The sequence below is a fragment of the Bos indicus x Bos taurus genome, chromosome 14, assembly GCF_003369695.1.
Source record: "Bos indicus x Bos taurus breed Angus x Brahman F1 hybrid chromosome 14, Bos_hybrid_MaternalHap_v2.0, whole genome shotgun sequence".
Taxonomy (NCBI): Eukaryota; Metazoa; Chordata; class Mammalia; order Artiodactyla; family Bovidae; genus Bos; species Bos indicus x Bos taurus.
The window spans coordinates 18417828-18489916 of record NC_040089.1 but is presented as its reverse complement, the minus strand read 5'-3'; the positions used below and the strand labels follow the sequence as shown (position 1 = coordinate 18489916).

At 39.7% G+C, this 72089-nt stretch overlaps 1 protein-coding gene across 1 annotated transcript; it reads right to left on the bottom strand.

Moving 5' to 3' along the window:
- Positions 1 to 38031: 38031 nt before the first annotated feature.
- On the bottom strand, positions 38032 to 70248 carry HAS2 (hyaluronan synthase 2). Its single transcript, XM_027560934.1, has 4 exons — positions 69607 to 70248; positions 55611 to 56237; positions 43209 to 43310; positions 38032 to 41603 (listed from the first exon to the last, which is right to left on the bottom strand). Exons 2-4 carry the CDS (start codon positions 56235 to 56237, stop codon positions 40674 to 40676), a joined length of 1659 nt encoding a protein of 552 aa, XP_027416735.1. The 5' UTR covers positions 69607 to 70248; the 3' UTR covers positions 38032 to 40673.
- Between the last annotated feature and the right edge of the window lie 1841 nt (positions 70249 to 72089).

The window sequence follows — 72089 nt, the reverse complement described above, 5'->3', positions numbered from 1 at the left end:
TCACACACACACACACACACACACACATATACACACACACTGCTGCTGCTGCTAAGTCGCTTCAGTCGTGTCTGACTCTGTGTGACCCCATAGATGGCAGCCCATCAGGCTCCCCCCGTCCCTGGGATTCTCCAGGCAAGAACACTGGAGTGGGTTGCCATTTCCTTCTCCAATGCATGAAAGTGAAAAATCAAAATGAAGTCGCTCAGTCGTGTCTGACTCCTTGTGACCCCATGGACTGCAGCCTACCAGGCTCCTCCGTCCATGGGATTTTCCAGGCAAGAGTACTGGAGTGGGGTGCCACTTACCATGTGTAAAATAGATAGCTAGTGGAAAGCTCCTGTATAGCACAGGGAACTCAGCTTGGTCTTGGTGATGACCTAGAGAGGTGAGATGGGGAAGGAGGGTGGGAGGAAGACCCTAGAGGGAGAGGATATACGTACATATAGCTGATTCACTTTATGGTACAGCAGAAATGAATGCAAGATTGTAAAGCAATTATTCTCCAGTAATAAAATGTTTAAAAAAAGGAAACAACACCCCCATAAATGGAGTCATCTGTGCTAAGCCCTCAGTCAGCAAACTGAGACATAATAATTAAACTAAATGCAGTTTCAGCCTCTCCCAGAAGTGTGACTGGTCACCCTGGAGTTACCTGGCCGTCATTAATGACAATTTGTGATAGATCCCCTCCTTATCCCAAAGGAAGATGATATTGCCTTAAACAACCAATTCTTTGGTACAAACTTTCTTCCCACTTTCTTCTGCTCATAAAAGCCTTTAATTTTGCATGACTCCTGGGATCTCTTTTTACTTGTTAGGTAGTATGCTGCCTAAATTAATGATTGAATATGATATTGTTGTTGTGTGTGGGTGCTCAGTTTTGTCAGATTCTTTGAAACCCCATGGACTGTAGCCCACCAAGCTCCTCTGTCCATTGAATTCTCCAGGCAAGAATACAGGAATGGTTGTCATTTCATTCTCCAATTCCCAACTCAGGATTGAACCTGAATCTCTTGTGTCTCCTGCATTGGCAGGCAGATACTTTCCCAGTGCACCACCTGAGAGCCCCAATTATTGAATAAAGCCAATTAAATCTTCAAATTTACTGTTTGTTTTGTTTTGTTTTGTTTTTTTAACATATTGCTCAGCTCCAAGAGGCATCCATCACATTTTATTCCCTGTGGTTACTATCAGATCAGATCAGATCAGTCACTCAGTCATGTCCGACTCTTTGCGACCCCATGAATCACAGCACACCAGGCCTCCCTGTCCATCACCAACTCCCGGAGTTCACTCAGACTCATGTCCATCAAGTCAGTGATGCCATCCAGCCATCTCATCCTCTGTCGTCCCCTTCTCCTCCTGCCCCCAATCCCTCCCAGCATAGAGTCTTTTCCAATGAGTCAACTCTTCACATAAGGTGGCTAAAGTACTGGAGTTTCAGCTTTAGCATCATTCCTTCCAAAGAAATCCCAGGGCTGACTGCTTCAGAATGGACTGGTTGGATCTCCTTGCAGTCCAAGGGACTCTCAAGAGTCTTCTCCAACACCACAGTTCAAAAGCATCAATTCTTTGGTGCTTAGCCTTCTTCACAGTCCAACTCTCACATCCATACATGACCACAGGAAAAACCATAGCCTTGACTAGACGGACCTTTGTTGGCAAAGTAATGTCTCTGCTTTTCAATATGCTATCTAGGTTGGTCATAACTTTCCTTCCAAGGAGTAAGTGTCTTTTAATTTCATGGCTGCAGTCACCATCTACAGTGATTTTGAAGCCCAGAAAAATAAAGTCTGACACTGTTTCCACTGTTTCCCATCTATTTCCCATGAAGTGATGGGACCAGATGCCATGATCTTCATTTTCTGAATGTTGAGCTTTAAGCCAACTTTTTCACTCTCCACTTTCACTTTCATCAAGAGGCTTCTTAGTTCCTCTTCACTTTCTGCCATAAGAGTGGTGTTATCTGCATATCTGAGGTTATTGATATTTCTCCCTGCAATCTTGATTCCAGCTTGTGCTTCTTCCAGTCCAGCATTTCTCATGATGTACTCTGCGTAAGTTAAATAAACAGGGTGACAATATACAGCCTTGACGAATTCCTTTTCCTATTTGGAACCAGTCTGTTGTTCCATGTCCAATTCTAACTGTTGCTTCCTGACCTGCATACAAATTTCTCAAGAGGCAGATCAGGTGGTCTGGTGTTCCCATCTCTTTCAGAATTTTCCACAGTTTATTGTGATCCACACAGTCAAAGGCTTTGGCATAGTCAATAAAGCAGAAATAGATGTTTTTCTGGAACTCTCTTGCTTTTTCTGTGATCCAACAGATGTTGACAATTTGATCTCTGGTTCCTCTGCCTTTTCTAAAACCAGCTTGAACATCAGGAAGTTCATGGTTCACATATTGCTGAAGCCTGGCTAGGAGAATTTTGAGCATTACTTTACTAGTGTGTGAGATGAGTGCAATTGTGCGGTAGTTTGAGCATTCTTTGGCATTGCCTTTCCTTGGGATTGGAATGAAAACTGACCTTTTCCAGTCCTGTGGCCACTGCTGAGTTTTCCAAATTTGCTGGCATATTGGGTGCAGCACTTTCACAGCATCATCTTTCAGGATTTGGAATAGCTCAACTGGAATTCCATCACCTCCACTAGCTTTGTTCGTAGTGATGCTTTCTAAGGCCCACTTGACTTCACATTCCAGGATGTCTGGCTCTAGGTCAGTGAGCACACCATCGTGATTATCTGGCTCATAAAGATCTTTTTTGTACAGTTCTTCTGTGTATTCTTGCCATCTCTTCTTAATATCTTCTGCTTCTGTTAGGTCCATACCATTTCTGTCCTTTATTGAGCTCATCTTTGCATGAAATATTCCTTTGGTATCTCTGATTTTCTTGAAGAGATCCCTAGTCTTTCCCATTCTGTTGTTTTCCTTTATTTCTTTGCATTGATTGCTGAAGAAGGCTTTCTTATCTCTTCTTGCTATTCTTTGGAACTCTGCATTCAGATGCTTATATTTTTCCTTTTCTCCTTTGTTTTTCACTTCTCTTTTTTTCACAGCTATTTGTAAGGCCTCCACAGACAGCCATTTTGCTTCTTTGCATTTCTTTTCCATGGGGATGGTCTTGATCCCTGTCTCCTGTACAATGTCATGAACCTCATTCCATAGTTCATCAGGCACTCTATCTATCAGATCTAGGCCCTTAAATCTATTTCTCACTTCCACTGTATAATCATAAGGGATTTGATTTAGGTCATACCTGAATGGTCTAGTGGTTTTCCCTACTTTCTTCAATTTAAGTCTGAATTTGGCAATAAGGAGTTTATGATCTGAGCTACAGTCAGCTCCTGGTCTTGTTTTTGCTGACTGTATAGAGATTCTCCATCTTTGGCTGCAGAGAATATAATCAATCTGATTTCGGTGTTACTATCTGGTGATGTCCATGTACAGAGTCTTCTCTTGTGTTGTTGGAAGAGGTTGTTTGTTATGACCAGAGCATTTTCTTGGCAAAACTCTATTAGTCTTTGCCCTGCTTCATTGCGTATTCCAAGGCCAAATTTGCCTGTTACTCCAGGTGTTTCTTGACTTCCTACTTTTGCATTCCAGTCCCCTCTAATGAAAAGGATATCTTTTTTGGGTGTTAGTTCTCAAAGGTCTTGTAGGTCTTCATAGAAATGTTCAACTTCAGCTTCTTCAGCATTACTGGTTTGGGCATAGACTTGGATTACTGTGATATTGAATGGTTTGCCTTGGAAATGAACAGAGATCATTCTGTCATTTTTGAGATTGCATCCAAGTACTGCATTTCAGACTCTTTTGTTGACCATGATGGCTACTCCATTTCTTCTGAGGGATTCCTGCCTGCAGTAGTAGATATAATGGTCATCTGAGTTAAATTCACCCATTCCAGTCCATTTCAGTTCACTGATTCCTAGAATGTCAACATTCACTCTTGCCATCTCTTGTTTGACCACTTCCAATTTGCCTTGATTCATGGACCTGACATTCCAGGTTCCTAGGCAATATTGCTCTTTACAGCATTGGACCTTGCTTCTATCACCAGTCACATCCACAGCTGGGTATTCTTTTTGCTTTGGCTCCATCCCTTCATTCTTTGTGGAGTTATATAGTGGTCACTATAGTGGAGAGAAAAATTTCCCTTTGTCCTTTCTAGGTTCTTGGTTGGTTAAACCATTAAAATAACATAAGATAGATTAACAAGAGAAAAGCAAATTTAGTTATGTATTTATGGGAGTTCTCAAAAGACATGAAGACTAAAAAGACAGACAGGTAACTGAGGCTTGTGTAAGATCTTGAGCTAATGAAGTGCTAGGACACTGAGCCAAAAATGGGAGGAAAACAATTTACAAGAAAACATAGGAGGGACTTCCCTGATGGTCCAGTGGTTAAAAGTCTGCCTGCTAATGCAGGGGACATGGGTTCTGTCCAGGAAGATCCCACATGCCAAGGGAGCAACTAAGCCCATGTGCCACAACTACTGAATCTGAGGGCAGCAACTAGTGAAACCTGCGTGCCTATAGCCCATGCTCTGCAACAAGAGGAGCAACCACAATAAGCCCACACACCACAACTAAAGAGTAGCCCCTGCTCGCCACTAGAGAAAACCCACAAGCAGCAACAAAAACCGAACACAGCCAAAAATAAATAAACAGAAATTATAAAGAAGGCATAGGAGATGTTTGGATCTCAAGTCCTAGAAGAGATGGAATAAAAAATCTTATCACAAAAGCACAAAGAATATATCCAAGTTTTATCCAAGGAGTCTCAGGATATATTTGCTTATTATCACAAGTCTAGAGTAATTATTTTTGAAATTTTCCTTCTTTTCCTTAAATTCAGAACATTGTACTTCCAGTGTCCTGACTTTTTTACATTTGCAAATCTCTGCAGGAAATAGGAAGCAATCTGAGTGAATTTTCAAGTTGCCCTCAGAGTTACACTTTTGTTTCTCAAAAGATTCAAGTTGCAAATATGTCTCTCTAAGCCCTATTCAAAGTTGGTAGAATTTTCTGAGAGTGGAGGTAAAAGAGGTTTATAATTCAGATCTGCTGCTGTCCAGGGAACTTGAATGATCCACAGTGGGATTCCAGGATACATCTGTAAAGGACATTGCACATGAAAGTCTAAAGATAACAAAGCCTGTTTATAGAGACCTGGAAAGTAGGACGAGTCGTAAGGGGAAGCAGATTGAGCCATATCACCCATCTCAAGTGATTCTGATAAATTTACTTTCTGGATGTTTTGGGAGGCTCTCTGAAAATCTTTTCAAGAAAGGAAAATACAGGCAGTTGGGTATTTCAGAGATTTTCTGGGGAGGTTGGAGAAGTTTGGGGATCTAAGGGAATTTGCCAAAGAATAGTACTGGATTTAAGTAAGAAGGTAGCCCAAAAGATCTTCCAGGGGGTCAAGGAGAGGGAGTTGGGGAGAACGGGAATTTACATTAGAAGTGAACATTAAGATTTGTTCTTAACAGTTTCAGTGATCATATTTGGGATATTTGGTATCAGCTTTCATTACTAAGCTCTTAACTTCACAGTTTCAAAAATGTGGTCTGCTGCTGTATTAGCTAATAAATTTTTTACATTTTTCAAAAAAAAAAAAATTTGTTCTTAGTATAATTCTTGTTTTCTATCTTATTAAGGAGTCCCTAGCCCTTACACTCTTTGGCATCCAATTTTCAACATGGTCTTTATGTAAGTACAAATAAAACAATTGTTTAGGCTGGGAGCTCTCTATTTTTTTTTTCTTTTAAATATATTCAATTCAAAGGATTGAATTGATGAGTTGGATCTGCTATTCACAATAGCTACTCAAGCCAATAAATCTTTTAAAGGCTTAACCATGGATGCAGTAGGCATCCCAAAGGAGAATGCAAAAGATATAGCCCTCACAAGATCCCAAAAGGTGACTCCCAGAGTTAACAAAGACCTTCATTGTCATAAGGCAGTAGGAAGGATGTAGTGAGAAGGGTCTCTTCCGGTTCTCATGAGAATGTAAGATACCTCCAGTCACAGATGTGCTAATCTGTCAAGCCAGGAAGGCACTGGTAGAATGGGCTTTTCTACCACTAACAAGACAGTGAAGGTTGACAGGACAAAGGTTGCTTATGGAGTGGGACCCCTTATGGAATATTCCCCTGAGAGCTGACATGATCAGACAAAGATGATGCTCCCTGTGAATTTATGACCCTGAACCCAGCCTACTCAACTAGCTACCAAAAGCACATCAGTATATGTGCCTTCTGGCTTCAGAGGAAATATTCTCATTGAGAAAAAGAAATTCTCAGCATTTTCATTTCAACAAATCTCGCATGCCGAGATCTAGAGACTGATGCAGTAAGAAGTCTTACCTTCTGCTGTCTCTTGTCAGAGATCCCGCAATCTCAGCTGTAGCAGCCCCTCAGCAATGGACATATCAAGCTATAAGACAGTGGAACTTTTTTCTTCTTCTTTTATAGGTTCTTTGGCTCGTTAAACAATTAAAGTGATATAAGATAGATTAAAAGAATGAATTAATCACTTCTGTAGACAAGCCCCATAAAGATAAGAAGACTTACAGTGTAGCCAGGTATTGAAGGTTTATGTAACATTCAGAGCTAAGGAAACAAAACAGGTAGAATGAGGGAATAGAAAGGGAGGAGATGTTTTGAAAACAAAGGTTACCTGGTTAACACAGGTAGGTTTCTCATGTAGAAAAGTATTTCTTTTTTTTTTTAATTTATTTTAATTGGCAGCCAATTACTTTACAATATTGTGGGTTTTGCCATACATTGATGTGAATCAGCCACAGGTGTAAATGTGTCCCCCAGTCCGAACCTTCCACCCTTCCACCTCCCTCCCCATCCCATCCCTCAGGGTTGTCCCAGTGCACCAGCTTTGAGTGTCCTGTTTCATGCATCAAACTTGGACTGGTGATCTATTTCACATATGGTAATATTCACGTTTCAATGCTATTCTCTCAAATCATCCCACCATTGCCTTCTCCCAGAGTCCAGAAGTCTGTTCTTTGTATCTGTGTCTCTTTTGCTGTCTCATATATAGGGTCGTCTTTGCCATCTTTCTAAATTCCGTATATGTCCATTAATATATTACATTGGTGTTTTTCTTTCTGACTTACTTCACTGTATATAATAGGCTCCAGTTTCATCCACCTCATTAGAACTGATTCAAATGCGTTCTTTTTAATAGCTGAGTAATATTCCATGTTTGTCCTTTATCGAGCCCATCTTTGCATGAAATATTCCTTTGGACTGCGAGGAGATCCAACCAGTCCATTCTAAAGGAGATCAGCCCTGGGATTTCTTTGGAAGGAATGATGCTAAAGCTGAAACTCCAGTACTTTGGCCACCTCATGCGAAGAGTTGACTCATTGGAAAAGACTCTGTTGCTGGGAGGGATTGAGGGCAGGAGGAAAAGGGGATGACAGAGGATGAGATGGCTGGATGGCATTGCTGACTCAATGGACATGAGTTTGAGTGAACTCCAGGAGATGGTGATGGACAGGGAGGCCTGGCATGCTGTGATTCATGGGGTCACAAAGAATCGGACATGACTGAGCAGCTGAACTGAACTGAATATTCCATTGTGTATATATACCACAACTTTCTTATCCATTCATCTGCCAATGGATATCTAGGTTGCTTCCATGTCCTGGCTATTGTAAACAGTGCTGTGGTGAACATTGGTTACACATCTCTCTTTAACTTCTTGTTTCCTTGGTGTGTATGCTCAGCAGTGGGATTGCTGGGTCATATGGCAGATCTATTTTCAGTTTTTTAAGGAATCTCCACACTGTTCTCCATAGTGGCTGTACTAGTTTGCATTCCCACCAACAGTGTAAGAGGGTTGCCTTTTCTCTGCATCCTCTTCAGCATTTCAGGTTTTAGACTTTTTGAGAGCAGCCATTCTGGCATGAGATGGTACCTCAATGTGATTTTGATTTGCATTTCTCTGATAATGAATGATGTTGAGCATCTTTTCATGTGCTTGTTAGCGATCTGTATGTCTTTGGAGAAATGTCTGTTTAGTTCTTTGGCCCATTTTTTGATTGGGTTGTTTATTTTTCTGGAATTGAGCTGCATGAACTGTTTGTATATTTTTGAGATTAATTCTTTGTCAGCTGCTTCATTTGCTATTATTTTCTCCCATGCTGAAGGCTATCTTTTCGCCTTGCTTATAGTTTCCTTTGTTGTGAAAAAGTTTTTAAGTTTAATTAGGTTCCATTTGTTTATTTTTGCTTTTATTTCCATTACTGTGGGAGGTGGGTCATATAGGATCTTGCTGTGATTTATGTCAGAGAGTGTTTTTCTTATGTTTTCCTCTAGGAGTTTTACAGTTTCTGATCTTACATTTAGATCTTTAATCCATTTTGAGTTAATTTTTGTGTATGGTGTTAGAAAATGTTCTAGTTTCATTTTTTTTACGGGTGATTGACCAGTTTTCCCAGCACCACTTGTTAAAGAGATTGTTTTTTCTCCATTGTATATTCTTGCCTCCTTTGTTAATGATAAGGTGTCCGTAGGTGCATAGATTTATCTCTGGGCTTTCTATTTTGATCCATTGACCTATATTTCTGTCTTTGTGCCAGTACTATATTTTCTTCATGACTGTGGCTTTGTAGTAAAACTTGAAGTCAGGCAGGTTGATTCCTCCAGTTCCATTCTTCTTTCTCAAGATTGCTTTGGCTATTCTAGGTTTTTTGTGTTTCCATACAAATTGTGAAATTATTTGTTCTAGTTCTGTGAAAAATGCAATTGGTAGCTTGATAAGGATTGCATTAAATCTATAGATTGTTTTGGGTAGTATATTCATTTTCACTATATTGATTCTTCTGATTCATGAACATGGTATATTTCTCCATCTATTTGTATAATCTTTGATTTCTTTCATCAGTGTTTTATAGTTTTCTATATAGGTCTTTTGTTTCTTTAGGTAGATTTATTCCTAAGTATTTTATTCCTTTTGTTGCAATGGTGAATGGAATTGTTTCTTTAATTTCTTTCTGTTTTCTCATCATTAGTGTATAGGAATGCAAGGGACTTCCGTGTGTTAATTTTATATCCTGAAACTTTACTATATTCATTGATTAGCTCTAGTAATTTTCTGGTGGTGTCGTTAGGGTTTTCTATGTAGAGGATCATGTCATCTGCAGTGAGAGTTTAACTTCTTCTTTTCCAATCTGGATTCCTTTTATTTCTTTTTCTTCTCTGATAGCTGTGGCTAAAATTTCCAAAACTATTTTGAACAGTAGTGATGAGACTGGGCACCCTTGTCTTGTTCCTGACTTTAGGGGAAATGCTTTCAATTTTTTTCCCATTGAGGATAATGTTTGCTGTGGGTTTATCATATATGGCTTTTATTATGTTTAGGTATGTTCCTTCTATGCCTGCTTTCTGAAAAGTTTTTATCATAAATGGGTGTTGAATTTTGTAAAAGGCCTTCTCTGCATCTATTGAGATAATCGTATGGCTTTTATCCTTCAATTTGTTAATGTAGTCTATCACACAGATTGATTTGCAAATATTGAAGAACCCTGGATCCCTGAGATAAAGCCTGGTTGGTCATGATGTATGATATTTTTAATATGTTGTTGGATTCTGTTTGCTAGGATTTTGTTGAGGATTTTTGCATCTATGTTCATCAGTGATATTGGCCTGTAGTTTTCTTTTTTGTGGCATCTTTGTCTGTTTTTTGTATTAGGGTGATGGTGGCCTCATAGAATGAGTTTGGGAGTTTACCTTCCTCTGCAATTTTCTGGAAGAGTTTGAGTAGGATAGGCATTAGCTCTTCTCTAAATTTTTGGTAGAATTCACCTATGAAGCCATCTGGTCCTGGGCTTTTGTTTGTTGGAAGATTTTTTATTACAGTTTCTATTTCCGTGCTTGTGATGGGTCTGTTAAGATTTTTTATTTCTTCCTGGTTCAGTTTTGGAAGGTTACACTTTTCTAAGAATTCATCCATTTCTTCCAAGTTGTCCATTTTACTATTTGTTGATAGTAGTCTCTTACAGTCCTTTGTATTTCTGTGCTGTCTGTTATAATTAGAAAGGTATTTCTGATATTGAATTCCCAAGTGGTGTTAGTGGCAAAGAACCCCCCAGTCAATGCAGGAGACATCAGTTCAGTTCAGTTTAGTCGCTCAGTCATGTCCAACTCTTTGTAACCCCATGGACTGTAGCACATCAGGCTTCCCTGTCTATCACCAACTCCTGGAGCTTGCTCAAACTCATGTCCATTGAGTCGGTGATACCATCCAACCATCTCATCTCCTGTCATCCCCTTCTCCTCCTGCCTTCAATATTTACCACCATCAGGAGACATAAGAGATGCATATTCAATCCCTGGGGCAGGAAGATCCCCTGGAAAAGGAAATGGCAACCCACTCCAGTATTCTTGCCTGGTAAATTCCATGGACAGAGGATCCTGGTGGGCTACAGTCCATAGGGTCACAGAGTCATACATGACTGAGCAACCAACACTTTTCTGAAAATAATTCCCTTCCTGGTGTAAGAGCCCTTTCCAATGCAAATTTAGGCAGTGGAGGGGGAAGTAAAAAGCTTTTCCTGAATCTGCTGGGTTCCAATTGCCTTTAGCTCAATATAATCCTTACACCAAAGAGACATATTTGGAGATGGCAAAATTCTACTCCTCTTCATCATACATTGAGTTGATGCCGAGTAAACACCCACTACACTTTGAGGAATCTTAGTGTGAGTGCTCACAGATTGTGTTTCCTCTCTTTCTGATCACAGGCAGCTTCATGGGTGTATGACCTTCCAACCTTATGAAAGTATGAGAAAAATCTCTACCAAGAGGGACTTTTAACAGGCAAAAGGTAGGCCCCCCACAGTCTGTCTTTTTCCTTCCACAGATTTGATGTGCATATCCACAAATTTCTAGGGTATTTCAGAGTCCAAAGATACAGGGAACTAGGTCCTTACATTTCCACATTGAAGAGACCCAGTCACTAATCAGGAATACTTAGAGAACCCAGAAACCCATTTACTCACTCAACAGTCCCCAAACTTTTTAGCACCAGGGATCAATTTTGTGAAAGACAACTTTTCTATGGACCAGGAGTGGGGGACAGGAAAGTTTCAGGATGATTCAAGCACATTCTATTTATTGTGTTCAGTTCAGTTCAGTCGCTCAGTCGTGTCCAACTCTTTGCGACCCCATGAATTGCAGCACGCCAGGCCTCCCTGTCCATCACCAACTCCTGGAGTTCACCCAAACTCAGGTCCATTGAGTCAGTGATGCCATCCAGCCATCTCATCCTCTGTCGTCCTCTTCTCCTCCTGCCCCCAATCCCTACCAGCATTAGAGTCTTTTCCAATGAGTCAACTCTTCACATGAGGTGGCCAAAGTACTGAAGTTTCAGCTTTAGCATCATTCCTTCCAAAGAAATCCCAGGGCTGATCTCCTTCAGAATGGACTGGTTGGATCTCCTTGCAGTCCAAGGGACTCTCAAGAGTCTTCTCCAACACCACAGTTCAAAAGCATCAATTCTTCGGTGCTCAGCCTTCTTCACAGTCCAACTCTCACATCTATACATGACCACAGGAAAAACCATAGCCTTGACTAGACGGACCTTTGTTGGCAAAGTAATGTCTCTGCTTTTCAATATGCTATCTAGGTTGGTCATAACTTTCCTTCCAAGGAGTAAGAGTCTTTTAATTTCATGGCTGCTGTCACCATCTGCAGTGATTTTGGAGCCCCCAAAAATAAAGTCTGACACTGTTTCCACTGTTTCCCATCTATTTCCCATGAAGTGATGGGACCAGATGCCATGATCTTCGTTTTCTGAATGTTGAGCTTTAAGCCAACTTTTTCACTCTCCTCTTTCACTTTCATCAAGAGGCTTCTTAGTTCCTCTTCACTTTCTGCCATAAGGATGGTGTCATCTGCATATCGGAGGTTATTGATATTTCTCCCAGCAATCTTGATTCCAGCTTGTGTTTCTTCCAGCCCAGCGTTTCTTATGATGTACTCTGCATATAAGTTAAATAAGCAGGGTGACAATATACAGCCTTGACATACTCCTTTTCCTATTTGGAACCAGTCTGTTGTTCCATGTCCAGTTCTAACTGTTGCTTCCTGACCTACATACAAATTTCTCAAGAGGCAGATCAGGTGGTCTGGTATTCCCATCTCTTTCAGAATTTTCCACAGTTTATTGTGATCCACACAGTCAAAGGCTTTGGCATAGTCAATAAAGCAGAAATAGATGATTTTCTGGAACTCTCTTGCTTTTTCTGTGATCCAGCGGATGTTGGCAATTTGATCTCTGTTTCCTCTGCCTTTTCTAAAACCAGCTTGAACATCAGGAAGTTCATGGTTCACATATTGCTGAAGCCTGGCTTGGAGAATTTTGAGCATTACTTTAGTAGCATGTGAGATGAGTTCAATTGTGCAGTAGTTTGAGCATTCTTTGGCATTACATTATTTCTAATATAATGCCTTCAGTGATCTGACAAGATGTATCGATCCATGACCCAGAGGTTGGGGACCCCTGCACTAGATTACTGGTTTATTATAAAAAGAATATAATTCAAGAATAGCAAGATGGAAGAGACACATAGAACAAGGAACAGGAAAAAGGCACAGAGCTTCTATGTTCTCTCTGACTGTACCCAAATCTCCACATATTCACCAGCCCAGAAGCTCTCTGAATCTTTTGCTTTTGGGTTTTTTTTGGAAGGTTCATTATGATTGTTTACACCATTGACAATTGTCAATTCAACTCAGTCTCAAGCCCCTCTCTCCTCCCAGAGGTCTAAGTGTGGGACAGGAAAGTAAAGTGAAAGTGTTAGTTGCTCAGTCATGTCTGACTCTGAGACCCCATGGACTGCAGCCCATCAGGCTCCTGTCTATGGAATTCTCCATGCAAGTATACTGAAATGGATTGCCATTTCCTTCTCCAGGGGACCTTCCCAACCGAGGATTAGAACCAGCATCTCCTGTGTCTCCTACATTGGAAGGCTGATTCCTTACCATCTAAGCCACCAGGAAGCACCCAAATGTGGGATGGGAAGTTCTAACCATTTAACCACATGGTTTGCTCCACTGGCAACCAGCCCCATCGTTAAGTATGCTTCATGGAATGGACATATGGACTCTGAGGAGAAGAGGAAGGTGGCACAAATTGGGATATTAGGAATGACTAATAGACAGCTAGTGGGAAGCTGCTATAATATAACACAGGGAGCTCAGTTCAGTGTTCTGTGATGACTTAGAGAGATGGGATGAGGAGGTGCGAGAGAGGCTCAGGAGGGAGGGGGTGTATATATACATATGACTGATTCACTTATTGCACAGCAGAAACTAACATAACATTGTAAAGCAATTATACCACAATTTTTAAAATTTCAAAAATAAAGTCACCTCATGAACGTAACAAAAGACACCTCTAACATTATAGGAAAATCCAAAGGTTTTAGATGCCCTGAGTCAGAAACAGAACAAAGAGCAAATATATATTTCTTTTTATAATTACTCACCCTATCACAGTTTTTCCCCCTGAAGTTTTTTTCTTTTTCTTTTCCAAGAATGAACTCTAATGAGGGACATAATTGGTATAATTGTATACCAATGGTATAATCTTCATTCACACCAACTTCAGGTTTTTGTCATGTTTGCTTATAATTAATGTTTAATTATAATTTAATTATATGTAAATATAACTTAAAGACTTTCCTTTAATTCAACTGGTTTTTGAAAGTTAAGTAAATTTATTTACAATGATACTTTGGGCTAAGCAATTATTTCTACAAAATCTCTTCCTGGATATGCTATTTGTATTTTCCTATTCCACATTAGGACTTAAAATTGAATGTTGACATAAAACTTATTAACATTGTGGTTGTTCCTAGTTGTGTGGCCATCCCATCACTCAGCTCCAAGTGACACCATACATTCTAGTCCCTGTGATCATCGTTGAGGTGGTCCGGAGTGGATATGCATTATACTTTAGGGTAACTTACGGCAACTGCTCACCAAAGGTGTTTCCACTCCTGAGGAGACAGCTTGATGTGGCCATGGCATTCCAGCCTTTGGAAATCTGAGCTCTGCCACTTCCAACAGGGTGTTTAAAAGAAAGAGTGGGTCTCTTTCAATATATTTTTTCTCTCCACAATCTTGATGTACATATCAACATGTCCTAGGGGATTGCAGAGCTCAAAATAGAGGGAGCTTGGTCCTTATCTCCTGTAAGGAAAGGAGCTGGTCATCAATCTGGAATGCAAGCCTTGGACTTTTATGTTAACAAGAAATGATTTCTGAGTTTTAGTTTATACTTGTTATTAGTTAATTCACCCAATTACAATGTAAGTAATACAAAGCAGACTGAAGACCAGGATTCTAGCTTGTGGATATTACTTTCCTTTGTTAAAAGGAGATGATTATACTTGTCAATAAGCTTTCACAGGGCTACAGTGAAGAGCAAACCCAAAGTGTTTGTAAAAGTGTTTTTTTAAAAAAAAATCAGGAATACAATTCAGTTTAAAAATGTCAGCTAACATGGAAGCTAAAAAACAACAATAAAAACAATTATGTGTTCCACTTTTAGCACTTATATAGGACACCGTAGTTTATAACATGTGAGCCTGATAAAGGTGATCACGACACAGATGAAGAATTCAAGCTGCCAGGCAATGGTGAAATGTTGAGTTTTCAGTGAAAGGCAAGACAGCACAGCATCCCTTGTTAATTAAAACCGCTAACTGGATGCTAAAAATTCCCAACGTGTACATTAACCAATGCCTACAGTGCTAGAAGCACTAGACTAGGAACTTGTCTTTTCCAAGACATGAGTCATTCTCACGAGAGTGAAAAATTTCAAGGGGACAAAAACACTCTGCCTGGGAGAAGCTTAGAAGTGTGTTCTGCTTGTGTTTCAAATCACCACAGCCAGCAAAAGAACTGCCTGCCATTCTTTTCCATTATTCACATTTTCCTTGCTTTTATCAGCACACGTGGACTGAGAGTGTTGGTTGCTGCTGAAGCGGGAACACCCTCTTACATCATAGGAGTCCACAGAATGTCCTTTTGCAGCCTGGGAAAAGTTGTTAGTAAACTGCAACAATGTGGCAAGGATTGAACCTTTCTATTTCTGAAAAATATTGCATCGTTGCCTAGTATGACACATATAGCATCTGAGTACAGGGCAAGGTACATTTAGAGCCACTTTACTGAGGGACTAGGTTGACCCAGAGACTGACAAACGGAATGGGTTTCTTTATAATTTCCCCTGAGTGATTTCAGAGATATGCGTACCATATGTGTGAGAATTTCTGAGACAATCCACAATTCAAATATTCTGTTTCATAAGCAAATGCTGTTTGTCAGACATATGGCTTTATTATTAAATTGAAAAATATGGTTAGTCCCATCCTTGATCACAAGAGATTACAATGATAACATTGTATAGAAGGTAGAAAGCTACCTTCTATAAATATTTAAAATACAACAAGGCCAGTATGGTACTGGCACAAAAACAGAAATATATACCAATGAAACAAGATAGAAAGCCCAGAGACAAACCCATGCACCTACGGATACCTTATTTTTTACAAAGGAGGCAAGAATATACAATGGGGCAAAGAGAGTCTCTTCAATAAGTGGTGCTTGGAAAACTGAACAGCTACATATGAAAGAATAAACTTAGAACACTTTCTAACATCATACACAAAGGTAAACTCAAAATGGATTAAAGACCTAAACATAAGACCAGAAGCTATAAAACTCCTAGAGGAAAACAGAGGCAGAACACTCTCTGACATAAATTACAGCAAGATCCTCTGTGACCCACCTCCTAGAGTAATGGAAATAAAAACAAAAATAAACAAGTGGGACTTAATTAAACTTAAAAACTTTTGCGCAGCAAAGAAAACCATAAACAAGGTGAAAAGACAACCCTCAGAATGGAAAAAATAATAGCAAATGAAACAGCTGACAAAGGATTAATTTCAAAAATATACAAGCAGCTCATACAAGTCAATACCAGAAAGACAAACGACCCAATGAAAAAATGGTCAAAAGACCTAAACAGACATTTCTCCAAAGAAGACATACAGATGGCTAATAAACACATGAAAAGATGCTCAACATCACTCATTATTAGAGAAACACAAATCAAAACTACAATGAGATATCATCTCACACTGATCAGAATGACCATCATCAAAAAATCTACAAACAATAAATGCTGGAGACAGTGTGGAGAAAAAGGAACCCTCTTTCACTGTTGGTGGGAATGCAAATTGATATGGCCACTGTGGAGGACAATATGGAGATTCCTTAAAAAACCAGGAATAAAGCCACCATATAATCGAGCAATCCCACTACTGAGCATATACCCTGAGGAAACCAAAATTGAAAAAGACACATGTAACCCAAAGTTCATCGCAGCTCTATTTATAATATCTAGGACATGGAAGCAACCTAGATGTCCATAGACAGATGAATGGCTAAAGAAGCTGTGGTACATATACACAATCTAATATCACTCAGCCATAAAAAGGAACGCATTTAAGTCAGTTCTAATGAGGCGGATGAACCTAGCGTCTATTACACAGAGTGAAGTAAGTCAGAAAGAAAAAAGCAATTACTGTATACTAACGCATATGCATGGAATCTAGAAAGATAGTACTGATGAACTTAGTTGCAGAGCACCAGTGGAGACACGGACATTGAGAACAGACTTAGGGACACGGCTGCTGGGGGAGGAAGGAGAGAGTGGGAGTGACGTGGAAACACACATTACCATATGTAAAACAGGTAGCCAGTGGGAATTTGCTGTATGACTCAGGGGACTCAAACCTGGGCTCGGTAACAATCTAAAGTGGTGGGATGGGGAGGGAGGTGGGAGGGGATGTTCAAGTGGGAGGAGACATGGGTAAAACTCTGGCTGATTCATGCTAATGTTTGGTAGAAGCCAACACGGTGCTGTAAAGCAGTTATCCTTCAGTTAAAAATAAATAGATTTTTAAAAACCAAGAAAACAAACAAAAATATAAAGCCCACTATTATACTGTGGCCTTTTAACTGATTTTTAAATTGCTTTTGGATTTAATACCAATTATTTACTAAGGACTAGTCTTCACAGAATTCTAGTCCAAACCAAGTGTTAAAGAATAGCTTGCTGCACCATAATGTAAAAAGCATAAAAGTTTCTCTCTCTCTCTCTCTCTCTCTCTCTCTCTCTATATATATATATATAACTTTCACTAATGTGCATAAAACATTGCTTGGCTAAGGTTAGTATTCAGGAAATGAATGATGAATGTGACTTTATTCCTAAATATCATCACTGGCATCATTGTTTTGTCAGCTTTTATTCATGATTTACTAGGCTCTGGGCATTGGGGCAAATTTGTTTCCTTGAATAGCAAGATTCTATTAACAATAAATATATTGTTAATCTCATATTACAAATCATATATACATACGACGAGGCAGCCAAGACTATTTAAGTAACTTCCCCAAATCCCAAAACTTGCCCCAATTCACATGATGACATAAATGCCAGATGATTAGACTATTCTCAATAAATATTGACTGAATAGATTTGAACGTTCATGACAAAATAGGCAGCATCTTTTTATTTCTTCTTAATAAACATGTCTTATAAGGAAAGATTAGAAAAGAACTTTGAAAACTGTCTTCCTGCTATAATAAAAAAATGAGTATTGGGTACTCAGGTACAGATACACCACCAGCCAATAATACTCAGAGAAGATTTCTGGACTCATACACCTTCCTACATTCCCACAGCCAAAAGAGGCCTGGAATGATGTGGTCCCAAAGGGGGCTGGCTGGTGGCTCCATCTAGGCAGCAGCAGTGTGGCTCTTAATGCCCAAAGTTAGAATCCTGTTTCACTGTAAGAAAGGTAGTTCGGTTTCCATTGGTTCCACCTGTTGAGCAGATATAAGCCTTACTGTTTGGCCATAGACCCCAAATGGGACTCTGTAGGTCACTGGGGTACCACTGGGCACAATTCCTCCCCCTTGACCTTCCTCTAGTAACAGAGAGCAAACAGTGGATGAGAGAGAATAAAACTGCTCTCATTGCCCTGAGTTCCCGCAGCTCTCATGAAGGGGGCTTCCATTTTGGATAAGGGAAAAACTAAAGTGAATTCTAATGAGTTGAGTCAGCATCTGGGAAAGGCCGTGGACATTAAGGCCAAGTGACACCTCTTCTGAGAGGTCCTAGCATACTGCTCCTTCTAAAGTAACTCTGCCAGTAAATTGACTCTACTCCAATAAATTAAAAAAAAATAAAAGGAAACATTAAAAATAAATAAAAAATAAAGTAACTCTTCCTCCCTGACCTTTCTTCACTGCCTGTCACTGTCTCCCCTGACCCTGCTTGATTTTCTAAGTAGCACTAAGAACACTCCTTGGCTATAGGGACTTGTGTAACAATCAACTGTGTATTTCTGTACCATAAACTGTTTATAGAATAGGTATTAGATTATATTATTAGAGTAGTGTTTATAGCATGTGCTCAATAAATATGCTTTAATTAAGTGAATAAATTCATATGGATTCAAGTAGTCAATGAAGACTGAGAGAGCACAGGGCCCTCCTCTGTCTTCATTGCAGGGGCAGTGGATATACACTGAGCCCTTAAGGTTACCCTTCATCCAGCAGTTTTTTCCCTTCTTTTAAAAAAACAATTCCTTAATTTCTTGCCCAGCTATATAAGGGTAGGTAATAATGGCTGTGAGGGTGACCAGACCAGCTTTAGAAGCTTTTTGGAACAGAGTTAGAAAAGGAAACAAGAAGGAAACAAAAAACACAGACTTGAAAAGGTATATTCATCCCCATGTTCACTGCAGCATTGCATATGACAGACAGTACAGGAAACAACCTAAGTGTCTAGTGATGAATGAATGAATAAAAACACTGTAATGTATGTATCTAATGAGGTTTTATTCAGACAGACAAGAATAGATATCATGATCTATCTTATATGTGGATTATAAATAAATAAAAAATAGAATGGATTGGTAGTTCCTGGAGGAAGAGCGTGGGAAGTAGGAGAAATAGATAAACTTTGTTTTTTATCTTAAATATATTAGAGTTTTAAAAATCATGATATCACAGTACATGATTAGAAAATTATTTTTCTGACATCTCTTCTGAAATGATAATGATCAGTATTTACTAAACACTATCTACCAGGAGCTTTGCTAAGCACTTTAATAGATTTCTTTTAATCTCCACAGTGATCTTGTTGACCCCATTTCATGGATTAGGACTCTAAGGCTCAGAAAAAATATATACAACTGCTTAGTGGTGGAGCTGGTATTCACACCAAGGGTTTTTTTGACCCTGGAGACTATGACTTTGATGATTCCACCTTATTGCATCTTTTAATAAAGATATTCTTATAGATGTGGGAGATGATACCAATTTACTATTTTGAACAAAAATAATAAGTTTTTCAGAAATGAGAAAACTAAATTTTCTCTTTTTGTCATGTACCAGTAGTACAGATACCTAAATTATCTTTTAGAATATTTTTTTCCTTTTATCCAAAGTCCCCAGTAATAGAAACCTAATGAAAATTATACCTTAACTATTTGAATTATTTATTAGGCATTAAAAATGAGATTAAACTTAGTGACACTTCCTTGAGACAGTGTAAATACCTAGCTGATTTCAGTGTTTTGTTTTAGAATTCAAAAGTAACTTGATTCTGCTAGAAAATCTAGAAGACTACTACCATAGCTTTTTTCCCCCCAACACTGGGTGGGAAAAGTTTATATCAAGCTTCTGTAGTGCAAAGATAAACCATTATATGTACATATATCCTCAGATACAAATTTCCAAAAAAAACAGACATTCTTAACCCTCCTTCACTGTCTTATCAGAATACTGAGATTTTCATCTTTTGCATTATGTTCTTGCCTGGAGAATCCCAGGGACGGGGGAGCCTATTGGGCTGCCGTCTATGGGGTCGCACAGAGTTGGACACAACTGAAGTCACTTAGCATAGCATAGCATATTTTTGGTAAACGCTTATTTGAAATATCTCAGTACGCTCCTTCAGGACAACCTTTTATTAAGCATCTGTTTTACATATATGCCATATAAAGAAATGCACTGAATCAATATAAATAACCAGTCAGGATTTTTTTCCTAGGAAAAATAAAGTTTTAAATAAACCATATCTTTTATGTCTAATTTTAAATTCTAGGTATAAATAACTTGAAAAAAATTGTTTACATTGCTTAGAAATCTCTGTCTTTCAGTTGAATATTAAGTAGTTCTGAAGAATAGAGGTTGAGTTCAGGTGAGAGGGGAACCCGTAGTGTGGTATGAGTCAGAGAGTAAAGTCTAAGATAAATTGGATTGCTTATCTAAGGCAAATCAAAGAAACACATGATGTTACACAGAACTCCTTCTTCCAAAGTAAACCTCACCCATATCAGTCAGTACAGTTAAAAGCCTAGAAATCAGAATGACGGCGGAAATAATAAAACAGAGAAGCTGAGCAATGACTTATGGAATTAGTACACCCTGGGTTTCGTGCTATGATTCCAGCCTTCACCATGGGCATGATTCAGGCAACTTCCCAGGATTCAACAGCTCATATGACCATTATATCTACTACTGCAGGCAGGAATCCCTCAGAAGAAATGGAGTAGCCATCATGGTCAACAAAAGAGTCCGAAATGCAGTACTTGCATGCAATCTCAAAAATGACAGAATGATCTCTGTTCTTTTCCAAAACAAGCCATTCAGTATCACAGTAATCCAAGTCTATGCCCAAACCAGTAACGCTGAAGAAGCTGAAGTTGAACGGTTCTATGAAGACCTACAAGACCTTTGAGAACTAACACCCAAAAAAGATATCCTTTTCATTATAGGGGACTGGAATGCAAAAGTAGGAAGTCAAGAAACACCTGGAGTAACAGGCAAATTTGGCCTTGGAATACGCAATGAAGCAGGGCAACAGCTAATAGAGTTTTGCCAAGAGAACGCACTGGCGCACTGGTCATAGCAAACACCCTCTTCCAAAAACACAAGAGAAGACTCTACACGTGGACATCACCAGATGGTCAACACCGAAATCAGATTGATTATATTCTCTGCAGCCAAAGATGGAGAAGCTCTATACAGTCAGCAAAAACAAGACCAGGAGCTGACTGTAGCTCAGATCATAAACTCCTTATTGCCAAATTCAGACTTAAATTGAAAAAAGTGGGGAAAACCACTAGACCATTCAGGTATGACCTAAATCAAATCCCTTATGATTATACAGTGGAAGTGAGAAATAGATTTAAGGGCCTAGATCTGATAGAGTGCCTGAAGAACTATGGACGGAGGTTCGTGACATTGTACAGGAGACAGGGATCAAGACCATCCCCATGGAAAAGAAATGCAAAAAAGCAAAATGGCTGTCTGGGGAGGCCTTACAAATAGCTGTGAAAAGAAGAGAAGTGAAAAGCAAAGGAGAAAAGGAAAGATATAAACATCTGAATGCAGGGTTCCAAAGAATAGCAAGGAGAAATAAGAAAGCCTTCCTCAGTGATCAGTGGAAAGAAATAGAGGAAAACAACAGAATGGGAAAGACTAGAGATCTCTTCAAGAATAGTAGAGATACCAAGGGAACATTTCATGCAAAGATGGGCTCGATAAAGGACAGAAATGGTATGGACCTAACAGAAACAGAAGATATTAAGAAGAGGTGGCAAGAATACACAGAAGAACTGTACAAAAAAGATCTTCATGACCCAGATAATCATGATGGTGTGATCACTGACCTAGAGCCAAACATCCTGGAATGTGAAGTCAAGTGGGCCTTAGAAAGCATCACTATGAACAAAGCCAGTGGAGGTGATGGAATCCCAGTTGAGCTATTTCAAATCCTGAAAGATGATGCTGTGAAAGTGCTGCACTCAACATGTCAAGCAAATTTGGAAAACTCAGCAGTGTCCACAGGACTGGAAAAGGTCAGTTTTCATTCCAATCCCAAAGAAAGGCAATGCCAAAGAATGCTCAAACTACCGCACAATTGCACTCATCTCACATGCTAGTAAAGTAATGCTCAAAATTCTCCAAGCCAGGCTTCAGCAATACATGAACCATGAACTTCCAGATGTTCAAGCTGGTTTTAGAAAAGGCAGAGGAACCAGAGATCAAATTGCCAACATCTGCTGGATCATCGAAAAGGCAAGAGATTTCCAGAAAAACATCTATTTCTGCTTTATTGACTATGCTAAAGCCTTTGACTGTGTGGATCACAATAAACTGTGGAAAATTCTGAAAGAGATGGGAATACCAGACCACCTTACCTGCCTCTTGAGAAACCTGTATGCAGGTCAAGAATCAACAGTTAGAACTGGACATGGAACAACAGACTGGTTCCAAATAGGAAAAGGAGTACGTCAAGGCTGTATATTGTCACCCTGCTTATTTAACTTATATGCAGAGTACATCATGATAAATGCTGGGCTGGAGGAAGCACAAGCTGGAATCAAGATTGCCTGGAGAAATATCAATAACCTCGGATATGCAGATGACACCACTCTTATGGCAGAAAGTGAAGAGGAACTAAAAAGCCTCTCGATAAAAGTGAAAGAGGAGAGTGAAAAAGTTGGCTTAAAGCTCAACATTCAGAAAACTAAGATCATGGCATCTGGTCCCATCACTGCATGGGAAATAGATGGGGAAACAGTGGAAACAGTGTCAGACTTTATTTTTGGGGGGCTCCAAAATCACTGCAGATGGTGGTTTTTCCAGTGGTCATGTATGGATGTGAGAGTTGGAGTATAAAGAAAGCTGAGTGCCAAAGAATTGATGCTTTTGAACTGTGGTGTTGGAGAAGACTCTTGAGGGTCCCTTGGACTGCAAGGACATCCAACCAGTCCATCCTAAAGGAGATCAGTCCTGGGTGTTCATTGGAAGGACTGATTTTGAAGCTGAAACTCCAATACTTAGGGCACCTGATGTGAAGATCTGACTCATTTGAAAAGACCCTGATGTTAGGAAAGATTGAAGGCAGGAGGAGAAGGGGACAACGGAGGATGAGATGGTTGGATGGCATCACCAAACTCAATGGACATGGATTTGGGTGGACTCTGGGAGTTGGTGATGGACAGGGAGGCCTGGCGTGCTGCGGTTCATGGAGTCACAAAGAGTTGGACATGACTGAGTAACTGAACTGAACTAGGTTGAAATAATAGCTATTATTTTACTTTTTTATGGGCCAAATCATATTTCTCCTTATACTGCAGATAGTGACTGTAGATAGTGAAATTAGAAGACACTTGCTCCTTGGAATGACAGCTATGGAAAACCTAGACAGCATATTATGTTATATTACATTATATTATATTGAGGAAAAAAGAATGGGAGAGATTATACCATAATTGCAATGCTATAATCCAGAAATGTCTACCTAGTTCAGTTCAGTTCAGTTCAGTCTCTCAGTCGTTTCCGACTCTTTGTGACAGCACGCCAGGCCTCCCTGTCCATCACCATCTCCCGGAGTTCACTCAAACTCACGTCCATTGAGCCGGTGATGCCATCCAGCCATCTCATCCTCTGTCGCCCCCTTCTCCTCCTGCCCCCAATCCCTCCTAGCATCAGAGTCTTTTCCAATGAGACAGCTCTTCGCATGAGGTGGCCAAAGTACTGGAGTTTCAGCTTTAGCATCATTCCTTCCAAAGAACACCCAAGGCTGGACTGGTTGGATCTCCTTGCAGTCCAAGGGACTCTCAAGAGTCTTCTCCAACACCACAGTTCAAAAGCATCAATTCTTCGGCGCTCAGCTTTCTTCACAGTCCAACCCTTGCATCCATACATGACCACTGGAAAAACCATAGCCTTGACTAGACAGACCTTTGTAGAGTTCTGAATTTATCCCAAAATTCTAATGCATACACAACATAATATACACACTAAAATAGGTACTTTAAAGAGAGAAATTTTTATTGAAAATATAAAAGAATGGGCAAAATACTAGGAAAACTTTTGATGGAGTGTGATGGCTATTTATTTAAAAAAACAGTATCTCAACTGTTTGAGTGGTCTTATTTAGCTTCTAGAAAAATATAGTAAAAACTATTGTAAGGAATGAATGAATTTGCACACATTGGGATGAAAGGAAAAAGTTTAGAATTTAAGAGTTCTATTCAACTCTATTCTGTAACATTTTAGATTGTATCTATAAATTGTTTGATGGGCATAACTATATGTTCTAACCAATTCTATATAAATCCACATTTTAAGTCCTTCATCACTGGCATGTTTGATGAAGATGGGCTGACCTTAAAAATTTTGTTAAAATGACCTTTTAAATAAATCATCATCCTATCTAAAATCCCCAGAGGTACATTAGCATATGCCTTAGAGCAAAGAGAAATCTGTAGGGGAAACAAACAAACAACAGCAACAACTTTGAAATCTACAAAGGGCATTGAAGTAGCTCAGCCTCTTTTCAGTTGCCTCCTTTCTTCAATTAACCTCTTGGCTTCACTCTAAGGCTGAAGTGAAAGTCAACATGGAGTGATGCCTCCAATTCTGGGAAGCCCTCCTTGGCCGATCAAGACTTCCAGATTGATTACATCACGCCTCCTCTCTGGGTGCAATGTCAAAGGCCATCCTGGTCCAGCCAAGTGGATTAGAGGAGTGAAGCCTTGTGGGGCAGCTGTTTGGGAGACAGCCAGCAGCAAAGGTCTTCAAGGGTGGGCCATTTATTGGTCAAGGAGAGGTCAAAGGGCTCCTACATGCACCTTCTGGGAGCAGGGCTATAGCAGCTCACAATGGGTGAGTCCAAGTACAGTGAAAGCTGTGCAATAGGACCCAGTCTTGTAAAACCTCCTGCTCTAGGCACTGCGTCCAGCTCCCTAGGCCCTCTTTCCAGCCTTAATCATACTATCAGAACCATATTCTCTTCATGGTGCTTTGATGGCCAGAGGAAAAGTTTCTCTGGCCTCCCCATCCTTGTCCTTCACATAGATCCCACTTTTGGACCTGCCCTCTTGAGTACACTAACCTATTTCTGAGCCTTTGCTCATGCTGAGCAGGAACCAGCAGAAAAACTCCATTCAGGATGTTGATTCCGTTCATTGCAACCCTGACTCTGTCGTCTACTATAGCAGGGAAGGAAAGCTGTGACTCTGGGATGAGATGAAGAGGAACTATAGCTACACTCTAACTTTCTGTGGTCAATGTAGTCTTCTATTAACCTATATTACTTAAATATAATAACACATTGTAGCGTCTTGTGATGGACCTATCTTTTATTGGGCAACAGAAGTTGAAGCTTTAAGGAGCCGTCTTTTAGAGCTTCATTTAACAACAAATTTGTCCATCTGTTGGTGAGAACTTGCCACCACTTGCAGGTTTCTTGGCAACTGAACTATTTTTACCTACAGAGAACTAAACAGGAGGTGGAGGGTATTTAAAACTACAAATTCCCAACTGTTAGGAATTATGAGCCTGTGTCCTTGTGTAATATCTTCCTGGACAGCTGGCTCTGGCCTAACTACTCTGGAGCCCTGCTTTCGACTGACCAGACACTTTCTGAAGCCTGCTGTGCATGGTGTGTGGAAGCCGTCAGGCATCCCAGGCCTTGTACCGATTATAAAAGATGCTCTTTATATGTTTGTCAGTGAGAGATGGCACAGAGACAGGGATGTGTCTAGCCCTGGGGACTCTCTGCAGTTTATCCAATTATTTTTCACATACAATTACTGATTACCACCACACCTGCATTGCACATGGGCCTGAATTAAACTCTGGCTCAGAGATTCTCTGCTTGCCGTACTCAAAAGTTTTCCTAGCCTCTTTAATGCTTTGGTGTCTTCACTGATAAAATTGTAAAATGATCCCCATCCAGCAAATTTATTGGGGAAGTCACCTAATACAGGGCGTGAGTATGAATTAAATTTGAAGAAAGAGGGCAGGGAAGCCATTGTTTGATTCCTTTTTTCTCTGTCCCTTTTCTTTCACCATCAACCCAATGATTGTGAGGTCCTAGCTCAGGTTTATTTTTCAAAAAGTGGGAGCTTTTTCTCCATTTCCATCAGATCAAGATGATGAGGAACTCCATGGTCCTAGATACCTGTGCTCAAGAAGCTGACCTGTGCTTGGGAAAGACAGATGTATATTTTCTCAAACTGCATCATTATCACCATCATCACATTCTTATAAGCACCATATTGTCATCATCCTCATCAATAATTATAGCTAGCACTTAGGAGGGCTTCCCTGGTGGCTCAGATGGTAAAGAATCTACCTGCAGTACAGGAGACTAGGGTTCGATCCCTGGGTCAGGAAGATGCCCTGGGGAAAGGAATGGCTACCCACTCCAGTATGGTCCAGGCCTATTCTTACTTGTTTACATAGAGCTTGTTCATACATCACTATACCCCTTTCAGTCAGGGACTATTCATTTCTATCAAAGTTGGAAAAGCAATACAGCATAGTAATTGGGCACTTAAAGTCACTAGAGCGAAATGTGCTGTGTATAATCCTTGTCCACTGAGTGCTAATCCAGGACATATAATTAATCTCTCTGTGCTCTATTATTCTAGATAGAATTATTATGCTCAATAAAACAGTGATTGGTATAAGAATACCTGACTTGTAAGAATATTTAAAAGATTACATGAGTTGAAAGCATATTTCAGAGAGTAAGAATTACACCAAATGTTCACTATTTTTTTTATCTCTCTATTTTAGATGGAGAAACAGACTTGGGTTTAACTAGAATAAGGTTATGCAGTTTTTAAATACAATGCACTGAGATTTGGCCATAGGCAATCTGACTCTGTAGCTTCTGTTTAAAACCTTTACATTCTATATCTAAATAGAGTTTGATCACTAAACCCATCAACCACCGGAGAACCAGCACCATGACATCTAAACCCAAGGGCCTGGGACTGGCACAGATGACAGGGTGTCACGTACCCCACAGGCTGGAGTGGAATCGAAACACAACTTGGCTCGGAGATTTCCATGGTTCTTTCTAAACAGGGTAGAGACGTACTGATTTGCACGTCTGTGTATGTGCTCAGTCACTAAATTGTGTCCACCTCTTTGAGACCCTGTGGACTGTAGCCCACCAGGCCCCTCTGTCCCTGGGATTTCCCAGAAAGAATACTGGAGTGGGTTGCCATTTCCTACTTCAGGAGATCTTCTCAACCCAGGGATCAAACCCATGTCTCTTGCATTGCAGGCAGATTCTTTCACCACAGGGCCATCTGGGAAGACCCAGAGACACACTAGTTTTTTTTTTTTAATAACTTTTTTTTTCCTTTATTGTGCACTTTCTTTTCTTTTTTAAAAAATGAAACAGATAAATATTTTTAATGATAAAAGGCACAATTCACAAAGAAGATAGACATCATAAACCATTAGACACCTTAACAATAAAGAAACAAAGATACATAAAGCAAAAATCAGAAGAAATATAAGGAAAATATATATATAATCATAGTGAGACATATTAACAATTCTCTGAGAATATTTTATCAAGTACAGAAAAAATAAGAATGATGAGAGAGAGTCTAGAATGATGTCATTAATAATTTAAATATAATAGATTTATATTTAATTAATTAATATTAATCATATCCTACACAAATATATTTAAAATTTTGTATCTCAAACGTTGTTGTTAGATGTCCATAGGACATTTAGAAAAACTGGCAAAAAGATTAACATTACTAAATTTCAAAAAGTAGAATTTTTCTTTGTGTAAGACTCACTAATTTAAAACCCTTCAAATCCTGGAGATTGAATTGCAGAAAAGGTCAAGAGTAGTGATAAAGGAATCTCTCATTTGCCTTTTGAAGCCTGAGCTCAGATGGAGAGTGAAAGGGCAGACAGAAATCCCTGCTTGCCTTCCCTGTTCTCTTTGGTTCAGAGATGAAGCCTCAGGACAGCCTGTTCTGAGTGTGAGTAGAGAGCAGGGGCTGGACACCCAGAGAGGCTTAAAGTTACTCAACTGAATGTGGAGTCCATTCTCTCTGTTGGCGATAGCTGATGATCTGGCTGCCCTGCCTGAGTAATTAGTCTGGATCTTGGAATCAACAGCGTTGTCAAGCAGTGATTCATATAATCCCAACCTAGGCACCCACCTGGCAGCTCTTTCTCAAATGCATTTAAAAATGGCTGTGACTGAAGTTGAACAGAGAAGTGTGACTATGAATTAAGTTACTGATTTCACATTTTAAAACAACAAACACACTTTTTCCTTTTATTACTTTTTATTATGTCCTTGAGCCAAATTTTTCTGGACTTCAAGAGTATTACTTTTTTTTTTTGTTTTTTACTTTTTTTTTTGCTCAACTTTAGCACCCAAGTATAGCATGGGAAAGTTGATTCAGAAGCATTCTCCAAGTAGTCTACTTGGGGGGTCCAGCCAGCCCTAAATGAAAACCATCATGGCAAGTACTTGTGGGGGGAGACTAAAGTTGGAACACATGCTTTGTAATGGGGGCAAGTTGCCAGGGACTTTCCTTTTTGCTACAAAGATCTTAGGATACTCAATTAGGTGTTCCAGAATGTTCCCTGCTGAGCCTCTAGAAATCTGTGTACACAGCATATAGCTGCTTGACTTATTTTTTAATTTGGGACCTTTTTTTTTCCCCCAAAAATGAAAACAGAGACTTGGGCATCTTTAAGAAACCCCTTCAGCTAAGTGGTAACCTTGGAATACATTAAAGTCCTGTCTGCAGGAATTAAATAAAGTAGCATCACTCCCTCCCTCAGACCATCTCTCAGTGTTTCATTGACTCCTTTCCACAGCTCATAGGGAGCCAGACTGGTTATGGCTCTTTGCTTAGAGCATGGTCTTGTGTTGTATACTGCTTCACGCGTTCTGACCCCTGATATATGTCTCATCTTCAGGGTGTCTAAGCCGTGACTTGGGATCCAAAAGACCCCAGTATACTTTGACTTGATGAATCTCATGTCTGAATAAAGGATTTCAGCTTGTTACTTCATTCATTTGACCTTTTTAGTCCCAAGCTGTCCATAAAATTAATAAAGAACCATGATTGTAAAATAACCTTGCAAGCTCCTTTCCCCATCAAAGAGCTAAATAAAACACACAAACACTTCAGTACAAAAATAAATAAATAAATAAATAACTTCGGAAATCTAAGATAAATGGGTTGTATCAATGTCAATTTCCTTATTGGGGTAGTGTACTATGATTTTGTAAGTTGCTATCGTCGGGGCATGAGGATTACTGGGTAAAATGGGTAAGATCTCTCTTTATTCTTTCTTCTTTTTCCTTTTTTAATTGAGTAAAAAAAAAACTAGCTAATAAAGTTTTTTTCTTTATAGTTTTATTGAGATTTACTAGATACACAGCACTACATAAGCTTAAAGTATACAGCATAACAAATTATATACATCATGCAATAATTAACACTTTAGTGAACATCCATCATTTCATACAGATATAAAAGGAAATGAAAAAAATTTTACCTTGCGAAGGGAACTCTAAAGATTCACTCTTAGCAATTTTCATCTATTACAAACAGCAGTGTTAATGACATTAACCATGTTTTGCATAACATTCCCTTATACTTATTTATCTTATAACTGAAAGTTTATATCTTTTGACCACCTTCATCCAATTCTTTCTCTGCCTACTCCCCACTTCTGGTAACCACAAATACAGTCTCTTTTTCTATAAGTTCTTGTTTGCTTTTTGAAGTGTAACTGACCTACAACACTATGTTAATTCTTGGTTCACAAAACGGTGATCTGATATTTCTATACATTACAAAATGATCACCATGGTTAGTCTAATTAGAATCTGTCATCATACAAAGGTATTATTTTATTATCTACTGTGTTCCCCATGCTATACATTTCATCCCTATGACTCATTTATTTTATAAATGTCTCTCTGGACCTTTTACTCTCCCTCACCTATTTAACTTGCTCTCCCACTCCTATGCTGTGGCAACCACCTGTTTGTTGCTGGTAACTATGACTCTGCTTCTGTTTTATTATATTTGTTTGTTTTAGATTCCATGTTGTAAGTGAGATCATTGTATTTGTCTGGCTCTGTCAGATTTATTTTGCTTAGCATAATACTCTCCAGGTCACCCCACATTGTCACAAATGGCATGATTTCATTCTTTATTATGGCTGAGCAATGGAATATTACTCAGCCATAATAAAGAATGAAATAAAGATTAGTGGTTATGGAATACCACCTACTCTTTATCCATTCATCTATCAGTGAGGACTTAGGTTTCTTCCATTTTTTGACTGCTGTAAATAATGCTATGTTGAACTTCGGAGTGACTATATCTTTATGAATTATTGTTTTTGTTTTCCTCGGGAAAATGTCCAGAAGTGGAATTGCTGGATTGTATGGTAGTTCTATTGTTAATTTTTTGAGGAACCTTCATATGGTTTTCCATGTTGGCTGTACCAATTTACATTCCCATCAATAGTGAGCAAGGGTTCCTTTTTCTTCACATCCTCATAAACACTTTTTTGTTGTTGTCCTTTTGATAATAGCCATTCTGACAGGTGTGAGGTGATATCTTATTGTGGTTTTGATTTCTATTTCCCTGGTGATTAGTGATGTTGGGAATCTTCTCAGGATCTATTGACCATCTGTATATCTCTTTGGAAAAATGTCTATTCAGGTCTTCTGCCCATTTTTAATTTTTTTGACATTGATTTCTGTGTTCTTTGTATATTTTGGAATTGACCCCTCATCAGATATTTTGTTTGCAAATATATACTTCCATTGAGTAGGCAGCCTTTTAATTTTGCTAATAGTTTACTTCACTGTACAAAGCTTTTTAGTTTGATGCAGTTCCATTTATTTATTTTTGTTCTTGAGTCCCTAGCCAGAATAGCCAAAATAAATGACTGATGTCAAAAATACTACTGCCTGTGTTTTTTCTAGTAGTTTTATTGTTTCAGGTCTTACTTTGAAGCTTTTAATGCATTTTGAGTTTTTAGAGTGAGAACGTGTATATAGTTTGAGAAAGTAACCCACTGTGATTCTTTTGCATGTGGCTGTATAGTTTCTCCAAAGCCATTTATTGGTGATATTGTCTTTCCTCCATTGTTTATTCTTGCCTTCTTTGTCTTAGATTGATTGATCATGTAAATGTGGGCTCATTTCTGGGCTCTCTATTGTGTTCTATTGCTATGTGTCTTTTTTATACCAGTTTTGACTTAGCTTTATAGTATAGTTTGAAATTAGGGAGTGTGATACCTACAGCTTTGTTCTTTCTCAAAATTGTTTCAGTTATTTGGGGTCTTTTGTGTTTCCATACAAATTTTAGAATTATTTATTCTAGTTCTGTGAAAAGCATCATTTGTATTTGGATAGAGGTTGTATTGAATTTGTAGATTTCCTTAGGTAGTATGGTCATTTTAACAGTATTAAATCCCCTAAGTTTCAGTTTGTATGTCTCTTCATGTCTGAAGTAGATCTCTTGATGGAGGCATTTAGTCCCTTTACATGTAAAGTAATTGATAGGAATCTACTTATTGCCATTTTCTTAATCATTTAGTGGTTGTTTCTGTATTCTTTTTTGTTCCTTTCTTCTTGTTTTGCACTCCTCCCTTATGACTGATGATTATCTTTAGTGTAGTATTTGGATTTCTTTTGTGTGTATGTATTATATTATTCTAGACTTTTGTGTTGTGGTTACCATGGAATTTATATGCATGTACCTGGTCTTCCTTTGACTGTGTGGATCACAAAAACTGTGGGAAATTCTGAATGAGATGGGAATACCAGACCATCTGACCTGCCTCTTGAGAAACCTATATGCAGGTCAGGAAGCAACCGTTAGAACTGGACATGGAACAACAGACTATTTCTAAATAGGAAAAGGAGTATGTCAAGGCTGTATATTGTCACCCTGCTTATTTAACTTATATGCAGAGTACATCATGAGAAACGCTGGGCTGGAAGAAGCACAAACTGGAATCAAGATTGCCGGGAGAAATATCAATAACTTCAGATATGCTGATGACACCACCCTTATGGCAGAAAGTGAAGAAGGACTAAAGGGCCTCTTGATGAAAGTGAAAGAGGAGAGTGAAAAAGTTGGCTTAAAGTTCAGTATTCAGAAAACTAAGATCATGGCATCCAGTCCCATCACTTCATGGCAGATAGATGGGGAAACAGTGGAAACGGTGGTTGACTTTATTTTTCTGGGCTCCCAAATCACTGCAGATGGTGACAGCAGCCATGAAATTAAAAGACGCTTACTCCTTGGAAGGAAAGTTATGACCAACCTAGATAGCATATTAAAAAGCAGAGACATCACTTTGGCAACAAAGGCCCATCTAGTCAAGACTATAGTTTTTTCAGTTGTTGTGTATGGATGTGAGAGTTGGACTATAAAGAAAGCTGAGCGCCGAAGAATTGATGCTTTTGAACTGTGGTATTGGAGAAGACTCTTGAGAGTCTTCAACCAGGGAGACTCTGGTTGCAACGAGATCCAACCAGTTCATCCTAAAGGAGATCAGTCCTGGGTGTTCACTGGAAGGACTGATGTTGAAGCTGAAACTCCAATACTTTGGCTGGGAAAGATTGAGGGCAGGAGGAAAAGGGGACGACAGAGGATGAGATGGTTGGATGACGTAACCAACTCAATGGACATGGGTTTGGGTAGATTCCGGCAGTTGGTGATGGACAGGGAGGCCTGGCATGCTGAGGTTCATGAGGTCACAATGAGTCGGAAATGACTGAGTGACTGAACTGAACTGAACTGAGCTTGGTCTTCCCAGGTGGTACCAGTGGTAAAGAATCTGCCTGCCAATGCAAGAGATGCAAGAGATGAGAGTTCAATCCCTGAGTCAGAAAGATCCCCTGAATATGAAATGGCAGCCCCACTCCATTATTCTTGCTTGGGAAATCCCATGGACAAAGGAGTCTGGTGGGCTACACTCCATGGGATTGCAAAGAGTTGGACAAGACTGAGTGACTAAGAAAACACACATACCTGCTGGTACAGTATTTAAAACTCATCAGGACTTTGGGAGTTCTGGGGCTGGTAGGGTTCACTGATGGGTGAGGCTGGATACCAGCATGGCTGGCTTCAGTGTCCAGGGGTCATATGGCTGATGCAGGCTCACTGGTAAGTCAGTATGGTCCCATGATATCTAGCTGTAGGGTCTAGGGTATATCAGAGCTGGTACTAGTGCACTGTGGCTAAGTTAAGTCCACAGTGCTAATTGGCTAGACAGAGGACTCAAAAATGGCACCAGCCTGCAGCAGTGGACTCAGGGCAGAATAAGCTCCCCAAATGGCTGCCACGTCCTAAGAAAGTCCCAGTTGCCTCCTGCCTCTCTGGGAGGTTCTCTAAGTTTGGCAGATGAGCTTGACCCAGGCTCCATTCAAATGACTGCTTCTGTGCTAGGTCTCAGAACTTGGGAGCTTTTATCGGTCTCTGATTCCTACAACCTTCTGATTCTCTTGTACTAAAGTCCCATATGCTTGCAAAACCAGAAGTTCTGGAGGCTCATACTCCAGTGCAGGACCTTGGGGCTATGGAGCCCACTGTGGGGGTTGGGCCTCTCTCTCCATGGGGATAACCTCTGCAATTGTAATTATCCTCCTACCCGAAGGTCACTAACTCAGGGATGGGGATATGAACTATACTGTGTCTCCACCCTTATTACCTGTATCATTATGGCTCCTTCTGTATATCTTCAGTTTTGGGAAACATTTTCATCTAGTCTTCAGGTCATTCTCAATGATAATTGCTCTGTAAATTGTTGTGATTTTGGTGTGTCTTGGGAGAAAGTGGGCTCAGGGTCTTCTTACTCTGCCTTCTTGGCCACTCCTCTCTGTATTATTTCTAACAATGTTGTTGAATTTACAATTATCTTAACATGAAAAGTTTAATTAAAAAAAAAATTGACTCCAAGAAGAAGTGTTTTGTGGTTGACATATGGAGCGTCATGCTAGTCCAGTTCTTGTTGACTCTAGCCAGCTGTGCTGTGCTCGGACCTATTGACTCTAGCATCTTTGTGACCCCATGGACTGTAGCCTGCCAGATTCCTCTGAATTTAGGTCTGTGTGTTAGTCATTCAGTCATGTCCAACTCTTTGTGACCCCATGGACTGTATGTAGCCCACCAGGCTCCTCTGTCTATGGAATGCTCCAGGCAAGAATACTGGAGTGGGCTGCCATTTCCTTCTCCAGGGGATCTTCGCAATCCAGGGATTGAACTTGTGTCTCCTGTGTCTCCTGCATTGGCAGGTGGATTCTTTACCACTAGTGCCATGTGGGAAGCTTATTGACTCTAGTATCAACAACTCTTTAGAAAAAGGATTTATCTTATCTGAGAAAGGATTATCTTGACTTTTTTCTTAAGTAAGAGGGATTGGAATTGACTAAGCTGTCTTGCTCCATAGAGGATTCTCCTGCTGTATAATAAGAGAACATACACAGATTTTCTTTGTTGCACTTGTGAGTTACCTTTGCCTATGCCTGCTTAGCTTGGTAGAGAGGATTCTTGGATTTGTATTTTCAGGAAACCTAAATGTAGGTCTAGGCCATGGCACCAAATTTACTTTGCTTCTCCTTTCAGATCTGGAGTCCACAGCATCCTTAGTTTACTCTTCTGAAACACAAGAAGATGTGAACATAAAGAATGACAACGACTAGACAATCTCTCTAACTTCAACTTCGTCTAAAATGTTGTGATTCTGGACTTCCAATCTTAGTACCAATGTTCTTTATAGGCACAAATAACCCTACACACTTGGGCTTCAAAGAAAACAGCTGGAGGCACCATGCTTACTCTTGTGTCATAAAGCATATTTTTACAGACCAAGTCTTGAGACAACCACTTACTCAATTTTCATTCAAGAAAAGCCAAGAGTTTAAGTGACAGACCTCCAGGAGACCCTGGAATTTCATCCCAAGTTTTGGTAATAAATTGCAATATTTTATTGCAGGTTGGTTAGAGCTAGGCTTACTGCCTTTTGGAGTGATCAGCATTATTCTACAACTGCTTCAGGAAAAAAAGGTAGAAAAAAATTATAAGTGAGAATCAATGTAAGGAAAAATGAAAGGACCTTGTACTTAGGAACTCTCAAGTGTTAGAGAAGTCCTAAATCTAAAGATCCATTGTAGGGACTTCCCTGGTGATCCAGTGGCTGAGACCCTGTGCTCCCAGTACAGAGGGGCCCGAGTTCAATTCCTGGTTGGGGAACTAGAGCCCTCACACCACAGCTAAGACCCAGCACAACCAAATATTTATACATACATACATATATATATATGTAGTGAAAGTGAAGGTCTCTCAGTCGTGTCCGACTCTTTGCGACCCCATGGATACCAGGCTCCTCCGTCCATGGGATTTTCTAGGCAAGAGTACTGGAGTGGGTTGCCATTTCCTTCTCCAGGGAATCTTCCCGACCCAGGGATCAAACCCAGGTCTCCCGCATTGTAGACAGACGCTTTACCATCTGAGCCACCAGGGAAGTCCATAAATATATATATATATATGTGTGTGTGTGTGTGTATGTATACACACATATATATATATATATATATTTTTTTTTTAAAGTGATCCATTGCAGGTAATCTGGCAAGCAGAAGGTCTTCTGATAAACAGGAAAATTCTGATGGAGAATGGGGAGAAGAAGAATATTAAGAAAAGTGTTCTTCCAGTTGAGACACTGACTTCAACGTTTATCAGAATAATTTTTACCAAGACAGACAGAAGCACAAAGTACCTGAGAATCACTGTGGCTATTGTTGAGATGTATATTCCTAGGGTTTCCCAGGTGACTCAGATGGTGCCTACAATGCAGGAGACCCAGATTTGATCCCTGGATTGGGAAGATCCCCTGGAGAAGGGCATGGCAACCCACTCCAGTATTCTTACCTGGAGAATCCCATGGACAGAGGAGCCTGGCAGGCTACAGTTCATGGGATCGCACAGAGTTGGACACAACTAACATGTTTTCACTTTCACAGATTCTTAAGGTCCACCTAGGATCTATTGGGAGAAGGCAATGGCACCCCACTCCAGTACTCTTGCCTGGAAAATCCCATGGACAGAGGAGCCTGGTAGGCTGCAGTCCATGGGGTCGCTAAGAGTCGGACACCACTGAGTGACTTCACTTTCACTTTTCACTTTCATGCATTGGAGGAGGAAATGGCAACCCACTCCAGTGTTCTTGCCTGGAGAATCCCAGGGGCTGCAGGGCCTGGTGGGCTGCCGTCTATGGGGTCACACAGAGTCGGACACGACTGAAGCGACTTAGCAGCAGCCGCAGGGTCTATTAGCTAAGATGTGCTAACTACCTAGGAATCTGATTCTTAATGGGTACACTCTAGGAAAGGCAATTCCTATTTCTCTGCTTTAGGACAGAGATACTTGTGCTCCCAGCCACCAACAGTCCTGGGGGCTTCCCAGGTGGTTCAGTGGCAAAGAATCTGCAGGAGACATAGGAGATGCCGGTTTGATCCCTGGGTTGGGAAGATCCCCTGGAGGAGGAAATGGCAACCCACTCCAGTATTCTTGCCTGGAAAAATCCCATGGACAGAGGAGCCTGGTGGGCTATAGTCCATAGGGTTGCAAAGAGTCGGACATGACTGGATACAGACCAATTAGTACTAACTGTCGTTAAATGAGTTGAGTTACTCTCCTGGAATTTCCAATTGCTGAAGTGAGCTTCCTTGCCCACGGCTGAATCTTCTCTCCTGTCTCCCACCCCAGAACACCTTTCACCCAATTACTGATTGATATGAAGGGAGAAGGGTATTAATAAAACATGGTCCCCTTGTCTAAATTTAGGACAACTCTGGAGGGCCATTCCATTTCTAGAAACTTTGATGGATAGGCTGGAGCCTTGGTTGCAACTGCATCTTAAACAACTTTTTCTCTGTACACTCCTGTTTCTCACACTATCTTCTGTTTTTTTTTTTTCCTCTCAAAAAGCAGACTCAATACAAAATGTGGTTCACTGGAGAAGGCAATGGCAAACCACTTCAGTATTCTTGCCTTGAGAGCCCCATGAACAGTATGAAAATACAAAAAGACTCAATAACCATCTGGGAAATAAAAACATTAATTTCAAAGAATTTATGCTGAGGAACTGGATGGAACACTGTAAATAGATATGGTTCTGGGTAAGTGCTTAGTCGCTCAGTCGTGTCCAACTCTGTGCGACCCCATGGACTGTAGCCCACCAGACTCCTCTGTCCATGGCGTTTTCCAAGCAACAATATTGAAGTGGTTGCCATTTCCTCCTCCAGGGGATCTTCCTGACCCAGGGATTGAACCTGTTATCTCTCGTCTCCTGCATTAGCAGGCAGGTTCTTTAGCACTAGCGCCACCTGGGAGGCCCATAAAAAATGTCATTGGAACACACCAATTTGTTTACATATGGCCTACGGATGCTTTGTGCTACAATAGCAGGGGTAAGTAGTCACATGACAGACCATACAGCCAGGAAAGTCTGCCTTGTATACTATCTATGCTATGCTAAGTAGCTTCAGTCGTGTCCGACTCTGTGCGACCCCATAGACGGCAGCCCACCAGGCTCCCCCGTCCCTGGGATTCTCCAGGCAAGAACACTGGAGTGGGCTGCCATTTCCTTCTCCAATGCATGAAAGTGAAAAGAGAAAGTGAAGTCGTTCAGTCGTGTCCGACTCCTAGCGACCCCATGGACTGCAGCCCACCAGGCTCCTCCATCCATGGGATTTTCCAGGCAAGTGTACTGGAGTGGGGTGCCATATCTAGCTCTTCACATTAAAAGATTGCCGACCTCTAGTATAGCACCAGTGACATGTATCAGCAAATTACTGGGACTAGAACCATCACTATGTTGGTGTTCAGAGTGGCAGGAATGTTCAATGTCTATAGTGTTTTGTTCTTTCATGTAACTGTATGAAGGTAATGAAGGATTCTTAGGAAGCAAATAATAAAAAGAATTGGGAAATAAGATGAATTTGAGGGATAAGTGGTAAAATGAATTACTATTAAAGCTCCTCAAACCAGGAAATGTTATTAGATGCCCCAACCCACTTTTTGAAAAAAGCAACATTTATTGTCCTTTTCTGATCATAAAAGCAATACATAATTAAGGTACTTGGAAATACAAAAAAATGTATACAGAATATAAATCGGCCATATTCCCATGAGATAACCATGTTTTAACATTTTTGTTTTTACAAAATCAGGGTATTATCGTACAAAATGATTGTATTTTTAAATGTAACATTTCAACAGCCTCATATTCTCTAGGAACATTATGTTTAATGGGTAATTATAGTCCATTGTTTGGGAAATGCCATAATTCATTTAATTATTACCCACATTATTAAATCTTAAATTAGGTTAAGATTTTGTTATTATTTGTAAATAATGCTATAACAAACTTGCCTATGTTTCTGAAATTTTTTTTTCCCACTATTATAGATTACTATAGTAAAACAACTTCTGTCTAAATTAGGGCTCTTTTCAGGGACAAGGCAGAAGATTCAAGAAAGACAAAGTTGTATTAATTGGGACTGTCTCTCTCATTTTTCTAGATTCCCAACCATACCAACTCTAGAGATTTCTGCCTTCTGATTAATAACATTAAATGACCTCTATTGTTGACTAACAATGTTTATATTTCTATATACCCCATTCTTAAATCCATACCCTTACAATCAAAATAAAACATTGTTCTGTTTGAATTCCCCCTTCCCTTAGAAAAAAAGGCAATAATCTTATCAAAAATATTTTATTTACAAAAAAATTCAATTATACTATACATCCTATACTGGAAATACATTGAATAATTGCTAAAATAAATACAGGCAATTAATTCAATCTTTTATAAGAATGAGAGAATCTGAATGTTATCAAGCTTAACTTAGAACATAAATAATTAAAAAGGCAAACTCAAGTTTTAGTCTTATTTAATGGCATGGTCTGTCTGTTTCCCACAAGCTCTCCAATCAGTGAGAGTCTACGTTGTAGAAGTTATGTACCTTTTTGTACTCTGAAGGTAGAACGTGCAGTTTTTTCTTAGGCAGGATGGATGGACTATAGATGTCTGTATTAAAAGGAAGCAGAAAGTTAGGAAGAACATGGTCGAATACTTCTCCACATTGCTGCTTCATCACAATGCTTTTCATGCGACTCTAAATGTGTTTTATTTATTTTTTTTTTAACATGGGTCTACACAGCACCAGCTACAAGGTAAGATGGGTCATGCCAAAAGTCAAACTGGATAACTGAGGCCTCAGAGCAGCTAAATCAGCCAGGCTGAAGGTACCTGATCCCTCAATTTTTTGTGTGTCAATTATTCTTGATACAACTATTAAACCTTGATATCATGTCTACTCTGTAGACACATTTACATAGGCCAAGAACAGAAGAGATGAAGCTCTTATCTGTATAATTCAGAAAATATCTTCCCTAGAAAGCTAAAGAGGACACCTGGAGCTTGATTCTGCTGGTTTTGAATTTATATGCTTTATCCTTATTCTTTATCTCCTTCGCCCATATAAACCTCATACTGACATGCAAAGTAAACTAACAAGCTGGGGGAAAAAAGGGAGGTAAAGTATGTTCCACATATAGACAGAATCCAGTGAATACAGGTCACAGAACAAAAGATGAGCTGAATTGTATTTGTCCAAATTATACAGATAATTTTTCCCAATTCCTCTTTACTTAGCCTGGGAAAATACTGTGAGAATGTCCAAAGACTATCTTTGATAACCAGATTTTGTCCACTGCTGGATGCTTAGTATTTTTCAAGAATTAACATTCCCTTTTTCAATCTTTTGAAAAAATTGCACTTTCCTACCCCTTTGGCCTTGATTTTCAATGACTTCTTTGTACAGATAAGTATGAATTTCTACTCTTGAAGTGTGACAGGTGTATTGGCCTTTTCTAAAAGAAATTTTTTGAAAAGTTAAAACATTGAGAGTTCACTTTTTCACAGAAATAAACTATTCAATTTTAAAGGTAGAGAGAAACATTTTATTCTTTCTATCATGAACAACGTCAACCAAGCTTCACATTTTGGGTAGAAATCTTTTTAAGTAGGAATTTTTTAAGAACCTATTTTATTAAAAAAAAAAAAAAGGAAAAACAGGTGTATTTTGGCAGAGAAGTAAAATATAAAATATGCAAAATTTGTTTTAAAATTGGCATACAAAAATTTTAAAACACAGTACAATTATATAAAAATACAGCACAGCCAACGGCCTGTAAAATTTCCTTTGGCATTTCATTTGGTAGAATTAAACAGAAAAAATCATTCTAAAAAAAAATTAGCTATCAACACAGTCCATAAGTTAGGTTGTATATGTTGAAAGAACTTTTCCTTGAGTTTCCAAAATCCTTTTCTTCCATGATAACCCACATAAAGCATGGCTAGTGAGGTATATAGGGCAAAACACTGTTAGGCAGATGTACAGTAAGGAAAAAGTGCATACACAAAGAATCTTCCCATTTTCATAGAAATATCAGGTTAAATCTGAGTTGTTCTTCTTGATGTATCATTTTCCTTTGGCAGAATTAAAATAAACCCATACAAATGTCTTTGTTCAAGTCCCAGCAGCAGCGATATGTCTCCTTTGGTGGCGTTATCTGACGCCACAATACCATACAGTCCCTAGAGGAGCTAAGGTTTTGTGTGTCTGCAACTGCAAACATCAAACGTAAGATCATACATCAAGCACCATGTCGTACTGTTGTCCCTTCTTCCGCCTGCCACATTTATTGATGAGAACCACGTACAGTGTCAAAAGCATGACCCAATAGCATGCATACAGCAACGTTCCAACAATTAAAACTGTCTGTTTGGATTCTGAGAATGGCTTTTTAGATTCCTTATAAATGGTGAAAATCACACCACCCAGGAGTATTGTAAACCAAACGGATACGGGAATGAGTCCTATGAAATTAACGACAATGGTTTTCCTTCCAGATGTGCCCCACCCAGCTTTGTTTATTGTTGCAATTGCAAACATCTTGGCCGGAAGTAAACTTGACATGTATAACACTGAGTAGAGGGACATGAAGACCATGACAATGTTTCCTCTAAGGCAGCTGGCAAAAGATGATTTTATGAGACCCACTAACTGGACAGTTAACAAGAAGAGGAGGATGTTCCAAATTTTACCCCTGTAGAAGAGCTGGATTACCGTGGCAATGAGAAAGAAAGGGAAGAACCCAGTGATGACGGCTTCATAGGTCATCCACAAGTGATGTTTATGAAACCACATCGCGTTGTACAGCCACTCTCGGAAGTAGGACTTGCTCCAGCGGGTCTGCTGGTTTAACCATCTGAGATATTCTATAGGTGTTTCAGTAAGGCACTTGGATCGAGCTGTGTATTTCGTTGCATAGCCCAGACTCAGCACTCGGTTCGTTAGATGCCTGTCATCTCCAAAACTACATTGGCTGCCCATAAATTCTTGATTGTACCAGTCTTCCACAAATTCATGCAGTAAGGAGTTTCTGTACATTCCCAGAGGTCCGCTAATGCACTGGACACATCCGAAATAAGACTGACAGGCCCTTTCTATGTTAAAAGCCATCCAGTATCTCACACTGCTGAGGAAGGAGATCCAGGAATCATACTTGTTTAAAATCTGCAAGAAAAATAAAAGTAATTAAATAAAGGTAAGCCCCCTGATGCAAAGAACTGACTTATTGGAAAAGACTCTGATGCTAGGAAAGACTGAAGTTGGGAGGATAAATGAATGACAGAGGATGAGATGGTTGGATGGCATCACTGACTCGATGGACATAAGTTTGAGCAAGCTCTGGGAGTTGGTGATGGACAGGGAAACCTGGCATGCTGCAGTCCACGGGGTCACAAAGAGTGGGACACGACTGAATGACTAAACTGAATCCCCAGCTAAAAATACCAACAAAATCTGCACTATTGTGAGGTTACTACCTAGAGTCATGTTTGGTATTTTATTTTTCTATTTTGACTTCTTTCCTTTTTAACATGATTTTCCTTTATTTTCTTCACGTATTACTAGATTAACTTGATAAGTGGTGTGTATGTGTTAAGACTTGTTGAAAATAACTTTTTTCTACTTCATCACTGCCTGTACTCTTTTGTTATGTTTTCTTTCTCTTGTTGTAACATTGGGATTTTTTTAGGCTTCAGTTCTCAGCCCTAAAATTATTCTGTCACTTTCCTTCCATCCAATATTTGAAGGTTTAAGTCCCATCTTCTTCTCTTTCCTACTCATCCAACCCTATTATTCTCCTTTCTCCCCAGTTTTAGCAATGCTAGTGATGAAGGGGTTTTTTCTGGCTTCACCTCAAAACTGGAATCCTGAAATAAGGCTCTACATAAAGGCTACTAAAATTATTAGCTTTACGGGAGGGCAATATTTCTTAATTCTCCTCCTCTGTCTCAATTCTGTTCCATTTTCATCTGGATTTTGTATGCTTTCTTTTTATCACCAGGGTATTTCTTTGTCCTTCCAGTTCATTTTCTTTGCCTTCACTAGTACCAAGCATTATCAATATGGGTTATACAGCAACATAATACCTACATTTAAAGTCAAAATTCCATGTGCTTCTCACTTTTTCCTAAAATCTAATTGTACTTTTGCAAAGGATTCACTTTAACCTTCATATATTTTCATATATTGTTTTCTCATTCCATAAATGTTAATCACCTTATTAATATTTCTTTCACTTAAAATTTCTCCATTGATGGCAAATAATGGGAAATAAATAATAACTGGAAAATCCACTTCTTTGACTTTTTCTCTAGTGTAAATTTGAACTGCAGTTTCTCTTTTTTTCCTTAGTTTACCCGATTTGGATTTTTGATAAGTCATATATTGCTCAGCTTTTAAATATAGAGGTATATGTTATAGTAATAAAAACCACCCACTGCCATACCTCCATTTCTTAATCCTTGCACTAAATTCCAACATCATTTTACCAGAACATTAAGTTGTGGCTTAAGAAGATACAGCAGAAATTACACACTTACATTATATTTTATGTAACTTATCAGCTACTACATACATGTGTTACAACCTCCAGCTAAGCAAAGAAATCATAAATTACTTCAATTTAGATAAGAGAAGAGGTAGTACAGTGGGTACAAGACACATTCTAATGTGTCTTAGTCTCCAGAAACAACACCTGGCACATAGTTTGGTGTATAATAAATATATACTCAAAGAATCAATGGCTAAGGGTGCTACTAAAGCCATACACACCTGGACATCTCCCCCGACACCTCCAACCATGGGATCTTCTTCTAAAACTTTTACCATCTCCACAGATGATGCTGGGTCAAGCATGGTGTCTGAATCACAAACCTGCAAAGAAAATAAGGAATGAGTTAAAGAAAATAAGACAATGAGCATGTTCCATGTAGTCAAAATTGGACACATATATATTATGCCTTTAGCCTATTGTCACAAGGCCTAAGTAAGCGAGTATCATGTGGATGTAAGTTTGTTATATGATGGCCAATACAAAGAACTTGCAAACTCAGTATTTAAGCTAATGAAATTGCTGAAAAAAAACAAATGAACTGATGACCTAGGCATGTGGTGAAAGGTGGTCAGCTTTTCCTGGTTCGCCAAGGATGTACTCAATTTTGGCAATAAAAGTATCATATCCCTGATAACACCCTAGGTTTCCAGGTCTTGGAAAACACCTTGGGTTGGTCACCATAAATGTCTCTCCCTCTCTTTTTAATTGCCTTAATCAAGCTTTTAGATATCTTATTCCTCAGGTCTGAATGATGATGGGAAACTCCTATGGCAGTATTGATAAAAGGCATGTTTAAGAGTAATTATTTTTCTCTATTTTAATATGGTAATTAAGACAGGAAAGCAGTTCTTCTAAGGTGGGTTGTATAACTCTGAAACAAGATGTCCATTTGACCTGGGCTTAGCAGATCACATTCCATCAGAAAGGAAAATCAAGCTTTTAAAGGTATTAAGTATTCATCTAGCTCTTTATATACAAAAGTAGATGAACCATGAACTTCCAGATGTTCAAGCTGGTTTTAGAAAAGGCAGAGGAACCAGAGATCAAATTGCCAACATCTGATGGATGGATGTAAGAGAGTTCCTGAAAAACATCTATTTCTGCTTTATTGACTATGCCAAAGCCTTTGACTGTGTGGATCACGATAAAGTGTGAAAAATTCTGAATGAGATGGGAATATCAGACCACCTGACCTGCCTCTTGAGAAACCTGTATGCAGGTCAGGAAGCAACAGTTAGAACTGGACATGGAACAACAGACTGGTTCCAAATAGGAAAAGGAGTATGTCCAAGCTGTATATTGTCACCCTGCTTATTTAACTTATATGCAGAGTACATCATGAGAAACGCTGGGCTGGAGGAAGCACAGGCTGGAATCAAGATTCCTGGGAGAAATATCAATAACCTCAGATATGCAGATGACACCACCCTTATGGCAGAAAGTGAAGAGGAACTAAAAAGCCTCTTGATGAAAGTGAAAGAGGAGAGTGAAAAAGTTGGCTTAAAACTCAACATTCAGAAAACTAAGATCATGGCATCCAGTCCCATCACTTCATGGCAAATAAATGGGGAAACAGTGGAAACAGTAGCTGACTTTATTTTTCTGGTTTCAAAATCAGTGCAGATAGTGATTGCAGCCATGAAATTAAAAGATGCTTACTCCTTGGAAGAAAAGTTATAACCAACCTAGACAGCATATTAAAAAGCAGAAACATTGCTTTGTCAACAAAGGTCCGTCTAGTTAAGGCTACAGTTTTTCCAGTGGTCATGTATGGATGCGAGAGTTGGACTGTGAAGAAAGCTGAGCGCCGAAGAATTGATGCTTTTTGAACTGTGGTGTTGGAGAAGACTCTTGAGAGTCCCTTGGCCTTCAAGGAGATACAGCCAGTCCATCCTAAAGGAGATCAGTCCTGGGTGTTCACTGGAAGGACTGATGTTGAAGCTGAAACTCCAATACTTTGGCCACCTGATTCAAAGAGCTGACTCATTTGAAAAGACCCTGATGCTGGGAAAGATTGAGGGCAGGAGAAGGGGACAACAGAGGATGAGATGGTTGGATGGCATCACCAACTCGATAGACACGGGTTTGGGTGGACTCCAGGATTTTGTGATGGACAGGGAGGCCTGGTGTGCTGTGGTTCATGGGATTGTAAAGAGTCAGACACGACTGAGCAACTGAACTGACTGAGATGTAAATTATCTTAAGCTTTTCTGTAAGTGTTAATTGTTATTCTGAAAAACAAACTTTATACAGGCCAAAAAAACAAAAGCAATTTTGCAAGCAAACCAATTACAACTTCAAGAAAATTTTTAGAATTTGTCTATACCCAAGAATGGCTCACAGAAGATTCTACTGGAGGCCAAAGGTGCAGGATTACAAATAGTACTTTTTTTCCAAGCTGATTTATGAACTTATTGAAAAATGGAACAGAAGAATAAAGGAGATATGAAGCCAAAATATTACCTGTATACTCATAAAGCTGATATGGAAAATAGGGCTCATATCAATGCAGTAGCCAGTTTTATAATTATGTTCCCCAGAATTAGACTGATGTATCAATTCTGAACAGTACCTAAGTGGGACCAGTCTCCTCCTGAAGACACAGTTAATGGCCCTTTGAAAGGTATGGCTCCTTTGGAGTAGCCCACTCCCAGAAGAAAGAAGGAGCTAGGCTACCCCTTATACCTTCCATACTCCCCAACCAGATTAAGTCACTTCTCTTAGGCAGGAATTAGGTATGCTATATCTGTAGATGGACATTCTTCCACATGATCAAAGAAAATCAGAAGTAGGGAAAGAGCTGTCACTTCTCTATTTCTAATTATATTAATAACATCATATCTTTTTCTGGAGAACTCAGCCAGGCCCAAGAAGATATAAAATGACCAAACTTGACACACCATGAACCAGTTTCATATCCCCACCCAAGAAATGAAAGACATGATTGGCAGAGACTGGAGTGTTAGCTGCAGTTTCATTGTTTTTCTATGTCGTCTGGCTTCATTTATTAATTTAATCAAGACTTAGTCTCTTTATTTATATCAAAAGCCAGTATTTTTACAGTTCTCTGAACTGGTTTATAAAAATAGTAGGAATTTGATATACCAGTTGTGAATGAAAAAATATGAAAACAATTTTTAGAAGCCTGAACTCTTGGGGCTGGTGCACTGGGATGACCCAGAGGGATGGTATGGGGAGGGAGGTGGGAGGGGGGTTCAGGATGGGGAACACGTGTACACCCATGGCGGATTCATGTTGACATATGGCCAAACCAATACAATATTGTAAAGTAATTAGCCTCCAATTAAAATAAATAAATTTATATTGAAAAAAAAAAAAAAAAAGAAGCAGCATGAACTCTTGAGTTAACTGGAGAAGGAAATGGTAACTCACTCCAGTATTCTTGCCTGGGAAATCCCATGGACAAAGGAGCCTGGCAGGCTACAGTTCATGGGGTCCAAAGGGTCAGACACAACTGAGCAACTGAGTATGCACACACTTTTGAGTTCAAAGGGATTTTCTATGTGTAATTGTAGGAGACCCTCACATATATAACTAGAAAATCTCAAAATTTTTTAAAATGTATGTTGCTTAATTTTACTAATAGATTTTTCTGAAAAAATTAATATATATGAATAACAAATATTGTTGGTGAAAACAATTTAAATGTATTATTGAAACTTATAATTTAAGGAGTATGTAGGGTATCCAAAATTACAGAAATGAAATCACCTCTCTAAACTCAATTAGCTATATGAAAGTTAATTTTTGAATTTTTATATTACTGTCCCTATTTAGAAACATGCATTTTCTAAATAACTTCTTGCCCCTTTTGGGTGAGTGGGGGTACATTCTATTTTGGTCCAGCATGGTCTGACTTATTTTAGAGGAGGAAAAAATAGACAGCAGCTAGGCATTAGTATTCCATTAAAAAAACAGAATTTTGCTAATACTTGGATTTGTACCCAAGCATCCAAAGCCTCAGAAACCTAAACGAATTCTTCCAATAGCAATGTTTTTCCGCTCTCTTGCCTTGTTTATCACTGTTTGGTAAATATATGGTTATAAGCCTGGCAGGCCAGTCACTAGAGTAGTAAAAAGTGAAGGCAGAAGTTCAACCCAACTTTCAACCTCTCAGCATCCAGAGCTTATGGCCACACCCACCTCTATTGACTCAAGCTGGGAAAGGTAAAACCAGAAAGCTAAAAATAAGACTAAAAACAACAGGAAGGCGGCAATCGAGAATTCATGTTTAGGTAACTCCTCCTGCTTGTGAGCAGAAACAAGCCAAGGGAACTGCCTCTCTGAAATGACCAAACTGGAACCAAACTTCTGAGGTTCTGCAGATTTAAGTTGGTCCCACCCCTCCCAATTTCCAACAGCAAAGTGCCAAAAGTTCTCTGAGAGAGATTGTTCACATGGTGAATTTAACTGTCAGAAGCGAAAGCTCTCAGAAATCCCTTGGGAGGGGTTTGTTATAGCGGGATTAAAGAGTTCTTTATAGAAGTTCAGTTTCTGGATGTTATTTGGTGATAGAATGCCAACTAGAAAACCACCATCTACAATAGTCTGTGAAAGCAAGTATGTTCATGGACATAATAGTATTGATTTGTTTGTGTGTAAAGGCTATAACGCTAGCCCTTCTTGAAACCAGTCTAGTAGAAACAGGATTTCTAGCTGTCTCTTCACCAATTAATAAAAGTGTATAACTTCACAAAGGCTGGCTGTTCAGCTCTGGGCTAGAAGCTGTGGGGGAAAATACCCCAGTTCATGAGGAGCTTAACTTGACACTGGGGAAAACCACAGGACATGGTCTGCACGCAGGAAACTGAGAACAAATCAACCGTCTTTCTGTCCACCCTGAATGTATCATTCTAATTTGTTTAAAGTACATGATTCCCAGTCATAATATTTCTCACTGGGAGATATGGAAACAAGGCAGTCACCAAATTTTGATTAAATTTGAGTGGAAAATGTAAAGAAAGAAGATGTTATGGGGTGGAACCAGCCACCTCAGTCATAACCACAGAATCATCAGTTAAAGTGTGTAAGGCCATGGCTCCCCCTCCATCCGTGCTCAAGCCAAGAGTTAGGGCTGCCCCTCTCTGCATGTCTACAACAGGAGTTGGCAAACTAAGGTCTAAGAATCAAGTCAGCCTTGCCACCTGTTTTGGGAAGGTCTATGAGATAAATGATTTTTATCTTTTTAAATAGTTGGGAAAAAAAATTTGTGACATATGGAAATAATATGAAATTCAAATTTCAGTGTCCACAGATAAAGATTTATTGGAACTCAGTCACGCACATTTACTTTCATATTCTCTATGAATGCTTTCACACTAAAACAGCTAAGCTGAACAGTTACAACACAGACCATATGGCGTGCAAAGCCTAAATTTACCATCAGGTGTTTTACAAGCAAACTTTACCAACCCTGGGCCTCAAATAATTGGTTGCAGGAGAGTTCTCTGTCATAAAAATTTTTTTTAAAAGTTGAGATAAAATATGTCCTAAGCCCCAATTTTAATTCTAGTAGATTTTTAAAAAAGATTTCCTCCATCTCCACATGTTATAATTAGTAAGAGTAACTGCATAAAAAGTATAAAATACTAATAAACTAGATCTTCTTTAGCCAAGATTTGCCTATAATAAGACCAAATATCCTCAGAATCAAGAAGCCTCAATTAACTAGTGAGTCCTATATCTCACTTCTACGATTTTCAGTAAGTCATAGTGGAGTAAGACACCAAATAGAAAAGTACCTTGTAATTACAAAGGATCATAGGGAAGTATACTATTCATTGTTCATTGTTCAGACACTAAGTCATGTCTGACTCTGCGACTCCATGAACTGCAGCACATCAGGCTTCCCTGTCCTCCACTATCTCCCGGAATTTGCTTAAACTCATCTGTACAGGATAATAACCTTTACGTTTTTATACTGTAAGTAAACCCACACCTAAAAGAGCATGGCAATCTTTACCACAAATAGATTAACTCGATAGAGAGAATCTCTAAAAGGAACAGGAAAATTGACTACATATTAAGAATCTCTTATCACAGTGAACAAATTTAAATGTCTGGAATTATCTATAATAGGTATAGACTATCTATTCATAACTTATCAGACTATAAATCCACTCAAGCTTACTTCACTTAACACTAATCTACCTCACCACAGTTTAAATAAAACTCTCCTGTTACATTTTCTATCAAATGTATTTCAAATTCTGACTCAGGTCTAAAACGCCAAGTTCCCCATGTTTCACCTTTTTAAAAAAACATATTTCCTTTCAGACTGACTGGTGGATTCTCCATATCTGCCTGCTCCAAACCACTTCAAAGGGCCCTGAGAGTTACGCAGCAAGAGGAAGTCTTAATTTTTTAGGCTGCCTTCAATGAGGAAACAAGGTTGAAAATAAATCCAGACCCCTACTGTTGCTACTGCCTTCATCCTCTGTCTGCTTGTAAGGCTCACCCCTTTCTTAACCTTGACCCTTCATCTTAACCTGGATGCAGCGATACTATTTATTGCTATTATGTTTGAAATTTACCTTTGGTCAGGATCCCACTACAACTTTCCCTTCGACAACTTAACCACATAGTAAATGAAAAGACCCTCCTACCCTGTCTCCCTCAGGCCATTGCCTGAAAGAAGTCAGCCAGAATTCTGAAATTCCCCAGTAGTTATTCACTAGCAAATACAAGACGGCGTTAGGCCCCTGAACTCATAACAGTTCAACGCCAGAGTAAACATGCTACTGCAAAGAAAGTGCCATGCAAAATTTGTCTGGAATCAGACAAATTGGAGTCTCAATCCACCACTGACCAGTTATATTTACTTGTACTAGCTTTGTAGCCTAAACTCCTTACCTTACCTTTATAAGTCTACATTTCTCAGTTGAAAAATAAGGATAAGTCAATCCACCTAGCAATTTGTTGTAATGGAGAATAAACTAGATACTGTATGTATAGCACTTATAAGGGCTAACTCATAGTACATGCTCAATAAAAAGAAGTGATAAATTGGGACTTCCCTGGGGTTCTAGTGGTTAAGAATCTTCCTTGCAATGCTGGGGACATAGGTTCGATCTCTGGTCGGGGAACTGAGGTCCCAGAGCCACCAACAAAAATCCTGCATGCTGTGGCTAAGACCTAATGCAGCCAAATAAAACATCAAAACCAGAGGCAAAAAGGAAGAACACTAGTCCAATGAAGGAAAAGAGTCCTTCTTATCATTACTGTAAATAAGCTAAAACTCACTCAGAGAGCAGAAACTAATCCTTAATCCAACATCCAACAAATTTAAGTTAAACAAGTTGGATTATTGAGCAGGCACCATGAAAGTCCTTAGACTGGGCTGTCTGCTAGGGAAAAAGATTAGAGAGCAGTTTATGGCAGACTGTGAGTGGCAAAAACAAAATCATAAAATCTAATAATTTTAGGACTGAAAAGACCTTTTGAAGTTAATCCATGAAACCAATCTAGGAAAAAATAAATGCCCTCAGAAAATAAACTTTCTTTTGGGAGAGGGACTGGGGATGCGTAGGATTATTCTTTCTTATGGTAATTTGGTTTACAGTAAAAGATCTTAATATAGCCAATAGGAAGTCTCTAAATCATAGACACCTAAACAATTTGGTTGTTATTTGTTGCTCTTTGGTAGAATATGTTACCCAAACTGTTTTAAAATATTTGCCTTCAGGCACCCTAGAATATTTATTTAAGGTGAAAAAGGAGTCCTTTGGTTATTCTCTTGTCTTTTTCAGGAAAGTTTATACACGAGTGGAAGTTACAGACAGTGCAAAAGCACAGGTGACAAGCTAGCTGGAAAATGAGAAACCAAATGCTGTCGCCTCTAAGACTTAAGCCAAGAGACACCCTTTATTACAAGTGGTTGGAATTCCCATTCTAAAGAAGGGAATCAGGAAATTGCATAATGGTGTCCTTAAACAAGGGTCCACCTTCAAGAACCTGACTTTGGGGAAAAGCGTAGATTAAAAATGAAAAGAAACGTCTAATGATATACTCTTGCAAAGCATAGGTAGGTTTCTAGGAAATTAAGACAGCCCTAACTGGAGTCTTGAGCTGGAAGTGATTTCAGGAATCATCTGTTGTACCAGTTGAGGCCCATAGCAAGTAATCAGTTAAATCAAGAATTCAGATTTTCCCATTCTTATGTCAATGTGCTCTTAATTTCATCCTCTAAGATGAAGAGCATAAAGTCGCATTAACATTCTCAACAAGGCCCAACAGAAATTTTCAGAAAATAGGAACCAATCAAATGTTATACTCCGTCAATTCTCATTATCCATGGTAGTTTATGCACTACAAAGTTTCCATGAACAATGAATTAGCATACATCAGAAAATTGCTTCCAGCAGAAGTACAGAAGAGTTAGGTTCCTCACAGCTTCTGGTCACAACAGTTTTGCCTAGGGATCAATACCTAAACTTGTTTTACTTGTGTTTATTTGGGTCACCTTATTTAATATATATTGTTGATTCGTTCCCATTGAACTCATGTCCAGCAGCACTGTAACTCAGTTCGCAGTCTTAGTTTCCTGACCAGAGACTGAACTTGCGAACTTGGTGGTGAAAATGAGGAGTCCTAACCACTGGCCTGCCAGGACATTCCGGTTAACAGCCTTTGCTCAGAACACTAGATGGCACTTCACTTCAGGACCATTGAAATAGCTACATCACCAACAAAAAGCACAGAATGTGAAAAGCATGTTATTAAATAGACTAAAGACATTGCCTGTTTACAGTATAAAAGTTGAAACAAAAAGGCTAAGCATAATCTTGTTCGACCTCAGTTGGAAATATTTACATCAGGTGACTCGGTTTTTTTTTGCCCCTTTGAGTATGTCTGTAAACAATCACAAAAGCACTGCAACTATTGATCTTGGGGTAATAAATACATTTTTATTCATTAGGCTAATTTGCAAACACCAAATCCATGAACAATTAGGGTCAACTCTACTATCAGGAATGATTTAATCTTCCTATTCTTCACAAAAGAATGTTGGATAGCAAGGGTATTGCCAGATTAAATTAATAATAAAATTGCTTCCTATAATCTTCCCTTTGGGAAAATGCTCATACTTATTGTATATTTTTAACCTGGGAAATTTTTAATAGAGACATCAGATGATACTGTTTTTTTTTTCTTTCCTTTGTCACATAAACTGGTAGCTACTTATGTGATAATATCCATGTTCAGTGAAGAGAGAGATGATTATCAAATCTAGATGTCAAAAGATACTTTACAAGTGTTCTGATTTTTTCAGTAAATACAAAAGGCAAGTGTGATATAATCTCAAAATTGTTTTTAAAATAAGGAAAAACAGAAAAGTATATGCTGAAAAATATTAAATTTGCTAATCTATACATGGGTCAGATATTTGTTTCAGATTATTTTTCTTTATCATTTACGGATATAACTTATTTACAATGTTTCAGGTGTACCACAAAGTGATTCAGTTATAAATATATACCTATGTATTCTTTCCAGATTCTTTTCCATTATAGATTATTATAACATGTTGAATATAGTTCCCTATGCTATACAGTAGTCTTTATTATCTTTTATATATAGTAGGTTATCTGTTCATCCCAAATTCCTAATTTCTCTCTCCCATCTCTGTTGCAGAGATGATTTTAGTTTTGCTCTTTGCACTTTTCTACATCTTTGAAAGTTTTTCCAGAAAATACATTGATTGAAAATTAAGAAAATCTTCCTTATTCTCCTTTTTTCTCATTCCCTATACATTATTTTCTGTTATTTTTCTTCTGCTGCTTGTCTATCTTCTCATCTCTGGAAGCAGCCACTAGCATCACAGATGAATCTCCTACCACACTAGGCTTGTCTTAGACTACAGCTTCCCTAAAAATTCCATGTTGGCACTTATTATTTGAGATATAAAGAGGTGATAACTAATAAAGCCTTGTTCTGAAAGAGGGAGCCAACCCACAAAGCTCAGAAGTATGGGTAGAAAGGTTAACCTTGAGATAGGGGGTGAGGCTGGGGACCCTTGAAATTGTAAGCAGAAGACAGTCAGGTCTTGACAGCCTTCAGAGCCCATGCTTTTGCTGTTCTCTTTTGTAGGAGGCAAAATCATCTGTTTGTAGTTAAGCAGGGAGGAGTTTGGGTAAGGCCCTGGGAGAGTGACAAAGATATGAAACAACAGACACGAGAGGAATAAGCAAGACATCTATTCAAGATCAAGTGCAAAGAGTGCTGATGAGTGCTGAGGATCCAGCTGCAACTGGAAGCCAATCATTTTGGCCATCTCTCTGCACACTTAAGCAGTGTTCTCCAGCCAGGTTAGCTAGTATGAGCAGATGGTCAATTTCTTCCCCTAGTCCCCATTCTCTCTTGTGTATTAGCACCTGAACGTTGCTTCCTTCCATTCCTAACCAACTTGAACTCCACATCCAAGTACTTGGAATGCTCAGGAGCCAAAAACCTCGACTCCTTTCCCCCTTGGTCTTCCTGGGGCTTCTGCTCTGCAATTCTTGGACCCTGGGTCAGTCAGAAGAAAGGATGAGAATACTATATTAGAGTGAATTTCACATAATTTCTGTTTTTATAGGGCACAAATGGTTAAAATAGCAAGGGATCTGATGAAGGAAGCATGGCAGGATAGAGTTTACTGGTTTCAGAATTCCAAAAGATTTTTTACCCTCCTTTGAGTGCTCTGAATGGACCCTAAGGCTCAGGAGGATTCAGGGTCCAGTCAACAGCTGTTGCTAGGGTCAGTCTATCTGGACACATCATGCTGAAGGAAGGAAAGTTCTCAAGCCTGATTAGGGCACCAGCAAAAAGTCTATTCTAACATTTTAAATTTTGTATTATTTTTTCCTGGACAGGCCCAAGTCAAGTTGCCAAGGATACAAACAAAATTCCAAACAAAATGATGGGAGAAGGGGCTTTGGGAGAAGCAGGTTAAAAAAAGAAGAAGAAAAACTACACAATGACATGTTGATTAGAAAGGACAAACGTAAATTGTTTTAACTAGAATTAAAGGCAAAACATCAAAACAGATGTTTTCTCATTTTAGGGCCAGAGCTTCATTCTTCAAATCTTCTGTAAGGTCCCTAGCCATCCTTTATAAAAGTTTTATCTTATCCTCTCATCTGGTGATGTATGTAAAATGTCTCGAGTTAACTAAATCAGCCTTATTTGCAAAAGTTTTAGAAAATAGGAGACACTTGGGGGTTGAAATCAACTCCCTAGAAGAGAGATTTACACAGATGGTATAAACTGAAGAAATGTTTCAAATTATTCAACTATTAGTGAAATTAACAACTGACATGTTAATTAGCAATTGAAATTACTATATTTGCATAATGACCATAGTATTATTAAAGCATTTGCTGTTAATAGAGTATTATTTCTTATGTGATTAACAGCAAATGCTTTAATAGTATGAACAATGCCATTATCAGCCAACTTTGGCTAAGCCCCTTTAGATTCATAATTTGAAATACTTATCTGAAATCCCTTGAGAGATTGGTATCTTCTAACCAGGTAACCAAGATTTGGGAGGTGGTCCTGCTCAAGGTCAACCAGCTACTAATAACTGGGACTAGAATCTCAGTCTAGTGCTCATTCCCGACCCATTACTCAGAGACCCAATGGGCATTACTCTGTGTTAATAAATTGCCCTAAAATATATGATGGATCTTCCAAAAACAAGGGTTTCATGTTTAAGAGAAGAGGAAGAGTGTCGAATATATATCTGAAGTCAGAGAATTTCTCCTTTCTCAGTATCATTGTGAACAAAGTCTAACTTAAATATCTGCAGAAAATTACAACCAGAAAACTCACAGGAGCCCTACTAATGTTCTAAAGAAGCAAGCTTCGGTGAGAACTAGAAGAGAAAAAACCCTAGAGTTAGCAGTTAGGAAATTAATGAAGAGACAGAGCCTGTCTAATTTTCATGCAAGCAAACACCATCACAAATGCTTTCAAAGGTCAAGTTGCAAGGAGTGAGGTAATGCTGTTTGGAGAGTGAAATAAACATGACTTAGATTTTGTTCTGAGAAGACTGGATTTTTTTTTTTGTCTTGTTTTTGTTTTCCTTTTCCCCTTTTCTTTTCTTTTTCTTGGTGTCTTACTTTTGAATTTCTATACTTTCCAATTAAAATTTTCATTGCCCCCATTTTGCCTAGCTTCTGTGAAAAATATTTTATAGCCTTCCTTTGGTCCTGCAGATTTTCTCCAGCTCCTTCTGCTGGGGCACACACTATTTTCTTACATCGCTGGAGAGTTTAAGAGTGTGGAAAATGATGTTGGAATTGATTTGGCAGAACCAAGGGGGAAGAGAAGGAAAGGGAGAGGAAGAGAAGGAAGGGTCTCCTGTTCAAAATAATCTTCACTTCCAACCAATCACATTGCATGAAGTAAGCATTTTCATAGATAGTTTTAACCGTTTCACAAGAATTTTTTTTTCTCTCTTTCAGAATGTGCTTTCAACAGTCATGCTGTTTTCAGATGAACTGAAAGAAGTACTTGTCCAGAAGGGACAAGCATGGGCTATAGCATATGACTGGAGAGATACAAAAGATGCTTTATTTAAATGTATGTTTGTCCTGGCAGATGTGGAGACCTACCTGTACATAATCCACACTTCGCCCCAGTGCTCTGAAGGCTGTGTACATGACTTCTCTTTTTCCACCCCATTTTTGCATGATGCAAATACTCTTGTTGGACAAGACCAACTGGGTGACATGCTGTGAGCTTTCTTTGTGCGACTCATCCGTCTCTCCAGGACCCTTCACATGGTAGTTGTTCTTCCAGATATAAGTGGCTGACTTGTCCCTGCCCATGACTTCACTGAAGATGTCCATCATGTAAAGGTCATCTTCCGAGTTTCCATCTATGACCATGACAACTTTAATTCCGGGGTAGGTTAGCCTTTTCACAGATTGCAAACATTTCCGCAAATAGTCTGGATCTTCTTGATATGCAGCAATGCAAAGAGCAACAGTTTTGTTCAACTTAATGGGGGTTTCTAGAGATTTTTTCATTTTCCGGTGCTCCAAAAAGGCAAACAGGCTTTGGATGATGAGGTGTGATGCTAAAAAGGCACCATACAGTCCAAAAGAGAAATAGTAATTATCTGTTTGGATAAATTGATAGCCAACAATATAAGCAGCTGTGATTCCAAGGAGGAGAGAGACTCCAAAAAGTGTGGTTCCAATTATTCTCAGGATACATAGAAATCTCTCACAATGCATCTGTAAAAATAACCACATGATACACTTGGTTAACCACTCTTGTCCCACACTTCTTTATATACAGAGTACCACAGGGAGCACACTGGTTCCAAGTGTTCTAACCCTGAGTTTCTCACTTAACTAGTTCAGTGACTTTCTGCATCTCAGTTTGGCATCTCATTGGCAAAAGAGAGATAAGAATGTCCTTTTGGGGACTTCCCTCGTGGTCCAGTGGCTAAGGCTCTGCACTCCCAATGCAAGGCACCCAGGTTCGATCCCTGGTCGGGGAATTGATCCCACATACCACGACTAAAACTCGATACAGCCAAATAAATGATCTGGAAAAATAAGTGTTTAAGAAAAAAAAAAAAAGAATGTCCTTTTGGCACACCTCAGAGAATTCTTTCAAACATCATGAGATGGTAGTGCATTGTACCATTGAAAACTATAATGTATGAAACAAATATATAGATGCATCATTTTTAGTACATTAGATCATTTACCTAAGGATGTACTCTGTGTGTGTGGTCATAGCTAAGCATAACACCTAATTTTTTTTAGTGAGCAAGGCACTCTTGCACCATCATATTCCTTCACTCATAATACTGACCAGTGAAAGTTCAAAATTCATAGGCCTTGCTCAACTTCTTATGTATCATTTTATCTCAGCTCTGATGCAAATCCCTCAACTCACATCTTTCCCATGCAGCTAGCTGAGGTTGAACATAAAAATACATGGATTCTACCATTCTAGCTCTTCCATCAATTTGCGTGACTTTGAGCCAGTCATTTTTCCCCTCTGGGCTTCAGTCTTGAAAAATCTGTTAGGGATTTCCCTGCTGGTCCATTGGCTGAGACTCTGCACTCCCAATGCAACGGGGCAGGGTTTGATCCCTGGTGGGGGTACTAAATGCTGCAACTAAGATCAAAGATCCCACACTCCACAACTAAGACCCAGCATAGCCAAATAAATAAATATAAAGAATAAGATTTTAAAAAATTTAAATCTGTAAAATATAGGCAGTTAGACTGGATTATTTCCCAAGTCTCTGTTGCCATTAAAACTTCCTTATGCATGGATATCCTACACAGACATTTATCAAAGCTCCTGAAATTCCAAATTATAGTCCTTCGTTTATATGATTGTCTCCTTCATCCATCATCCACACCAGCCAGTTAGAACCTGGTAATCAGGAACTTTACTGAAACACAGCAAGGACACAATAAATGTTTGCAGAAATAAATTATATAATTAAAGAATAGCATCATGCTTAATTCAACAGGTACATTTTCTGTTGTCTGAAGAACTTTAACAACTTAGACTTTAAAAACACATTTCAGTTATTAATAATATCCAGTTTTGTACTCCTCCCCAGTTTATGAATCTCCTGAAATATTTTGAATGTGAGTACAAGAGGATCATATATATTGTATTCCTCAAAGCATCTCCAATTATGACCACAGACGAGGTGCTTGGTCTTATTTCCTGGATCCTATTCCTATACATGCCACAAACAATTCTCTGGACACCTGCTGGGTGTCCAACAATTAAATCAATGTTGCCATCATATGCCTGCAGTATCAGATTCCACAGGTTCCATCCTACGAGACTGGCCCCTCACAGACCAACACTCAGATGTCAGTTGCAAGCCCAAGTTGTTACCTGCAATTATGATAAACTGGTTAAAATTCATAGGATCATAAGCTCCCCTCCTGAGTTCAATTAATTTGCTAGAAGGACTCACAGAATCAGGAAACCTGTTTACACATCAGATTACTGGTTTAATATAAAAAAGATGTAATTTAGGAATGGGCAGATGGAAGAGATGCACAGGGCAAGGTATGCGGCAAGTTCCATGCATCACTCTCCCCAAATTGCCACATGTCTGTTAATCCATTAGCTTGCTGAACCCTCTTCTTTCTGGTTTTTATGGAGAATTCATTACATAGAATGATTAATTATTACCATTGACCACTGGCAATTAAATTCCATCTCTAGCGTGTCTCCCCTCCCCACTTATCTGGGCAAGAAAATGGAAGTTATTCCAAAAGTCACCTCATGAACCTAACAAAAGACATCTCTAAATCTGTAGGAAATGCTAAGCATCTTACGAGCCTCATGCCAAAGACCAAGTCTATATTTATTAGAATTAATCACAATATCATAGGTTTCCCCCTGAAGTCTTTCTTTATTCCTCCCCTTCCAATAATGAACTCTAACGAGGGACATAATTTGTATGACCTTCAATCATTTACACCAACTTCAGGGGTTTTGTCATATTTGCATATAATTAATATTTAACCTTTCCCTTTAGTTCAGCTAGTTTTTGAAAAGTTAAGTAAATTTATTTCAAAAGTACCTTGGGTTAAGTAATTATCTCTGCAAAATCTCTTCCTGGATATATTATTTATATTTTCCTATTCCACATTAAGACTTAAAATTGAGTGTTGACATAAAATCTGTTAACATCTTGGTTGTTACTAGTTGTGTGGCCATCACATCACTCAACTCTAAGTGACACCATTTACATTCTAGGCCTTGTGGTCATCACTGAGGTGGTCCTGAGTGCATTATGCTTTAGGGTAACTTACTGTGACTGCTCACCAACTGTATTTCCACTCCTGAGCAGACTGCTTGATGTGGCCATGGCATTCCAGTCTCTGGAATTCTGAAATGTGCCATTTCCAGTAGGGCTTTTAAGGGATAGAGGGGGCATGCTGTAATATCTCTTTTTCCCTCCACAATCTTGATGTACATATTAACAGGTCCTTGGAGAATGCAAAGCCCAAGGATAGAAGGAGCTTGGTCCTTGAACTGCCACATGGAAGGAAATCAGTCACTAATACCATCAATCAGGAATAACTGCCTTGGACTCACATTAACAAGAAATAATTTCTGAGTTTGTGTTTGTGTGCCTGTTACAAATATTGGCTTTAGTGTCTCTATCTCATTACAATTCAAGCAATGCAAAGCAGGCTGGAGACCAGGGTTTGAGCTTGCAGACATTATTTTCCTTTGCTAAACTGGAGATGAAACTTGTCAAGGACCCTTCACAGGACAACAATCAGGAACAAAATCAAAGTGTTACAATTTAAAATATCAGCTAACATGGAAGCTAGAAATAAAACAAAAAACCAAATGTGCATTCCACTTTTAGCACTTATATAGGACACCATAATATGTAACATGTGAGCCTGATAAAGGTAATCACGACACAGATGGAAGGTGCAAGCTGCTGGGCAATGGGGAAATGCTGAGTTTTCAGAGCACAGCATCCCCTGTTAATTGAAACCACTGGCCAGATGCTGAAAACTCCCAAAGTGTACATTAACCAATGCCGAAGGTGCTGGAGCACCAGACTAGGAATTTGTCTTTTCCAAGACATGAGTCATTCTCACAAGAGTGAAAAATTTCAAGGGGACTAAAACACTCTGCCTGGGAGAAGCTCAGAAGTGTGTTCTGCTTGTGTTTCAAATCACCACAGCCAGCAAAAGAACTGCCTGCCATCCTTTTCCATTATTCACATTTTCCTTGCTTTTATCAGCACATGTAGACACAGAGCGTGTTCACATAGCATCTGCTGGCCGCTGCTGAAGTGGGAACACCCTCTTACATCATAGGAGTCCACAGAATGTCCTTCTGCAGCCTGGGAAAAGCTGCTAGTAAACTGCAGCAGTAGAATCTATTTCTGGGAAGTCTGGGTTGCTGCCTAGTGTGACATAAGCAGCATCTCAGCGCAGCCCAAAGGGTTAAAAGGCATACTTAGAGCCAGCTGCACTGAGGGAATAGGTTGATCTCAGGAACTGACACACAGGATGTGTTTCTTTATAATTTCAGAGATATGGGCACCATATGTGTGAGACTTTCTGAGACAATCTCCAATTCAAACACTCTGTTTCATAAGCAAACCCTCCTTGTCAGACACATAGTTTATTGCTAAATTGGAAAATATGGTTAGTTTCATCCTAGATCATTTGCGGATACAAAGACTTAGAAATCTCCCTCCCCAAGATATTGAAAATATAAAACTTGGTTTTGCCCATTATTAGACTTTATTGATTTTTAAGTTGCTGCACAGAATTCTAGGCCAAACCAAATGTTAAAAAACAGTTTGGTGCACCATAACGTACACTCCAAGTCAACAGATTATATGTGCGCATATATATATATAATGTGTATCTGTATGTGTTAGTTATCTGTCACTCAGTCGTGTCTGACTCTTTTGTGACCCCATGGACTGCAGCCCACCAGGTTTCTCTATCCATAGCATTCTCCAGACAAGAATACTGCAGTGGGTTGCATTTCTATCTCCAAGTGATCTTCCTGACCCAAGGATCAAACCCAGGTCTCCTGCATTGCAGATGGATTCTTTACCATCTGAGCCATACATATATATATATATATATATATATATATATATATATATATATAATTATCTTCACTAATGTCCCCCAAGGACATAAAATATTGTTGGACTTACAGTTGGTATTCAGAAAATATTTGAATGATAGATATAACTTTATTCATAAATATCATTAGCATCATTATAATGTCAATGATTTTTAATTCATCATTTCTAAGCTCCAGGCATAGAGTCAAGTTTTGTTTTCTTGAATAGGGAACAATTCTACTTAATTTTAAGAGTAAATATAAAATTCTGTTAATCTCATGTTACAAATCACACATACATATGATGAGGCAGCCAAGACTGAATATTTAAGTAACTTGCCCCAAATCACAAAACTTGCCCAATTCACATGGTGGCATAAATGCCAGGTGATTAGACTAATTTCAGTGAATATTGGCTGAATAGATTTGAACTTTCATGAAAAATTAGGTGGTGTTCTTTTGTTTCTGGTTAATATGCGTGTTGTGTAAGGAAAGATTAAAAAAGAACTTGAAAACTGTTTTCCAGCTGTAATAGAAAAATGAGTATTGATATGCACTCAGGAACAGAAACAACAGCCAATTCCCAGCGATTTCTAGGCTCATGTGTTTTCCTACATGGCTACAACCAAAGGAACCTGGAAAGATGTGGTGCCAAAGGGAATTGGCTGGTGGTTCCATTTAGGCAACAGCAGTGCTGTTCTTAATGCTAACAGTCAAAATCCTGTTTTACTCTAACAAAGGCAAAGACAGAAGAAGGCCCTAGGCTCTGCCAGTCTGCACTGATTACTTGAGTCTAAACGGATTTTTCACTTGTTTAAAATGTATTTATTGAATACCTACTTCGTGCTAAACCTGTTTTTTGGATACAGGAATACACAGTTGATTGCGACACACAAGTATATACAGCTATGGGTGCGTGCTAAGTCACTTTAGTCATATCTGACTATTTGCGACCTCATGGACTGTAGCCCACCAGACTCCTCTGTCTATGGGAATCTCCAGGCAAGAATACTGGGATAGATTGCCATTTCCTCCTCTAAGGGATCTTCCCATCCAGGGATAAAATCTGAGTCTCCTGCGGCTCCTGCATTGCAGGCAGATTCTTTACCACTGAGCCCCCAGGAAAGTCCATCTATAGCCACAGTGTGTACTTAGTGCTACTTAGAAACTCAAGGGGAGACAGTGCCATAGGTCCCATCGTAGAGCAGATATAAGCCTTGCTGTTTGCTCATAGACCCCAAGTGGGACTCTGTAGGTCGCTGGGCTGCACTGGGTACCATTCCTTCCCTCTGACTTTCCTCTATTAACCAGAGAGCAAACAGTGGATGAGAGAGAATAACAGCTGCTCTCATTGCCCTAGTGCAGTGGTGAGAACTAAGTTCCCACAGCTTTCATTATGGGGGCTTCCATTTTGGATCAGGGAGAAGCTAAAGTGAACTCTTAATGGGTCGAGTCAGCATTTGGGAAAGGCTGTGGACATTAGGCCAAGTGACACCTCTTCTGAGAGGTCCTAGCTTACCGCTCCTTCTAAAGTAACTTCCCCAGTAAATCAACTCTACTCCAACAAATAAAAAGGAAAAAATAAAAGGAAATATTAAAAATAAATGAAGATAAAGTAACTCCTCCTCCCTGACATCTCTTCACTGCCTGTCACTATCTCCTTTGACCCTGCATGATTTTCTATTTTTTTAATTAATGATTATTGGAGTATTGTTGTTTTACAATGCTGTATTATTGGCTTCTACTGTACAGCAAAGTGAGTCAGATACACATATCTGTATATCCCGTCTCTGGGGGATTTCCTTCCCATTTACGTCACCACAGAGCACTGGGTGAAATTCGCTGTGCTATACTGTAGGCTCTTGTTAGTTATCTATTTTATATATAGTATCAATAGTGCACATGTCAATCTCAATCTCCCAATTCATCTCACCTAACCCCTGCTCCCAACTCTGCCTAATTTTCTATGCTACACTAAGAACACTCCTGACTATAGGGACTTGTGTATCTCAATCAACTGTATATGCCTGTGCTATACAACAGGGTGGTTGTGATTTAGTTGCTAACTCGTGGCTGACTCTGAAATCCCATGGGCTGTAGCCTACCAAGCTCCCCCGTCCATGGGATTTCCCAGGCAAGAATACTGCAGCGGGATGCCATTTCCTTCTCCAGGGGATCTTCCTGACCCAGGGATGGAACCCAAGTCTCGGGGCTCCTGCATTGATAAGCAGAGTCTTTAACCACTGTAGCACCTGTGTCGAGTGTGTTAGTTGCTCAGTCGTGTCTGACTCCTTGTGACCCCATGAACTGTAGTCTGCCAGATTCCTCTGTCCATAGAATGCTCCAGGCAAGAATACTGGAGTGGGTTGCCATTCCCTTCACCAAGGGATCTTTCCAACCCATTCAAGTCTCCTGAATTACAGGCTGATTCTTTACTGTCTGAACTACCAGGAAAGCTCTTAGAAGCCCATAAAACAGGGTATGCACTCAATAAATACATTTTAAATAAGTGAATATTCATTTAGACTCAAGTAGTCAGTGTAGCCTGACAGAGCACAGGGCCTTACTCTGTCTTTGCTGCAGAGGCAGTGAATGTGCTGAGCCCTCAAGGGTATCCTTCATCCAGCAGATTTTTCACTCTTTTTAAAACCAGTTCTGTAATTTCTTGCCCGGCAATTTAAAGGTAGTGGATGGAGTTGCGGGGGAGAAGTATCCAACCAGCTCTAGAAGACCTTTGGATAAAAAAGTTAGAAAAGGCAAATGATCCTGAAGTTGTAAATTGCAGTTTGAGCAAGCTGATGAATTCGGGGGTCAAGTTTGAGGTATAAGGGATAATGAGGTCATCTTTTTTCCATTTGAACTCTAAGTAGTTTTCCACTTAACCTCTCTTGTAAGTAGTCTTACAATATTTACTGTCCATTAACCTACACACTGCTTTGTGTCTTGATGCTAATGATTGTGAATGAGTATATGTGCACACCCATATATATTGGCCTCTGGAACCACACTGAGTTGGAATAGACTCCCAACTATCTTTCAGTGGTTTCTTTTAAAGGTTGGGTAGCCTTGAACAAGTTACATAATACTTATCTTCACTGTCTTCATCTATACTAAGTCGCTTCAGTTGTGTCTCACTCTTTGCAGCCTATGGACTATAGCCTGTCAGGTTCCTCTGTGCATAGGAATTTCCAGGTAAGAATACTGGAGTGGGTTGCCATCTGCTTGTCCAGGGCATCTTCCCAACACAGGGATGGAATCCACATCTTACATCTCCTGCATTGGCAGGTGAGTTCTTTACCACCAGCGCCAGCTGGGAATCACTTCTTCATCTTTAAAATGGAGCTAATCATAGTGACTTCACCTAATAATGAGATTAAAAGATGGATCTCATTTCAATACCTGAAAGGAAACTATCAAGTTAGAGCTCAGTGCTGTTAGCTCTCTGTGGGTTACTACCCTACTAGTAATTACCTACTCAGCCTGACTCTCTGTCCCTTTAAGTTGTTGTTTGTTAGTTAACAGGGATAATTTTGACATAGTGGAAAGGATAGCAGGACAGGGAAGAAATGGATTCAAGTCCCAGCTCCCTCTGCCTCATATTAGCTTTTCAACAACCCACTTGAGGGTTCTATGAATGAGCCATGTGTCCTTGGACAACTGATACCTCGGAACTTAAAAATGTTTAGTGGTATAGATAACTTTATTCATTTTAATGACTTTAACCCACAGCTGCCCACAGCTGAGTGTCTAGAAGGATGGATATAGGTTGCACTGTAGGTAGTCTCAACATAGTCACCTGAACAAGGATGACTATTAAGTGTAAATCCCTTTTGGTCTCTACTTTCTGAGCTTCATTTCCTCATCTGCAAAATGGGAATGACAACTTTTTGCAGGATTACTGGTAATGAATATGTATATTTATTATAGAGTCAATGGAATATTAATGGTGTTAGTATCTTAACATAAAAGAACATAACTCAAGTTATAAAGTGACTTGCACTTTCTATTTCTACAAGGAATTGAGTTTTGCTTAGGATCTCAATACAAAGGATTATATGGCACATTTAGAACCAGCTTTACTGAGGGAAATAGACTGACCTCAGGGACTGACACAAAGGATGAATCATTATAGTCCAAAATCTAATACAGACAGACCAGGTCAATGTCCCTTCACTTATAGCTGATAGTTAAACACGCAGAAGCACAAAGGACAAGAGGAGATATATTTTTTAATATGGTTAGTGAATGCATGACTCGAGGTCACATCTAATAGCAGAAAAGATTTTAGAACACAGGTTTCCTTCCTCTTAAACTAATCTGTGGGAGGAGGAAGAAATAGATCAAGTCATATGTAGAATGATTAGAGTTAGAAATACTAACTTAGGTAGGTGACACTAGCAAGACATCTGGAAGTATATTTCTCTGTAACAAGACATATTCTGCTTTTGGCCATTTGACTGCAAATGGTGGATTAGAAAGGATGGTCAACAAAAGGCTAAAAAGCAGTGGTTCCCAAATATTGATGTATATCCAATTCCCAGGGAATCTGTAAAAATTACAGAAGTGTGGCTCCTGCAACATTCTGAGTGAATTGGCATGGGGTGCTACAAGCCTGTCAGGAGTTTTTAAATCTCCTTAAGTAACTCTAATTGCAACAAAGTTTGGTAATCATTAGGTTAAAGTCTAAGAAAACTTTCAGTACCTCATTTGGACAGATACACATCCCTCAGGTGTATTGCCGCTGCCACTGTCCTCAGCCCGAAATCCTAAGAGAAGTACCCAGATGACGCCTCCCAGGAGTCTTCACATTAGACACATGACCCACCCCTTCCTTCTCCCCTTCTGACCTCCTCTTCCTCTCTGGTTTTGAAGTTGACCTTTGTCTTTTCCAGTACCACTGCACTTCTTCTAGCAGAGACCCTGGAGCTAATTCTGCAGGGGTTTAGCAAAACACCTTTCAAAGACCTTGTCATCTGAGATGTCTCTGGATCCAGAACTTTAGATTTCAGATTTCTCTTTTTTTGTACCATGTTGATCAATGGCTTCCTAAGATGCCCATTCTCCCAGTTGTCTATTTGTTCCCAAACTTCACCATCCTAAGCTTCATCCTAAAGTTCACTGCAGCAAAGGGGGGAAATTACAGAAAGATCTGGCATGAAATCCTCACTCCGTATGCGGCCATATATACCAGTGTCAAATCTTTACATGAAATCTTTCCTGATCTCTCTCGATCAGATGTGATTTCTCCTCAGTTTGAACCCTCATAAAACTTTACTAGTCCAACTGTAGCATAGTCTAGCTCAAGGGTGTTATATTCAAGAAATCTTGGATTAAATTCCATTCACTCTCTTTAGTAACCCTGTGATTTTGAGTGGGTTGCTTTACTTTTCTGAGGCAAAGTTTTTTTCCCATAGAGTTTTCTTGTTGGGAGGCATGGCAGGGCACTAGATACAACTCATATCAAGTATCTAGCTCGATGCCTGATATGTATTAAACAGGTGATAAATACTAGCTATTATTTTACTTCTTTATGGGCCAGACTGCATTCTACCTTACACTATGGTTATTTAAACACTTCTTTGACTATGCTTTTCCTATGATGCATTCCATTTAGATGTGTACTACATCTTGTTCATTTTTAAAATAAATTGCAGTACAGTTGTATGCTTTTAAGAGACATTCATATTTAAATATTTTACGTTTAAATTGAAGAAAAATTTAAGAGTGTGAAGTTATATTTACTTTGACTCAATGACATTTGTCTAGGTTGTGAACACAGCAGTATATTATGAACTCCACATAGATAACATTCAAAATATTGCTGAATTTAAGATATATGCAGTGGGATAATAGTCTATGCAGAGGAAAGGATTAAAACCAAGTTGGGGTGATGAAACTGATTTTTCTGCAGGGACCTGTCCTCCCCATTCAGTGTTATACAAGCTGCCACAGGTTCTGTCCTTACAGCCTGTTAGTGGAACACAGCCTGGATGAGCATGGGTAAAAACAGAACCTGTAAAAGAACTGTGGGGCTTATGCTCTATTCTCCAATTACATTAACTTATAGCTCCCACATTATATAAAAGCCAAGAAGTTAATACGCTACTTGTTCTTAGATTAAAAATACAACTGTGTAATAAAACTTTGCTAAACGGTCTCTCCCAGTGATCCATAAATAAGGCCTTTCCTCATAGAAAATAAATGCATCAGTGGAAGGTATGAATTTAACAATTCAGGAAATATTTCTTAAAACAATCTCAGTTGGTAAGGAATCCATGTATGAAAAAAAATTTTGAAATTCAATATTGTGGGACTATTCTACAGACTTTACAATAATGATTAGTTTTAATATGACTTACTTTCTAGTAAGTCTGTTACCCATTTGTTGCACAATTCTTGTTTTCCAAGAAAGTAGGTGACTAAACACCATCTTTGTTTGGAGGAGAGTGGCATTCAGATTTGGTACTAGTCATTGATTTAAGACCTTGAATTCTTCTTATAGTTGCCATAGCTTTCTCTGAAAACAAAGGATCCAGTTCTAGGCACAGTGTACAAGTAACTCCGGTAATGTACATTTGTCACACTTCTACAAGAAGTTTTTCTGTTCACCCAGCTCATGTTTTATATAGATAAAAAGAAAAGAGGAGAAATTATATCTTCATTATAATGCTATAATCCATAAATGTCTTAGAATTTTGAATCATTAGTCCCAATATTGCTTAATTCATTCACAACATAATATATATACTAAAATTTGTAGAGAGTCAAACTATTGAAAATTTAAAAGAATAGCCAAAGTATTTGGAAAACCTCCGCTGGAATATAGTAGGCATTTTAAAAACAGTTTTTCAGTTGTCAGAATAATCTTATTTAATTCAGCCTTTGGAAAAATGCAGTGAAAAGCAGTTTAATGAATGATTCAACCTGTGCATATTGGAATGAAAGGAAAAAGTTTAGAATTTAGGAGTTCTTTTCAAACCTATTCTATAACATTTTCAATTGTTATCTACAAATAGTTTGATGGGCATAACTATTTATTCTACCCAATTCTACACAAATATACATTTTAACTTTTAGCCTTTCATCATTGGCATGTTTGAATGTGTGCTGACCCTCAAAATATTTTGTTAAAATGATCTTTAAAAAAAATCATAATCCTTAAACTTTCAAAGGTATATTATCATTTCTTCACTGAAAAGAGAAATCTGCCGGAAAGAACCTTGAAATCTACAATGGACATTGAAGTTGTTCTTATCTGTCGCCTCCCTTTCCCAGCAAAGCTCAACAACCAACCTCCTTGGCTTTGCTCTCAGGCCGAGTTGAAAGTCTATATATACTCAGTCCTCCAGTTGGGAAAGCCCTTGGTAGCCAATCAGAGCTTCCCGCTCTATTGCGTCACACCTCCCCCCTGGGTGTGACGTCAAAGGCAATCCCAGGCCAGCCACGTGGGTTGGAGAAGTGTAGCCTTTCTGGGCAGCTGTTCGGGAGACACCAGGCAGCAGTGATCCCCAAGGGTGAGGAACCCGGCTGGGAGGAGCCGGCAGAGCTCCTACACCCACCTCCTGGGAGCAGGGCTGCAACAGCTCGCTGGGGCCGGAGGCGCGTGGGGTTGGGAGACTCCCAAGTACTTCGCGCGGCCCGTTTGGGGGATGGAGGGAGTGGCCGCGGGAAGCTGGCACCTAAGCCTGTGTAATAGGACCCGGGTCTTGTAAACCCTCCTCTCCAGGCACCGCCTCTCAGCTCCCAGCCCCTCTTTCCAGACTTAATTATCCCTTCAGAGCCATTTCCCCTCGGCTGCGTATCCTGGGCCAGAGGAACAGCCTCTCGCCTCCCAGTCCTCGCCCTCACACAGACCCTCCTTTCAGATCCGCCCTCCTGTTCACAGGGACCCATTTTGTAGCCCTCGCTCACGCTGGGCGGGAACCAGCTTGACGAATTCCGCCCAAGGTGTTGATTATCCATCCCAACCTAGCCTCTGGCTCGCCTCCCATCTTTACCCCCGGCTCCCAGTGGACCCCCATGCCCCAACCCGAGGCTGGGCACTGGGGACGGCACCCCCAAAGACCCCACCCGACCGTGCCCCCCGCTGCAGCTGCGGAAAGAGGCGCCAGCGTGCCCGATGCCACGTCGGAATTGGCTCTCGGGACGACGCAGCTGCCTGCGCGCCACACAAGGTCCCCATGCACGCCCTGCCCCCGGGGGCTCGGCGGCCGACTGAAGGGATGCGCGCTCTCCTCCCGCTCGGGTCTCCCAGTGCCACTGCCTGGGTCGGGGACCCCTGGCCGTAGTGAGGCTTCCGGAGCCGGGCTGAGCCCAGAGAGACCCACTCTGACACTTAAATGGGGGTGCAGAGAGTGCAAAGAAGGGGGGGGGCAGGGGAAAAAAGGGGAGTGGCCGAGCGAGGCCGGTAGCCGCGCGGAGGTGACGAAGGACCCTCCCTCCCTGGGGCCAGAACTGGGACCCGCGATCGCTTTAACCCTTTGCATTCCAAGAAACAGGCTTCCGTCCCACTTAGAAGGAAAACGCGCTAGGCTGTTCACGGCTTTTCTCCCCACACAGAGTGTGGGAAAAAAGGGAGAGGTGATGAGAATGGAAGGGGGAAGGGGGCGGCAGTGGGGAATGCATTTTCCTTACACAGTGGAGATGCTTGTTTCCTAGCTCGGGAGCCCCTCGGCAGCTCCGGAAGATGTGGAATGGAAAAGTACATCCCGGGAAGTGCAGCCTTTCCCAGGCAAAGAGGTTACCTGTGTTCCCATAAAGGCAGCAGATTTCTGGCGAGCGCCGCAGAAATGGGACAAGCCCCAGGATAGGTTACTAAGCTTGCCAGGGATCTGAAATATCCCCTGATTTGCAGCCTGCTGGAAATGTTCAGACCTCAAACTTTTCTGTCGAACACGGACTTAAAATTGGGTTTAATTCTTAACGTGGGGTAATGACTTCCCCCTCCCTGGCCTATTCGAGGACCCTCACTGTTCACCGAATCGCGCCAGTGTAACGTACCTTGTTCAGCTCTTGGTCATAAAGTTGTCCTCAGCCTGTCTGTGTGGTCCTGAAGGGTCGGTGGCGGGCAGTTTCCAAAATTGAGGTAATAGGAGATCAGATGAATTTGAGACGACCGGCCAAGAAAAATAAAAAATTTAAAAACAACATTTAAAAAGGATGGGGGAGTCTCAAATGTTTAGGTCTCCCCCACTTAAAATAAAATCACTAGTATTTTTTAATATTTCCGTTGCACTTCAATCTTCTAACTCTTAAAAGAAAATGTTATCTGTGCTTTGAAAATAAATTAACTTTATTTTATTTTATGCTCTAGTTCCTTTCCCCTAATATCGGAAAGTCTCTGCTCTCTTTTTGTATTAAAGAGAAAAAAAAAAAAAAAAGCCTGGTGAAAACTCAGCAGAACCCAGGAAGCGTAGAATCAGGAGAATGTCTTTGGCTGGGGCTGGTTCAAGTCCCTGGTTCAATGGGCTGCTGGAAGCCAGGACTGGGTAATTCTTTCCAGACGTCTTGACTTCTCCTTCCTCGCGGTTGTTGCCTTTCTGCCTCCTCCAACTTAAGGGGGTCTTAACAAGTGAGCTGGTGGGTGTTTTAATAGGGCGGAGGAGGGAATAGGGGTGAGGGGAGTGGAGAAGGGAGGTGCGGACTGGGAAACCGGAGGGGAGGGAACTGGGAGCGCGGGCGGGCAGGCGGGAGGCGGGGAGGGGGAGAGGGCGAGAGAAATTGGCCATTCAAAGCTCTCTCTGAGCTAGAGGCCGGTTCTAAACGCCAATGAATTCAATTAACTTGATTGCAAACGTGTGCAGAGCAATGCTGTGCACACAGGCGGCCCACCACCTGAGTCCCTCCTTTCCTCCAGCGGAGGAGCAGGGAGGCCAGGCTGCGTAGACATCTCTGACTCTTCTGACTTACAGGGATTCCCACTTCGTGATGCACTGGCAGTTCTGTTTAAGTAATTTGCTTTAAGACCAAATGGTGCCCTTAGGCTAAGTAACGGCCCTGGGAAGGGAGAGCTGGGGTGTGTGTGTGTGTGTGTGTGTGTGTGTGTGTGTACACCTGGAGCCTCCGAAAGCCGGCTGAAACTCTTTAAAAAATCAGTGACTGGTCCCCCACTGGTTAACCCTTTCTTCTCTCCAACTCAAAAGTTTCTGAGCTGATGTCAAGTGTCAAAACTCCTTTACATAGAAGTTTCGCCTTGGGTAGGCGAAAAAGTAGAAAAATAATTGTGTTTTTTCCTTAACCTGATCCCCTAACATTAAAATCCGCCAGCAGCGAGCATTATAAGTAAAATATAACAAAATAAAAATCGTCCTCTAGAGAACTCCAGAATAGCGCGCTAAAAAAAAAAAAAAAAAAAAAAAACAACCCACGCCGTGTCTAAGGAAGCTGCGTAAATGGCTTTTGCTTCTTGAGAGACTTTTAAGAAGATAACAAGTCAAAATACTTATTTTTGCTTCGTGATGGCCTATTTGCATCTTTCTTCCAAGGACCCAAGGCTGGGGGTTAATTTTCTCCTTTCCTTTTCCCCCTTTCTTTATTTCGCTTTGGTCATCGTCAAACGCCTCCTGTTGACTTCAAATGGACAGTAGGTGGCACTGTTTAGGAAAAAATGAAAGTGAGCTTACAATTTAACTATTTCGGTTTGGGGAGATTTCGCGGAAGTTATTATAGGATAAAAGAGATTTCTTTTTTCTTCCAACGTTCTTCTGAGGTGTTGACTTGCTTCGAACTCGACTAGGCCTTGAAAACTAGGTTCTTGCTCCTTATCACGTATCTTGTACAATAATGAACAAGTCAAATCAGAAAAGTCAGTAACCTGGGAGCAATGCTTTTTCAACACGTGCCGCAGGATGTGGTGGTGGGGCAGAAAGCTGTGATTAGAGGTCAAGAATTTTACTGCCCTACCTGGTGTCAGCCAACACAGTCCCCAGGGGCCGACTTGCAAAGTACTATGCATTTCCGCCTATCCCCTCACCCCCACCCCCCACATACAGCGGTCACACCTCTGGCAAGTATTACCTTGGCCTGATGACTCCACAACGCTCCGGGGAAACCCACTTTCTAATTTTCTCCTGCAAACTTCGCAGCCTTCTGCCTTAGGTGGTCAACTCTTGAGAAACTGGCTTAAATTTCAGAGCCCAGTTTCATCTCACTGAATAAGAATTAGTGATTTGTAGTTGTATGGTTGTTTTTAAATGCTGAGTTATAGTTGAAAATATATTATCTAACGTAAGTATCCTTACACATAACTTGAATTAAACGGACTTAGGAGCAGGGTAGAAATTGTGGGATGTCAAGTATCTAGCTGTGGAACCCCACAGGAACAAAACCTCAGCTCTAAATTTCCATGAATATTATATGTAACACAGTGTTGTTGATTATTCCTTGGTAGCATTTAGCTTTTTCTGTGCTAAGAGTTCGAGCAATGAGAGCATTTAGTAAAATTGAGTTTCTTAAACAAAAATACACTTGTTATTTGTCCCCTT

What these genes read in the sequence shown, in the direction of transcription:
- HAS2 (XM_027560934.1), bottom strand. Translation starts at nt 56,237, where the DNA reads ATGCATTGTGAGAGATTTCTATGTATCCTGAGAATAATTGGAACCACA. An exon ending in GAAGTGTGGATTATGTACAG is followed by an intron (nt 43,311 to 55,610) that starts GTAGGTCTCCAC and finishes TTTTCTTTGCAG; the next exon opens with GTTTGTGATTCAGACACCAT. An exon ending in GTGTCGGGGGAGATGTCCAG is followed by an intron (nt 41,604 to 43,208) that starts GTGTGTATGGCT and finishes TTTTTCTTGCAG; the next exon opens with ATTTTAAACAAGTATGATTC.